Below are 71766 nucleotides of genomic sequence, written 5' to 3'. Positions count from 1 at the left end.
CCAATGCCAGTTAAATAAAGAAAAAGGGGAAAAAAAGAGAAAAGATCATAACTGCATCAGGTACGGGGGCAACGATATATCGCAGTAATCTATGCTTTTTCAAGAATGGCTACAATTTGGATGATCTATTTACAATAAAACACAATTAGGTATTCATTAACAAAACAATGTGGAGGAAGAACAAAAATCAGTGACATTATGAAGAGAAGTCTGAGTTGGCTGCCTCGCTGCAGAGTCCCTGCTCAGAGCTGCTTTAGTGGTTGGATCTCCATCTGCTCTGGGAGTGTGTGTGTAAGTATGTCTATGTGTGTGTGTGTGTGGGGGGGGGGGGGGGGGGGTGTATGTGTGTGTGTGTGTGTGTGGCGTTCAGGGCCTTTAAATCTTCTCCTGGATGAAAGGATGCTGCAGAGCCTGGTTGATGCTGATGCGTTTGGCCGGGTCCAGCATCAGCGTGCCGTCCAGCAGGTCCTTCAGCTGCATGACCTTCTTCCTCTGGTCCTCGGGAAGCCGCTGGCATCCGATCATGTCCGTCAGCAGATCTTTGGTGGGGTTGATGGTGCTCATCACCGTCACCTTCTCCTGATGGCGCAGACCAATTGCGAAAACGGTCAAACTCAATGGTCAAAACGAGTTAAATAATATTTTAGGTGCGTGTTGAAAACGTAAGAGCAAGTTCAAACCCCGTATCCAGATAAGTTGGGACACAACATTAGGGAACGTCTTGTGTTTTTAAAAACACTTCTGCTGTAAGTATTCTCTCACAGAGTTTGTGGTAAACCATGATCTATCCTTGCTTACAAAGACTTTGTTACCAGTCCACTTACTAATCGAGTGCATCGCACTGGTTGAAATCTTCTTCTCTTTGTAATTACATGTTCAAGTAACGCAACAAATTATAGACTTGAGTTGTGCCAACTTTTCTGGCAACAGGAGTTTGAGAGTCACATCATCTTACCCTTTCGGTTACTTTGTCCACTTCAATGTAGAGGAAGTTCAAATTCTGATCGAAGTGCTGGTCTTTGAACAAACCTTTACGGATCATCTGAGGAAACAAAAACCACATTGTTGCGTCAGGCCAAACTTCTTGAATCGGCCGACGCGCTGCACTTCATCCAGGAGAGGGGAAACAACAACGACAGGAACTGAGATATGATATGATGAAATCTCACCTTGTTGGGCATCTTGCCCTTCAGGTCCATGGCTAGTTTGATCATGTGATTGTTGGAAGATCCAGGAAACAGGATTTTGCCGGTGTAGAGCTCGTACAAAGTGCAGCCGACAGACCACATGTCGATGCCATAGTCGTATGGTTTCCCTATGACTGAGACACAACGGAGGAAGAGGATTGTGAGGATGGTCCACGTATGAATGCAACCCCCCCCCCCCCCCCCCCCCAAAGTGATTCAATTCAAAACAAGTGATGCAACATACTGATTTCTGGAGCTCTGTAGAACCTGCTGACCAGGTATGGTGTGATGTCGTTGTCAGCAACATGGGATGCAGAACCAAAGTCACAAAGCTTCAGAATGGTCTTTGACTCATTAACCTTTCAAGAATGGACACAAACGGGAGATGTGTACAATGAGTATACAATTAATCGGCTCATATTTAGCTCTAGATATTCTCAGATACTCAGTTAACCATTCAGTCGACTTGATCAATGTGGCAATATTTTGTCCTACAATATTCAATAGTAAGAAGGCTATGTTAGCGCAGACTAACAAAATAATTTGACCAAAGCAATTTGTTCATCACAAGACCACAAAAACAGATTTGATAGTTCAGTTTTGCCCCTTATCTCATTTAAATAAAACTAAATCTTTTAATGTTTTCAATTTTTCATCAATACTTATCATTTCTCTTTGAATCAATATATCAATCATTACTCCCCTACAAGGTACTAGTTCACTGATCCTGATTAAATTGTGCTAATTTCTGAATATTTCTCAATTATGCAGTAATTAAATGGTCTAACTGTCTATTTCCATATATCCAGCAGGAATATAAGTCAGTAGAAACATCACAAGTCCATGGTTACACCACCTGTCTCAATTCTATCTGTGTGAGGATTTGGATCATACCAGGATATTGTCTGGCTTGATGTCAGCGTGGAGAATGTTGCATCTTTTAAGCAGCTTCAGGGCCAAGAAGAGCTGCTGGCTGTACGAGCGCACGGCCTTGATATGGAGCCCAACATCTTTGCCATATTTCTTCAGCACCTCTCGCAAATTCATGCTATAAAACACAGAATTCGAGGGGTCAATTAAGTGAGACCATTGTGTGAATGTCATTTTAGATTCAAAAATAAACAAGTGTAGTCCTTTTTAAGTACCTGAGAGGCTCAAATACCAGACACAGGTGCTGCTTGTGATAGAAGTGTCTGAAAAGGCGAAGGCAGTGGAACTTGTCATCGGGATCTGCGTCATTCAGCTTCTTGAGGAACTCCAGCTCTTTCAAACCAGTCTTCTGCCTGTTCACAAAAACATTAAATCAACCACACGGATGATTATTGTGTTGCATTTTTCACCGTCGATTTTTGAAAGTCACATGAAAATTCAATGTTGCTGGCTCTCAGTTCACTCACATGAGCTCGTTGTTTCGGATGATCTTGACTGCCACCTCCTGGCCGCCCCTCGCAGTGTCCCTGGCCCTGATCACATTGCTGAACACACCCTGGCCAGTATAGCCATACACATCATAGCGCTTGTCCAGCGTCTCCCCAATGTTCACCCCTGTTTAACCCAGAAATAAACCGTTAAAAGCGAGGAGACTTTATGAAAACAAACTAGTTGAAGATACTCAACAGCAGACACAAAGTTAACAAGCACACGTCGTCCAAAATTAGACAAACTACACTTACGGTAGTAACCCTCAGCATCAGTCCAGTTGTCCCTGAGGTTGGGGTTTTCTTTAAAGTCTTTTCCGACACCTGCTGCTCTCATCCTGGCACTCTGCACAAACAGCACAAACACCAGGTCAGTGTTTCTTCTAAACCTTCAAGCTCAACCCAGTAAAATAGGTATTACAAGTCAGAGCACATTTTAAAACCCGTCCAGATGCTGAATAGACTTGTGAACACTCACATCAAAGTCGGCGGCAAACATGTCGTCCGACTCCGTAAACATGTCGGGGGCCGAGGGCTTCTTTGGATTGGCTCCTGGAACAAAGAACAACGATAAAACACCACATGATGGGTTTCTCCTCGTCTTGCCGTTTTGTAAAACAGAATATCTGGAACATGTGTTTGATTCACATACTCTGCAGAGATCAAAACATGCTGCAGGTGGCAGAGACACCCAGGCTTTGGATTACAAGCCAGCAACTGAATGAACACATGACAAGAAGACAGAAAATTAAAAACCCCTGCATCACACAACTCTGCAGATCTCACATAAATGATGCTACTTGTGGTTTTGACCAGTCTATATGTTGGAATCACAGTTTGCCAAATGGTTCTTTAAGTGCAGGGAAATAATATGAATGTACAATTATAGGTTGGCAGAAGATCATACCAATCAGTTTTCACCTTTAAAAAAAACCCCTCTGCTGTTATCTGCTGAATTCAACAGGATACAACTGAGGGGGGAAAAAGTCAAAGTACTGAAAATGTTGCTTATTTTCCTTCCCAATTTAATTTTTTTAATCAAAAACTGAGAAGAGGGAGTGCAACGTGAATCCTGGAAGAGACTTAAGCTTTCAGATGCGGTGACCAATCTATATATTCTACAGTGAAAGTCTTACATGATTGATGACGCTGTTTGCAGTCTTATCTTGCCAAGTCCATATGATAAGAACAATGTGCCCCATCAGAAAGCGCCAATTCATTGTTTACACCAACTTTCACAAAACTGAACTATTCTTGTGCATCCCCTTTAAAGAGAAAGAGACCAACTAGACCCATAACAGCGCGGTTCATTCAGTTGGCCTTGTACGCCAACAAAAACGATATTCCTGAGTGGGAATTTACCATCTTTCTCCTGGGGGATGAGGTTGTGCTTGGCTTTGATGTTGGCCTCGAAGGTGTTGAGGTTCTCGCGTTCGTACTCCTTGACATCGGCAGCCACTCGCTCGAGGATGTCATCGGGTGAGGGTGAACGGCTGCGAGTACTGCTCTGCGGGCTGCTGGGCTCTGACACCATGTTGCTGTCATCATTCCCGACTCTGTATTTCTGCAAATGTGAGTAAACATTTTTTACTTAAGTGGATTAGCTTTTACTTGCATTTTAAGAGTATATACAATAATTTATAGCAGCGAAATGATTTTATCATTATCAGAGAAACCAAGCCAGTACAGCTGTTTAGAGCAGAAGTGTGGACAGACCTGGACAATGGCCAGGCGCTGCTGCCGGCGCTGTTCAATGAGAGCTTCTTCATCTACTTCCTCACCATCAAAATCCTCCAACCTACGAACACAAAGCTTTTACAATGATGGCAACACCACAATTTCCCATAAATGGTATCAGTGCATGGGTACAGCAAAAGCAGATTCATTCGTCCATTAATGCAATCTGACCTTTTAAAGAAGTGCAATGAAGTCACACACAATTTTCTTAGTTTTCTGGAAGTAAGCGAATTAGTTTGTCAAAATAACTTATTGGCCTTTATAATGTCTTTCACTCATTCACTCACACTTCTCCCTCTGAGGATTCCTGGTCAACTTTCATGCCCTCTGAAAGGCTGCCCTTGAACTTGTCTTCATCTCTGCTGCGCCTCCTCCTCCTTTCCCGATCACGGGACATGGAGCGCCGATATTGCCTGAGCCTTCCATACCTGTCTCTCTCTCCAGACCTATGGGGCCCAAAGGCAAAGGAAGGACAGTTTATTAACTCATGAAATTTTTACCTGAAAACGGTCATGCCACAATATGACTGGTAGAATTAGCCAACACTAATCGGCACTTAAAACAATTCCCAGCACTAGAAACACAAAAAGAGTATGACTTTAGCTACATAAACTTCATTGGTGTATTAATACTCTGCTGGGAAAAGAAATTCATCAGTGACTCCACCTGTGTCCCAGTGGAGACCTGCCCTGTCTGCGTGGTGAACAGCGGGTGTGTCGTCGTGGTGATGGGGACCTGCGTCTCAGAGGTGATCGACTCATCCTGCGGCGAGAAGCTGCTCTTGGACTGTTCTCCCGTGATCTGTCTCTGCTCGGCCCCAAGTCTGGTCGAGGGCGTTTCCTGGTGAAGGTAAACAGACCGGTTTAACAATACCCGGTAGATATTCTATTTAAATAAAACTGTTCCACTGCAGATAAATTAAAACACCGTCAGCAAAAGCCTTAAAATACTGTGTTTCTTTTTTAATGTTTTATTTTTAACACTTTACTGAAACTCAGAAATGTAGCATTTCACAAACTCCAGTAAGCCCCAAGTTTAACAAAAAAAAATCTATTGTCCTAGGTTTGACCTTGTAGGAGCAACATCTAATCTTAAAAGCATTTTAGAATTAGTTTGACTGTTATAAATCTGTACGGCAATTCAATAACAAGTCTTTTCATGTCAAATTACTACTATTTATTTAGACAAGTCAAACCAGTCCCATTAACCGACCTTAGCGGTGAGTCCTGCCTGTCAGCATCCCTCCTTCTGGAATCTGGTGAGCGACTGCGACCTCTCCTGGGTGAGGACCTTGTTCTGGAGGGAGACTGGCTCTGTTTTGCTATCCTGTCTGGGGCACTCGCCGAGGGTTGGCGGGTGTCTCTGTGGCGAGGGGAAGCACTGCGTTTCCTCACAGGACTGTGAGGTGGCCGTCTGTGAGGGGAACGGTTCTCTTTCCCTGATGAAGCATCCTTGGATGGAGACTTGGTTGGCCGCTTGTCACGGTCAGCTTCTGAGCGACTCGGTCGCTCTCGTCCTGGTGATCTGGATCTCCGGGGTGCTCTTTCCTGGTTTGGTCTATCGTCCCGCTGTGGAGAGGAACGTTTATCAGTGCGGCTGGCTTTCTGTTCTACTTTCCATGAAGAAGGAGAGTTGGACTTCCTTCTCTCCTTGGACCTATCAGTGCTATCTGAACGCTTTCTGTCTTTTGACCTGCTCCTGCCACGAACTCTGTCCTTTACACCTGTGTCCTTGGTGCTTTTGGTCACCTTTTCCTGCTTAGGCTCCTTAGCAGGTCTGTCCGCAGATTTACTCCGACTACGACGCTTGGAGCTGGATTTACTGCCCTCAGTTGAGTCCCGTCTCGATTTCCCACTTTTTCCTACTCTGGGAGATATGGGTTTACCTGAATTGCCCCTTTGACGCTGTTCTCCATTTCGTACCCTTGCGTCTCCATCCTCTTCTGATCCAGAGTTATAGCCCTGAAGGATCAAGCCCATTCCAGACTGAACCTTCCCTTCCATTAACTGGCTGTCCAGCTCTGCTTTGATCATGGCCCTCTGTTTCTCCAAGTCCTCCAGTAAGGCCCTGTCATCCAGACTTGGATTTCCAGAGGAGGGAGAAGATTCAACTTTTTTGTGGCTGGAGGAGGCAAAGAGAGCAGCACCAGTGGGAGAGGTGCCCTCTTTACGTTTGTGTTTCCTGTGTTTATGACGATGTCTGCGTTTGCGGTCCTTGTCCTCATCTGAGGCATGTTTGTGTTTTTTGTGCTTACTACGATGCTTGTGTTTTTTCCTCTTGTGTTTGCCACTGCTGCTGTGATGTTTGGGCCCTTCTTCTGTCTTCTCGCCATTAGTTTCTGCCTCCTCCTAGGATGAAACAACAGATCAGCCTGGCAGATGACTCAAGGGTCAGATCATCGTAACATTCAAAACTGCACATATGTAGTAAACATTTAACAGTTCTCCTTTTTTACTTAGTTTTACAAGATTACACTCAAATATAAGTACTTGAAAATGTATTTAATGTAGAGTTTAGGTCACAGTCATGACATTACATCACTCAAGATATTTAAACCTGCTGTTTACCATCCCCTACCTCTTCCTCCTCTTCTTCTTCAGATACATCTCCACTGTCCTCATTCCCACTTTGTTCATGGCTTTCCAGATCTTGTTTTCTGTTTGACAGAGGAACATTAAATGTTGAACAGACAATATCTTTCATTTGTGTTAAACCAACGTATCACTGGATTAATAATTAGATGATTGGCACAGAACTTGATTAACTGAAATTAATTTGAGGGGAAAAAAATTCAATGCCAGTTGTGAAATGACAGATCCATAATACAGATTGAATGTCAACATTTTTAAATGCCCATGCCTCGAACCATTGATGCCAGTCATTCACTGGGGGCACTATACATTAACTGGTTCATCTCATAACTACAGATGGATTATTTCTGGACAGACAGTTGTACAAACCAAGAACTTTTAAAATAATGTGAGAAGTGATAACTGACCGAACAAAGTAATATACATATATAGTTGACAATTAAGTTATACAATCTGACGACAGCATGAAAAATACACAAATACATTTCAGAAAGATCTGTAGCAAAGTTTATGCAATATCCTACTGTTTTAAACAATGTATTAACCAGACAAGACATGTGAAGGATTCACAATAAGTTTTGGCGGTTAGGGATTGCCATTAATCAGACAAATCTTAGGGAAGAAGCGTACTGTTATTGGGTCTCATGCTACGTTACCGATGACAACCTCCAGTGAGATTGAAAATCATTAAAAATATTTGAAATAAAAAAGGTAGAGCTACCACTCAGGAGGCAACATGTGCACCAGTGGTCCTCAAACTTAAGTGCCAAAATTGCTAAAATATTGAGCCTTGGAAGTAACACCATTATCAATCTCACATCATCCTCCTCTCCCTCACATATGTTCAGACAGTGGCAAAGTGAAATTACATTACTCAGCTCCACTCCGATCACATACATATAAAGAGTAGAACAGTATTTCTGATTTTCCTGCAAGTATCACCAGAGGAGGCTAACGTACCGCTGGTGGTTCACATACCACAGTTTGAGAACCACTGATTGTAGATCATTCAGCACAGGAACAAGTGTAAATACGTATAGCGAAATGATACTACTAGATAAAATGGTTTTGCAATATCTTCCAATTTACAGGGAAACTATAGCCAAATATTACATTTATGATCGAAATTCGTAGGAATCTGAATCGACCCATTACTGTAGCAGACTCGGTGAGTGTAGTTCACTCATCCAGCAAGACGGTTTTCACTCATAATGTACGGTAACCCGCTATTAGCAAACTTGAAGCTAACAAGCTATATCTTCCGGTGGCTGCTAGCCATGCTAACGCGAGTGAGTCCGGGACATTACTTGTGGTAGCCCGACACCACCGTTTGACTGCATGTGCTCTAACTGAGCTGCTGTAGAGTTAAACGGTTAACAGTGTAGTTACCGTATATGTGAGCTGCGTGTTTGGCGAAATGTAAACGCTACGTGACCTGCAGAACATTAGCCCGTTAGCTCACAAGGTTAGCATTAGCAGTTGGTGTGTAATTTAGCTAGCGCCGGCAACAACGTGAACCTGCTGCTCAGTTTATACGTTTAGCCTCAGCCCTCTAACAAACAAAAACACTCTCCTTCGATTCCGGGTCGTAAGTGCGCGTATGCCAGATAAATAATGAAAGCCTACAATAATATAAATCACTTACACGTGTTCGTTGCCATTATTCATTCTGCTGGACGTTATGTCCATCTCTACGTCGGCCATTTTCCTCAGCTGAGTGGCTTCTGCTTTTTCGAATATTTGGACTACAAAGCAACGGTGTCAAAACATTAGCACGCCCCCTGTTGCTCTGGCGGCGCACTGCATTCCAGATGTTATTGCAGAAGTCTGCCTTGTGTCCACCAGGGCGTGCATTTGTGCAATTAAACGTTATCAAGCCAACATAATGGCTTCACTCTATCACTGACGTCAATTATAAAGGCAACATGATCCGTGATTTTGTTAAATGTCCTTTTTGTGAGTAAAAGTGTAAAATACAGTACATGTTTTAAATGTAGTCAAACATTTGAAGTAGTGGCTGGAACTGTACAAAACAATTGCTTACAGAAGGGCAGTGTGATGCACAAGTATGTTGAACATATCTCATGTTAATGATTTCGACATACCACTCTTTCAGTCTGCAGAAACAAGACTGACAAGACAAGAACACTTAATGTTCAATGAAGGAAGGTATGAAGAAGTTTTCCTCTTCTGTACTCATGAGGGGAGCAATTAGTTGTTTGGCAAAGACATGTGACAGCATACTTGACCTTATTCCAGTGATAATCATTGGAACTTAATGTACGCATACGTGCAAAAAAACAGGACCATTATCTGTCTTTGAAATGCCATATCTGATTCAGTGTGTTGCTTCATCCAAAACAGAGAGGTATTTGTATGGTGAAAAGTTGCAAAACGTGTCAAATGTAACAATTGCTTCTCAGACCGCTCATCACATGGCATTCAAGGACGCAAAAACATTCAATGGGCGGTTATTATCCAAGCCTGACAGTTTAATATGAAGCTGTAAATCTTGTTATTGTGAGGCACCTGTGGGTGCTTATACACAGCAGTGTGAACAGAGTGGAGGCGTGTATGCAGCACATCATTAATGTTGACATCCTGGCAGATGGTACCACAGATGACGGTCCTGCAGGTGTTGTCATTATTGGTCCGTGTTTTCTTGAAAAGATGGACCAAAAAAACAAATTGATTTCAGTTTCCGATTTAAAATATTATCTAAAAGTCTAACAGGACTTCAGTTTTTGCCGGCTCCGCAAATTCTACAGGGTGAGTTTCACGTCTCTGACTTATGGCCAAGGCCTTCTGCTGTGCAGCAGTGTGTCTCAGATTTATACGGCAAACATGCAAGCACAGATTAAAGTGTCAGTTGTGGAGACATTAGATATTACAATAGTCGATGCTTGAGTCTCAATGTGACCAGTAAATCATGGAGCTCCACAGTATGAATGTTTCATACTGGTCAGTGTTCAGTCCGGGTGGAAACTCACTGTGTGTGTGTTGTACAGTTGGTGATTCACAACGTTGTGTTACATGGTTGCAAAAACTGAGTCAAGGATCTTGTGGACATTTATCTTTCCACATGTATCTCAAAGATAATACAACAACTTGCTGGCTTTGGGCATTTAAAGGTGCAGTAACATTTACAAGAGTTAATTGGCAGAAATTGGAAGTACTTCCCATAAGTATGTTTAACTGTATAGCTTTGAAATAAAAATATAGTATGTGTGCGGTCTGTTAGGTCAACTACAGAACATTATCTGGTTGGCTAAAAAAGTTTAGCATTAGCAGATAATGTGTAGTTTGACTTTATTCCAATGAACCTGCCGCTCAGTTTAGCCTCCACTATTCTAACTAATGAAAATGTGTTATCCATCCATCCATCTTCTATTGCTTTATCCTCCACATGAGGGTTGCGGGGGGCGCTGGTGCCAATCCCAGCTGACATAGGGTGAAAGGCGGGGTATACGCCCTGGACAGGTCGCCAGTCCATCACAAGGTCACACTGACACCTACAGTATGACCAATTTAGAGTGTCCAATTTGTCAAATCTCCAAATATGCATCTGAATGAAATCTCTAAAATGTTCATTGCCATTAATCATTAAAAAAACCTGATGATGTGACATATTCAGGATAAACTGCACAGATTTCTTGATGCTCGTACTGGGTTGAAGCAATCAAACAGTCTGCCTTGACTCTTGGAGCCTCCACTCTCCAAGCTTCACTGCAGACAATGATGATGGAGCAATAAACCATCACGTCCAACAGATGCTCAGTGTAGACGACCACAGTCCATTATAGAGCCCGTTAAAACCACTCTCTAACCCACGGTCACCCCAGCCCCTGCACTCTTCTTGGGTTTTTGTCTTCTGATGCGGACGAGGACAGAGTTATTGCTCAGGATGACTTCCTCTGAGTAAAGTTCACAATGGTGCTCAATAAAGGGGGGGCGCCTGCCTCCATCAGCGCAGATGTTCTTTTTCCTCTGGCAGACGTGTCCATCTTCATGTTTGTCTTTCTCTTTCTGAACGGCTTTGGTTTATGAGCCTCGGGTGTTCGGTTTTTCTCAGAAAATAAGGGCCGACATTGGACGTTCACGCGTAAAGACGCAGGTTTGGAAACATATGGACTTGTCCGAGGGTGAAATTTATGTGTGATTCAAGAGAAAGGGACGAGGGGGCAGGTTTTCTTTGTCGTGCCTTATGATTGCCAGAGTAGACCAGAGTAGATCATAGAAGATTCGAATGTTCCACAGCACCACTTTTAATTAATGTGGTGTATGATTAGAGCATGTTCAGGGTTTGGCAGCTCACGGAATGGGCGTGAGGGAGTGACAAATTAGAACACAACGCTGTGAAAGGCCTAATTTTCCTCCATGCAGCTGTAAAAGTTCACTCGAGTGATAATCAAGGCTCTAAATGTTTGCCTAGAAAGCTGTGCCTCTAGGGCCACCTCCCAGGTTACAAGACAAATACTGCATATAAACTCCCAAGATTACAAGCCAGAAACTGCAACTTCTTTCTTGTAAAGGTTATTTAAAATATTTCTCGTAGGAGAGTGGCCTCATCACTGGCTGGATTATATCGTTGCATACAGCCGCACATTAAGTAGAGTGATAAAAACTCAAAAGCATATGCCAACTCAATCTCTTGAATTAATCTGCCTAAACCAAAACCCAAATTTGTATTTCAAATTTAAGACCTAAATTAGGTGGTAATCCTAAATTAGACCATTAAAAGGCATGAATAATAATTTTTCCACGTCCTGTAAGGACGTTTAAAAAAATTCACCAACTTCCCTCTATCTGCGTCCACAAATCTTATATTTCGCAAAACCCAACCGCTAACATTTCCTCCCGCTCTCTTCATTTTCCCTCGGCAGCGTTTTGGCATTGTCTTTGTTGTAATGGGACACAACTGCGTTTAGCATTCTGCAGAAGTCTCTCTTTTTTCCGTTTTAAAGTTTGCTCTTTCAGAGGAATTACACTGGAATGAGGTACCAAGACAGAATGTGCTGACACTGGAAATGTGGCCCAACCACACATTTGAAGTTCTGCTCCAAGAAAGACTGATCCTGCGATTAAACAAGGGCAGAAGGGGGGGTTTGTGATAATATGTAAGTGGTTTCGCCAGATATTACCATCATTCTCAAAGCAGTTGTGCTCAAAGGGAAATATGCAGCATTCAGCTTTTGCACATGAAGAAACAAACCACACTATTATGAGGCACATTCCTTTATTTGTGGGACATTTGGTTTTATTACTTTCACACACACTATGTATTATGTTTAAATTATTTCAATTAGTTGGAATGAGCACTATTGTACCAATCTATACAACTTTAAGAGACTGAGATATCTTTGTATTTTGACTAATAAAAGGGTTTAATCAACTTCATGTCAGATAGAAACAAGTATTTGGCTCTTATGATGTTTTTACATATAGAAAATGTCTACATACATTTTTAAATTATAGTTAAAAAGTGCTGCCAAACTAAAATAAATGACGTTTTTACGTGTCATTGGTAACGTTGAGAAACAAACTGTGAAACGTGTTACTAAACACTTTAAGTTGTGTCAACTTAACTTTTTTTTAATGTATTATTTCACAAAAGCCCCACAAGTTAATGACAAACAAACGCATGGTCTGCAGGTGAAGAATGATCTTGTTTTTCCACGATGATTCAGCCTCTCACACCTCGACCACAACGTGACAGTTCAGTATTCAGTGTCAATCTGATCTGAACAACAACAACAACACAGTGAAAGAGCATCAAAGTCTCTTTCTTCTTCCCACCGGGTCGTTTCTGCCACGGTGAGGTTGGTACTGTACGAACAACAACATCTGAAGGATCTCATATGTAACCTGAATCCTGCCGAAAACAACCACTCAAATGAGTGATCCTGTAATTTATCATCCATTTGAGAATATTTTCCATAGTCTGTAAAGTCAAGGACATTGGACAAGGACAGGACAGTGTAATTTGACAACCAAATTACACTGGAAGCTGGTTAAAAATGTATATATTAAGTTACTTCAGACAAGAAGTAGTATCTTTAAATTAACATAATTCATTTGGGGGTCATTTTTGTCAGCTGTTTTCTATTTCAGTGTCTTTTTTAAAAAGGGATGGTTTTTATTTCCAAAATAAAAGTCCATTGTAACGTCCACAAAAACACCATCGCTAAGAGGCTGATGTTTTGCAAATGAAACAACAGAAGTGGAAATCACAGAGAAATAGCATGACATATGACAGTGAAATGTTGAATGTGGTTGACCATGTGGAGCTTTGGAGGCACACAGTGAGATATTTTCTGCACAGGCAGAAGTTACTGGCAACAAGGAGTTACGAAACAGCTTTTTTTGACGGTTTAAATATGGCAAAATAAACCCACAGTGGAGCAGCTACTTTTGACACATCAAGATTAAAAATACAAAAGAATTACATTACATTCACAAATTCACATTTTTGACGAGACCTTCATCAGACAAAAGGCTTCCTGACACTGAGAGGCCGTCTTAAGTAGTAGGAGGAGCTGTGACATGTGATCGGTCGCACAGGTGTCAGTAATTACACCAACACGCTCATCAGTTATGAAAAAAAAACCATACAAATCCAAAACATTGTCATACAAAGTCCTTCAACTAATTTTGCTCCACAAGTTACTGAACTGAATTGACTTGTTTTGAATGTTTTGGATTCTCATGCAGTTCATTTTAGATTTTTTTGAGAGTGGCACCTGTGTCTGAGCAGCTAATCACAGGTTCTCAGCCACACCTACTTAAGATGGCTTCTCATATGGAGGCAAACTTTTTTTGCCTGATGCAGCGCTCATCCCAAAATCTTGCAATACATGTGTCTGTGCGAGTTGGACAAACTGAAAAAACTCACTGAGCGTCAATTGCCATCTTATTTATTTCTCATTCACGAGGCTTATCAATGCTGTAGGATGCTTTAAACGCCCTATACTAATACGGCTACGTGTGCATTTGTTTGCATGGGCACTATGGAGCGTAATGTGATTTTTAACATGATATTTCCTGTGGTGGCTGAATACAACTTGCTTTTACCGTAGCAGTCTGCAGAGAGTCATGTTCCCACAGTGCAGGAGTTAATTAGCCAACAGCTGAATCGTCATTACTTCACTTGGCCACGACTTCCTGTAAAGCTCCTCTGCTGCTGTCCGCAGCTCAGTGAGACATTATTGCTGTGCTGCTCAGTGGAGCGACGCACCATCAATCTGCTCCTTTTTTGGTCACTCCGACCAGAGACGAATGATTTTCAGCAGTTTCTCTTTTTTTTCCCCCCTTTACTTTTACTGTGGTTAAAGTGTTTGTGAGGTCAGAAATAGCAAACTCTGCAAATGTTCATGCTCCAAAGCTGGCAACAAAACCAAAAAAAACCCCCGACTTGTTGGACTTTCAGCAGCCTCAACTTGAAATCTATTTTCCTTGTGGTTATTTCTCAAACATCTCATTTCAAGATAGAGTTTTGGCAAACCTGACTTGAGGGAGACGTGGCAATGAAATGCAGTGTCATGATTATAGAGGTTCTCAAAATGTGGGCTGCAGCCCACTGGTGGGCCTTGGAGGTACTGCCAGTGGACAATGGTGAATTTAGAGTGTGCAATTGACCTAATCCCCATATTGCATGTTTTTGGACTGTGGGAGGAAGCTGGAGAAAATCCACACACACGGGGAGGACATGCAATTACGTTTACATATAAGTCCTGTATATCACAGATGGAAAAAACTCTTCCTTATCCATTTACTTTGTGAAATCTTTTTTTGAAGTGATTTAAATGTTTGAACATTCTCTCCGGTTCATGTTTACAATACAAAAAGCAATACAGGTTTGTCATTGTTGTTTTGAAATAGTTTCTCTTAACATACATCTTATGTGTGTTGCTTGGTACAGCAGATTGATATATTTTGATTTAGTTTTAGAATAAAAAAACGCACGTCCAATCACATATGTTGTCCCTTTTTCTGTTGTAATGTTTGCGTGACATTCCATCCAACATAAAGCCCCTCAGCTATGGCCAAAACTGTGAGAATATCAAATTATAATGAAAAAAAGAATACATTTTAAACCAGTTTTGATCAATGTTCCGAAGGCTAAAATAGAGAAAAGTTGCTTTTAACTAAAGTACATGCACATATCTGCTTTTGCAGTCCCCCCCTTTGCAGGCTTTGCATAATAATACCCTGCTGTCAAGGAGGGAGGCAGGAAGGAGGGAGGGAGGAGGTAGAGGAGAGGGGAGGAAACTATGCTGTAAGAAAAGCAACTGCTTCATCCAGACAGTGTGAAGTGAAATGCTGTGGATTTGGAGGAACACACATGACAGGAAAGGAGCGCTGGACTGTGAGACATTACATCAGCAACAACAGCTGATAGTTATTTGTTTTTTTAACGATCGTGCAGATTGTGATGGGGAAAATAAACAGTTGACACGGTTAAAATCGATTTTTAGGGGCGTTATCTTCTCAAAGTCTTGTCTAATGTTTTTTTTTCTTTTTTTTTTCTAAATCATGCCACGTTGAGATTACGCATGTGATGGGGCTGAGCAAACACTAAGATCACCCTCCTCTGCGGCTCAAACTGAGGGAGGACTCGCCGAAAAGTTATCAGACTTTGTCTTTTTCTGCCCCGCAAACATCTTATTTTTCCACGCTTGTGCGTCTTTTTTCGACTACGTGCGTCGGCGCGCCCCAGCATGCTGCTGCTGCTGGGCACTGGACACTGACGCATGAGGAATGGCATCGGCTGTGTTTGAGGGGACATCGCTGGTCAACATGTTTGTCCGGGACTGCTGGGTCAACGGCATCCGGAGACTGATCATCAGCCAGCGCGGAGAGGAAGAGGAGTTCTTCGAGATCCGGACCGAGTGGTCGGACAGGAACATTCTATACTTGCACCGGAGTTATTCCGATCTGGGTCGGCTCTTTAAAAGACTTGTAGAGTCCTTCCCCGAGGACAGAAGAGACCTCTCCAAGTGTCCACTCATTGAAGGTTGGTATGATGGAAGTCGATGCAGAAATTTACAAATTCTCAGGGGCGTAGCTAAAACTTTATGGGGCCTTTTGCACAGGAGGCACCCCAAGTCCACCTCTCAAAATAACTATTTCTTTGTATTTTCTCCACCTTAATTGTGTTTTAACTCCCCCCAAAACAATTAATTAGTTAAAACATCTAGTATATTGATATTACTTTAAAGCTGCAGTGAGTAAAACTGTCATTTTTCTTGAATAGTAGGTTAACATTTCGGATTTTAAAATAAATCCAATCAAACTCATTTGTTTTGAGCAGAGTTTTTAAATGAATTCAAACAAGCTTTCTGCCTTTACAGCTTCTCCGTTGTCTCCATTTCCTCCACTTGACAAAGAAATCATTAAAACTGGAACATTTTTGGTTTGTATACAAAAATAGACGTCTGAAAACATCATCACGTCGAGGTTCGGGAAACATCGATCCACATTTTATGGACCAAACAAATACTAGATACCTCTGATCTTTGTGAACAGAAATGATGTGACATTATTTATGTGCTGCGTCCTTCATAGTCAAATTAGCCCAGGGAGCATTTGTGTGTATACAGTAGCAGCGCAGGGACGGGGCGGGCGGGACAGTAAACATTTATCACGTTAAACTGCTGCGATCGTTGTTTTCAGTCACACCTCAACCTGTTTGAAACCTTTACAATATCCCTGTTACGTTTGCCTAACTTCACGTAAAAACAAACCCAGTGCTGTGCGAGAATGTCACCCAGTGACACAATATTTAAAATAAACGCTAAATTTAAAGCCTGAGTGAAATATTTAACCCCAGGTTCATGTTGGTCATATAAATAGTTTGCTTGGCTGAAACATAAATGCACTGTTCAATGATTTTTCTGCTCACTCTTTAGCATCTTTTGGACAGATATGTGGAGGAAAACTTTGCCGCCTTCTCAGGAAAACTCTCTGCAAAATAATATCCCTGTTTTGTCTCACCTCAAATAGCCCAACAGCTGTTGTTGTGTTTTTTTTTTCCTTCCTACATTTTTGTGGAGAACAGTCAGACACTGTTTCCAGAACAGCTGCATGGAGTAAAACTACAAAATGTGTCTAAATTTACCATCATATTATATCTATAAACCACAGTATATGCATAAAGTCATTCATGGTGTTTAAGGAGCTGATTTGAATGTAGGAAAACATTTAGTTTTGGGGCAAATCTGAACAAAACGGCTTCAGAGCCGTACATGCTTTTGTTTGAACAGCTTAATAATTAACACAATTCTCTCTGGGATGTTACATTAGCAGACCTATCACATAGCCTGAAGACCACAAGGCCAACGTGGTGACAGCATGTTTTTAATCCTTGTCAATATTTAGAACCTCAAATGCCAGTGGGAATTTTTCTTTGGGTGCATAAAATGTAGTTTCATGGGAAAATACCAAAAGCAGCCACTCGGATTTCCATGTGGAAATTTCCTCTGCATAGCTAGGGTTATGGGCTTGGGGGGTAAAAAAATAGTACAGTTATGAGGCCAGTACATTGATCAAATATGGCAGAGACTCTTAAAATGACAAATGCAGGTGTGTAACATGTGAGTGACACAGAAACACATGCACTTTTCTTATTTAATGTGCCAAAAACTTGAATATACACATAACTCTTGGTCATAATTCTGCATCTGTGAGAAAAAGCTGAGCTGTGTGGAGCTTAATCAGCGTTGTGTGAACTACTTGGAGGATGATTTGAATTTAGAGGTGGTCCTATCCAACTATTATTTTTGTAATGTTTATTTAAAAGGTTCTATCTACATCTGCTGCGACATAAGAATGCAAAATATTATGTTAGTTTTACAACAGACGAGACTAAATGACCTCAAAATGTTGCCGTGACATTTACTTGTGACCTGTATTAATTTCTAAAATGGTATTAAAGCAGTATTGTCAGAGGGCAGTGCTGTTATTTTGAGCAAATACTACTCAAATAACTGACAGATTAATTTACAGATATAAATAAATTTTGTAATTTAAAGGTACTTATTCCATATAGAAGACACTGGCTAATAAGCCGAAATGGAAGTAAAATTGGTGTTACTATGACATTTAGAAATCTTCAACCACTGGCATAAACGGCATATGACCATGTCATCATTGATAGTGTATGTTTAGGTCATTTGCCACTGTCTTATTTTGCACAGATTGCATCTGATTTGTGTGCATTGATGGCACATGCAAATGCACGTCTGATTTATTTCCACATACAAATGAGGCCTGCTTATACCTTCATTGGTCATATATCTGAATTGTTCCTCATGGCAGCACAAGATCAGAATTGGGTCACTTGCACCGTTCCGTGTAAATGCAGCCTTAGTCGTTTCGTTACTGGGCAGTGTTTGCCATACAGTAGTTTGAACCGATGGCCCTCTAAGTTTGGATTTGACACTGTGGTGCACTCTTGCCAGTGTGTTTGGCAGCTATCCGAGCACACCGACACCCCCCCCACACACACACACACTCTCCTTGGCACTGCCCCGTTTTGTCTTGTCGCACAAAGCTTATATAAATATTTTGGAAACACCCCTTCAGTGGCGGCCGGAGAGCTTTGCTTCTGTGACTGCAAAATAGCGGACAGGTTGTTTGACAGCTCGCTGCTTTGCCTCTGCCAGTACGGCGTGCAGTGCATTTTGGGAAGAGACATTTCAGATCCCATGACTCACTTTTCACTCCTGTCTGCCAGTCGTCATATTCTCATTACAGCTAATAGGTAAAAGGGGCAGTGATATCGACGCTTAAGCAGACATCAGCGTTACTTTAGCAGGGACTCGAGCCTGTTTGACATTTTCATTGATGGATCGCAAACCACAGGGTTGCTAACATTCCCTTAATGGCCCTTCCTTAATTCCAATCTCTGCTCAATATTTCATTTACATCCTGTCTATATACCATTCAGACTGAACGTCCTCAGACTCTGGTCTTTCTCAGTCCACTTTGCTCCCGGTTTCTGTCTCTGCTCGTGTTTTCCTGTTTCTCTGCTGCAGCCAGGCAACAGGGAAGGCGTGCAGCGCCTCCAGACTTATGTCATGATGAGACGGCCAGTGGGAGGGAAGTGGACATCCCATATTTAGTCCCGCTGCTCAGCGAAGGCCTTTTGACCTCAGAGTGCGCACAGACAGGAAGAGTGTGAGCCACTTATGAGGAATGTTGACTGTGTATGAAATCATTCCCGCAATATTTATTCACTGCTCCCTTCATAAATTCTCAGTTGTTTACTCATGTGTGGTTATCAGTCAGCGTCCGTCGTGAATCTTAGTCATCACATTAATAATTTAGGCCGCTATTAAAGCGGAAGCATTGATCATGTGATTTATTTTTTTGGGATTCACATCCGTTTGTCTGTGTTTACAATGGAAAGACAACAGGGACGTGTTATGTTAGTGGAATCATGGGACATTATAGTCATTGCTGCTAACAATAAGCTTATTTATTACCATAAATAATGATAGTAAAATGTGATTTTATTATAATTTGTGTGGGAAATGTATTAAAGCTGCAGTTGGCTGGCAGGAACACTGGAAAAATAGTTAAGTTTCACCCACAGGTAATTAAAAATACACGTGTTATGGGAATGTAGCTCTGTCTTGAGCTCCAAGAACCTTTAATTGCATTTATTATTTTATTTGATCTTTTTTTGGATGTTTGTGTTGGTGCAGCCAATCAGTAACGTTTGTTAGGTTTAATTGAAATATGCTCAAAAACATTGTTAAAAACATGTAGATTCAGTGCTGTGAGTATTTTTATATTTACCAAAGTGAGGATCGTGGAAAAGAGGCTCTGTTAAAGCCCCTGAATTTGCACTGATTGCAAACAACTTTAGTTAGTGACAACCACGAATAATTGCTGTACTTGATATTTGAATACTCAGTAGTCGGCAGTAACTCTGGCCACACAGACACAAACAGTACAGTGGCTTATACACGCAGTCCAACGAGGTGTGATGTCCTCGGTTTTCCGACATGGCCTTCCAGAAATAACATGATGACAAAACTACAGTGAGTTCGTGGTCAGATGATAACGTGTTATGCTGCCGACATGTGCTTATCGGATCCATGCAGAAGATAGTTGTGAAATAGCTGTTGAATAATCATCTGATGACGATGACTTGGACACAGTGCAGTTCCTCTTATTGTACTATTATTATAACTAATACAATAAATAGAGTATGCCATGCTTTTGGAGAATAGGTTGGTCAGTTTAGTATAGGATTTGTTAATTGTCATCTGGTCTCATAATAATAAATAAAAATAAAAATAATAATAATAATAAATAAATAACAGTAATAATCTTTGTTGGATTTAACCATTTTGGTTGGACAAATACAGATGATTTAGCCAGTTCTCCAAAAAACACAATTACATAATGGCTAAAATGTTGTCCTCAGTTGCCGTCAATACAAAATGTGTATTAATTATGTATTGCTTGAGGATCACTGATGCCAACAAGCTGATACAGGAAATAGGCTCTCATAGTTTAATGGCGGAAATAGACTCAGTGACCTTGGCAAGAACAACGGTTACTTTTAGTTTACATTTTCCAGAGCCACCCTGTAATCATGACAAACATAGCAAGTCTGACATTAGATACACACAGATGAAAAGTTTGGTGTGCAATAGCCAGTGGTGTGCAGTGATAACATCCTGAGGTAGAGTTGTTGTTTCACTGCCTTTGTCAGTTTGTATTTTGGTGATTCACTGTTTCACAGCAGGACAGGAGGTGCAGTTGGAAGCTTTTCCACTAATTAGTGGCGGTGACTCATGTGAAACCCACATATCTTTTATTCCAGGTTGTTGCTCTCTGCACTTCTCACCCACAACACTCTGAATGCTGAAGAATCTTTCCAGGTTTTGCCTCCACGTGATGGCAAGAATTACATATTGAATCTGCGGCCTTTTAACGTTGTCTGCATTGTGAAACTCCAAAGACAAATATTGATTAATGTGATTAAAGCTTGTCTTTATAATGCAGAATATTCCATTTGATTTACATAAACGCTGAAAGAACTAACCCTAACGGGTTGGGTAGATGATCCAGATGCAGTTTGAGGTTCAGGAAAGGTTGACGTGTTACTGGGTTTCTAGTCATGATACAATCACTCCTCACATCCCCCTGGGAATGATGTCATCAGTGTGGTCCATTATAAATGGATGAGCTTGTGACTGTGCATTGTGTGTTGGCTTTGGGCCCTGACTCAGTGCTTCTATAACCAATCAGTGTGTCACTCAATTTCTTCTGAAGCACTGACATCAGTCCAGCTGCTCCTCCTCATCATCATCATTCCTCTTCCTCATTGTCACATCCTTTTTTTCTTTTTTATCAATGTGGCAGTAAATTGTGCTTAGCTTGCTGTTTACCTACAGGCAGTCATTTATTGAAAGTGCTTATTTTTCTACTTCCATCACCTCTTAAATTACACTCTCAGCATCACCGTGGATTAACGTATCACTCAAATACTGTCATTTTGTGTCTCTACCCGATGTCATTACTTTACTCTAGTACTGCTGTGACACACATTTTAGCATTTAAAGTGGAAGATTGACAGCATTACCGAAAAGTATGGTCTATTTTTTGACTCTCTATACTTTGGATATATAAATATCAGGGGGTGTTGTTCATGAGAAGGTTATGATAGCAAACAGACCACCTCCTTTTCTGAAAGTGCATAAATCCAAACCATGGCTGGCTTTGTGTGCCCTGACCTATGGATAGATAATAATAGGCTGATGCTAGTAAAGGTCAGAGTAGCTGCCCTTTTTTATCGGCCATGCACAGAAGTAGTGTGGAATTCAATATTGCTTGCCATCTGGAGTAGGCAGGTCATAAATAAACAAACATTTTTCTGTGTAAGACACTCCAAAATACCAGAACACCAAGGTTCCAGCACAAACAATGCAACAACACAGTGCTTTAAGGCTTCATTTGAGCTAAATGCTAACATCAATGCAATGAATGATAACACACCTTGAATGCTAATATTATTATGATAACACACTTTCACAATGTTAATGCCAACGTGGTGATAGTTGGTTAGTAATGTTAGTCAAAACTAATATCTACAATAATCTTCATTGTAATGCTAAACTGTCATAGTTTGGCGTTTTAGCATGCTAATGTTAGCAAAAAAGCATTCAAAACACAGTTTACAAAGTAGTATTTACTCATATTATTGGATGAATTAAAGTGACAATATGATGTTGCCATTTAATGAAAAGTTAATCACTTATTCTATCAGGTACCAGCGTAATAGTGGGTTACCACATGTCATGGTGGTATTGAAAACACATTACTTTGAGTCATGATGTGAGTGAGGCTAAATATTTTTAACACCTGACCTAATAATTGCAAATTGATCATTTTATTTGTCTAATTATATAATTATAGGTCTACTGCTGTGTCATTTGTATGTATTATTATTGTTATTAATAATAATAATAATAATAATAATAATAATGATAATAATAATAAAATACATTTTATTTGTTGACGCCTTTCTGACACACAAGGCCACCTTACATAAAAACACACAAATACAACATAAAAATAGAATAAAATACAGTAAAAAATAATAATAAAAGACAATAAAATTCGACAGTGCTGTGTGGTCAGTGCGTGTATGCTTTTCTAAAACGGTGAGTTTTTAGTTGCAATTTGAAATGTGGGAGGGAGCCTGTGTTTTGGAGGTCAGGAGGGAGGGAATTCCAGAGGTGGGGGGCAGAGTGGCTGAATGCTCTGCTCCCCATGGTGACAAGACGGACAGGAGGGACAGTGAGGTGGATGAAGGAGGAGGATCTGAGGGTGCGGGCAAGAGTGGATATGTGGAGGAGATCTGAGAGGTACGGAGGTGCAAGGTTGTGTACGGCTTTAAAGGTGAGGAGCAGTGTTTTATAATTGATGCGTTGTGTGATGGGGAGCCAGTGGAGCTGCTGTAGGACGGGTGTGATGTGATGGATGGAGGGGTTTATGAGATGATATGGGCATCAAAGTTCTGAACCAGTTGTAGTTTGTGGAGGGTTTTCTGAGGGAGACCATACAGAAGTGGGTTGCAATAATCCAGACGGGAAGTGACAAGACTGGACCAGGATGGTGTGGTGTGAGGAGTGAGATAGGGGCGGAGACGGTTGATGTTGCGGAGGTGGAAGTAGGCGGACCGGGTAACATTATTGACTTGGGATGTGAAAGAGAGGGCGCTGTCGAGGATGACGTCTATTTATTTTTATATTTGTTTGTTTCAGGGCTGGTAAAAATCAAAGAGGCAAATGACATTGAGGAGAAACTGAATGAGGTGGAAAGACTACTGAAGAACGCTATAAACATGCCGTGCAAGGTAAATTATTATGTTATATCAGTGCTTTATTAGCATTCATGTTTATTTGTCGATTGCTATAAAGAAAATCGCTTAAACTAATTTCTCTGTAGTATTCCAGGTCAGAGGTCATGTTGACGTTCTTCGAGCGGTCACCACTGGACCAGGTGCTGAGGAACGACAAAGTCCACAGAATCCAGCCGTGTTTTCAGAGTCCAATCAAGATATCAGGTACATGTCTTATCGAATTATCTTTTTTTGTAACACACAAAGACATGATGTCATCCTAAATGTCGCGATGAGTCGACAGTTGATTTAACTTTGCACTCTGTGCCTTCTTAGAAATCATGCGGTCCAATGGATTCTGCCTGGCCAATACAGAGACCATCGTGTTCGATCACAGTATCCCTGAGGAAAAGGAGAGACCCTCATCTACAGACTCTGTGGAGCATACGTACGTATTAACAATACATTATGACAACATATAAAACACAAGTAAATTATGATCAGTGCCAACATTATGCCATTGCACCACAGGAGAGTCACATTTGCAGCATGACACACATTCCTCGCATGTTTTCCTTGCATGTGAGGATTTCCTAGTGTGCACTTGGGTGTACATTAAGTGCTCTGTTGATTGAAGACGTCCTTGAATGTGAAAACAACCAACACCCTACCACCCTACCCCCTTAAAACGCACCACAGGAAGTGTGTCTGTGTACAGTTTCCTTCCCTGGGTGTGTGTAGGACACAAAAGAGGAACACATTCCTCTTGGTAATTCACTCTTTTTAACCACTGCAATGTTGTGTTGTTTAAAAAAAGAGGATGTAGACGGTAAACAAGAAGCGCTCAAAGGCATGTCTTGATCCCTTGGCTTAACTACATGTGTTCTGTCTGTCACTTTATTGTCAGGTATGAGGACGGATCAGAGTTTTTGCCGATGGAAGCAGATGTGTGCGATGAGGAAACGGAGGCGTATGTCACCAACCTTTCCTACTACCATCTGGTTCCATTTGAGACGGACATCCTGGAATGAGGAATTTACACAACATGCCACTGCAAGTGGAGAGTGGATGTTGGGACTGAGGAACACACACATTCTTAAATGGATACAAGCTATGCACATAGCTGCTCCGAGATGCTGCTGCTGCTGCTGCTGTGTAGTGTAGTGTAGCATCCTCAAAGGTCGCTTAAGGTTTTAAAGCTCATGTCAGAGTCGGGCGGATGAACAGTATGCACCGAAACGTTGAAAGAATTCAACAGCAAAACAGCTTTTCCTCGATATCACCAGTGTGCCTCATCCATGGCCTTATTTGAGTATGAAAACAAATCAGAGCTAAGGCTTTCAGCTGATGCAGTGCAACCTCTGGCAGCCACTTTTAAAGGCCTGCAATTGTTTGGACCACTTATTCATACTTTGTATGAATTTACCAGCTCTTTTTCTTTTTTTTAATTTGTTTGTCTTTAGTGTTTAACTAAGTGGTGCCTCTACTTCAGTCCACTTTTGTCAATATTAAAAGAGGAGATCTGCTTCTTCTCTTTTCAGTTTCTCCTTCAAGGTTTTTATCCACAGTGATGCAACCCTGCTGTCACGAAGCTCAGTGTATGATGTTTATTCATGGTGTATTTTCCACCAGCATTTAAAAAGTATTTTTTTTGTTTGTGTGTGGACCAACTTAAAATTAATAATTTTATTAAATTGCCTTAATATGCAGTAGATACTTTGGTGAAACTAGGTAAGAAACGGATGTTTTCGTAGTCAAATTTAGCTACCTCTAAGCTAAATGAATAAAAAAACTATATGAATTTTAAGATAAAACTATTTTTTTTGGGACTTAAAAGCTGCTGTTAATTATTCTTTGTAGGTGCATGCTTCCCTTTCATGTGGTTGATGGACCGCTGTCTGTTTAAAGTGCCATTTTCATGTTTTGTTTTTACGACACATTTAATACCGTGTTTTGAATGTCATTGCAACGTTTTGACTGAATGATGTGTGTGTATCGCTGCATATAATTGTGGCTTGTTTCTGTTGATAGTAAAGCCATAATTTAACGTATCGGAGCAGAGAATGAGTGTTGACGTTCTGTGGGTAAGTGAATTGTTTGTCTGCCATTTTTGCAGTTTCCTGATAAGTGATGAAACGGGGAAAAGGAATCTTTGTCTAAATGGGTAAGATGATGGGAGTGGATTCCTCTCAGACAATTGACTCTGAATGTGGGAGTCTGTGAAGGAGGCACACATTCTTCTTTTCTTCTTACGACAAACTTGCTGTACTTTCTATTGGAAAAGTGTGGACTAGGCAAACATTAAAATTCCCGTCTTTTATGTGTTTTACGGCTGCTCACACAACACATCACTTCTGTCAGTGAAACTGTGGAACTAAGTAAAGCATTATGGGTTTTGAATGCAACTGAAATGTCAATAATACATTATTTGTGTAGCATTAAGTGTAAGGCATTCCATCTGAATTCATTGTTTCGGCAGTGTCGCCACCGCTGAGGTCACTGTGGCTCGACAATGCAGGCGAACAGCTTGTGTCCAGTTTTCTACACTCCTAAATACAAAGGCATTCAGCCTGCGCAATCTTGGCACACAGGACTTCTACGGGACAGTCCTCTGCATGAGGCTGTTTTGTAACACAGTCATGATCACTATGCACCCCCGTGAGAAAGTACAGCTCCTTCTCAGTGTGTGAAACCATTTCATGCTCTTTTCCCCCCCTGTCTTTCTTGTCTGATGTCTTGAATTGATGGATATTCTTTGAACATAGAGGTTTCTGTTGTAGAAAACAGCATGGATTAAGGCATTGATTAAGATGTTTCGGTAACAAGGAACTCGGATTTGTCATTTAAATGTCATAAAAAGGTCAAATTTACTCTAATAAAGAGCTGCTCTAATTGTCCTTGTATGAGCTTGTATTCAAAGATAAATGTCTACTCTCTTCTGCAGTCAGTGCTTTATAAATAAGCTGCCACAGTTTCCATGAAGTTGTGACTAAAATCCCCGAAAGGCTGGTACTCAGTTTAATTTATTTGTAAACTCCAGTCATACTCTGTTAAGCCAACCATTCTTCTTCACTTTTCTTTTAACACTTTTCTATGTTTATGTTTTAATGTTTTTTTTTTTTTGCGTGTGATGTTCTGGTGTGTAAATGTGGTTAAAAAAAAAAGAAGATGAAAAGACTGACTGAAATAAAGTGTATGTTTGATAACTTTATATCCAATGGCAGTATTAGATACAATTTATTATTCCCAGAGCTTCTCAAACAACGTAATGTTTTCAATAAAACAAATGTGTACAATGTTGTGAAAAACATGGCAGGAGTTCATTTATTTGAGTCTTCCTGTTTGCCAGATGGAAGGAAACTTGCAGTTTGGATTTTGCTTTGTGTTAGACTGCCACCTTGTGGGGAGAGTTGATCATCAACATGATCGTTACATGCAATGTATTGTTTTTACATTTAAGATCTACAAACATGTCTCCAGTTTCAAATACTTTATGTATTTTCATAACAGTGAAAGGAATGAAATCCAGGTGTGACAGCAGTATAACATGTACATGACATGGTACAAATATTGCAGGCTACAGTGTAGTACAAACAATATACGTATACTATAAGTTATAAGATCAAAAATATATGAACAATTCATTCAAATAATTCGAGAAACGTAAACGTCTTTTAAAATCATCCACGTTAACCAATAATGAGTTCCTGCAGACTGCAGTTTCAGGAACCTACACTCCAGTCCAGTAGGTGGCGGTAATGTGCCTCTAAACAGATTGGCCAGCCGCAGTTTCACGCATATGGTTTCACGACCCCAGTTTTGAAGGGTTCGTTCCACCCATTTATTATTATTAAATGCTTCTAGTTTTAAAAGGTTTATTGCTTTCGGTCTTTGCATGTTTGTGCAGTTAGCACAATAAACGTATTGTCGGGGGAAATTGAATCGTGTGCTATCGTCTTTGCCATGTAGTTATCAGATCTCAACCATTTCTTTGAATGGAGAGAGAGCAGACAACGCATTTCTTTTCTTTTCTCACATTTTAATGAAACATCACACGCACACGTGGGTGGATATTGTAGGAATTGAAATTGTGAGATGGGTGAAGGTCGTGGGAGCTGTTTACTTTACTGTTGTGGTCCTGACCGGACCAATATGGCGGCGACATCGACGTACAATCCGGGGCCATTGGCGCTTGAAGCGTAACATCGCGCATGCGCATAAATACCTGATCTATCTGCTGAATTTCCTGCTTGCTGTTTCCTCTCGAAGCGATGGCAGGAGTGAGAGCTTCCCTGGTTTGTGGAGGTATGTTTATGTTCTTTTTTCACTACACGTTGACCAGTTTCAACCCCGTTCTTCTCTATGTTTATACGGCATCTATTAAAAAATAAAATGAAAGCTGCTGTTGGAAGTACGGGGTAGACATATGCTCAGTTAGCCGGGGCCACAGCTTTAGCAACAGCAGCAGGATGCTTCAGTCATGAGGTTTCAGGCTGGAAAATAGACAGCAAAAGCTGCTTTTTTTTACATGAACACCAGTATGACCTCTGACTGATTCCGTGTCTCTTTTAATGTTACAGTTATAGCGGCGTTCCTCAGTTCAGCAGTGCTTGCATTTGTTGAGGATCTAGATGACACGTAAGTGATGCACTCCTGAATGAATTTGTGCCTCATAATTATGTGTTTCAACCTTAATGCTTTTCAAGGTTTCGCTCGGTGGTTACTTCCTTCCCTTATAATCATGCTGCTGTTTTGTGGTTCCTGTGATTATTAGTAATGACACGTTCATTGAAAGGGCACATATAACAAATTATACTCAAAATTCCTAACCTAAATGAACATTTACTAAACAACACGTATGGTCAGTAATCTCTGTGATCTGCAATCAAGAAATACATTTAGCCTTGTCTTTTGGGTGAAAAGAATAAAGCATTAGTGGATCTGGCAGCAAGTATATAAAGAACAGATATGTGTACATTTACAATAATAAGGAACTAGTATACTATACCTAATATAAGTATTAGTTTTGACAGGAAAGACAGTAAAATGCATTAATTGGACAAACTGACCCCCAGTGTTGGGCTATTACACACTCATTTGGCTGTTTATAAGCCATATCTTATCTAAACTAATGACTTGCTGCCATAAATGTTGAATTTATTGAGATTTTAAAAGGTTCAGAGAGGTGCTGATTAAACTTCATGTACACATTTTTGGAAGGCTGCAGTTTGTGGTGTGATATGTAATGACACTGTTCTACAAAAATGACAATACAGTTATGTAACCCTCAGAGACCTTGACAACTAAGGTTTATATTACATTATTGTCGTGTTACAACTGAGGCTTTAACAAGTAAAGCAGCATTTTCATGCACAGCTGGTTAATAAGAGCTTATTTACCTACTTCACAGACTGCACTAACTGTCATTATATTTATGACACTGCATTTTTTGTTTATGTACAATGTTAAGCCGCAAAAGCTTTAGAAGAGATTTTGTGCAGACAAAACGAGTACATTCAGTCTCGTGCAAATATGCCTGAACTGTAAATTCCATTTAATTACATTAAAATTGCACTGAAGCACAGCATTTGAGTAAATTTAGCACTTTTAAAGAAGGAAGAAATATAGTAATTTATCTCCGGTTCCAGTCACACTGTGACCTTTAATTACATGCCTGTGATGGGGGGTTCTCTGGAGGTTAGATCTCCTGTGTGTATTTGTGTTTGTGGGAACTTCTAATTGTGTCTCTTTATTTTTTTTTTTTAAACCAATGTCTAATGAGCGGCAACTGCTTTGATAATCAAAGGACCAAATTTGTCCTCCGTCTAAGTCCACTTTCTTCTCAAAACAGATGAGGTTTTCGCTTCACTGTGCAGAGTTTGACAATGCAAGACCTTTATTTATAGTCATCTACTCTGGTTCTGAGTTTATGGAACAAAATGAGAGAGAGTGCTTTTAGAAAAGCAGTGCTTTATGTCAATAATAATTTGCAAATCGCATCGAGCAAACAAAGTAGAACTGGATTTTAACAGACAAAACAAATAAATAAAATAAAAGGCAACATAAAATGGAATGTTGACAACAAAAATTGCAGACCTTATCATTTTTAGTGATTTATATCCATATAGCCGTAAAACTAGCAAGCATCTTCACTAAACGATGAATGTTATTTTTTTTTTTCCCCTCTTCTGACAGATTTAAAGAGACTAGAGTGAACGACATCTGGCTGGTTGATGTAAGTCTGACACAGACATGGGCATAAAAGTCTGTGTTTGTTCATCTGTGCATCAATGCACCGCCGCCGTGATCATCATCATCATCCCTTGCGGAAGTGTAGGAAGGCCGGGGCTGGAGGGCGTGTGCAGACTGTGCTCTGTATTTGCGATTAGTGAATGAGAAGTCATGCATGCCAGACAAAGCCAGGGGTCTCGGATGGGTTTATAACAAAGGGGAGTCTGGGTCTTTATAAGCAAATCTTGCTCGCTGCTTGCACTGCTGGTTAGGATTTGCTGGAATGGACCTCTGACGTGTGGGGAGTTTTAATGTATTGACACAGTTTAACACAATTGTTAGATGTTTACAGTTCTCATCCATACCTTAACTGTAACTGAATATCTTTAAAGCTGTAATAATGCACCAGTAAAGGCCTGATGTCATTTAAACCATTCCAGAATATACACACAGCATAACCACTGAGTTAATATACTTTTAAAAGCCGTTTTTGAGTAAAGTGCAGCTTATTATTGGTGAAAAGTTTGAAGTTTTGGATTTTTGAATATGCAAAAATACTTTATTCAGTTATGTATATGTATACGTAGTATGTGGTTCATTTATAATGTTAACAGTGTGTTGCACAAGTTCTTACAAGTGCTTTCTTCTTCAGTTCTATGCACCGTGGTGTGGTTACTGTAAAAAACTAGAGCCAGTATGGCACGATGTGGGCATGGAGCTGAAAAGTTCGGGGTCGCCAGTGCGTGTGGGAAAGATGGACGCCACTGCTTACTCCGGTCAGTACACGATACAGCACTTCTGTGTTTCCCTTTGGACTGTGTTGCTGTCGCTTCCTCATGTTTTCTCGCCACACAGATTTTTCCAACCGTAATACTTCTGCTATGATCGCCATTTACAGTAGTTAAGCTGCACTTGTATCCATCCCTAATTCCTCTTGTAAATGACCATTAATAGACACAGAAATTGAATAAAAAGCCCAGCCAACGTGACAGGCTGGCATAAAGAATGACCATTGTAAGAAAAACTGTCGCTCCTTCTTTTGTGATCAGCTCTCGATTGCTGTGCACCGTTCAACGACAGTGTTGTTAGAGAGAGGGAAGAAAAAAAAACACATAATGACATTCATTGTGCACTTAAACTGTGCAGTTGCAATAACCGCAACAGCCTTCACTTGAAAGCCTCTCTGTTTTTTATTTGACGCACCACAAACAAAGATGAATCGGTTTTGAATGTCATTTAATTCTGTCTTCTATGAAATCATGAAATGAAATTATTTCTAAACGTCTCAGTTACTGTAATACGTTTGCCACAATGCTTTTACAGTAAAAATATTGAGTGTTGAGGTAAAATAAAATCTTATTTGACTGACAGTTAAATGACCCTATTTATATTCCACTGTGCCTTTAAAGGCATAGTCCCAACTCTTTGATAATCATGCTTAATACGTTTCTGTGGAGAGTCCAATGAGACTTGTTACCGTCTCATTATTTGCTCTTTAACTACAGCAAGTTCGCTTAACTAAACTTGGCATTTGTCCTTGCCCCGATTTGAATGTATCAAGCTCAGCTAAGCTAACGCACCCCAATTTCATGTTTGCTGCAGTTACGAAAGCTGCTTCTTCAACCATCACACTTAACAATTGGCTACAGACATTTCCAAAAATTAAACGGGTTACTTCAAACAGATTTTAAAGAGCAAATGTTTGTCACTTTCTCTTTAGAGTGACATGTTTTTGTTATTCTGTGTTGCAGGAATGGCGTCAGAGTTCGGTGTCCGTGGTTACCCCACGATAAAACTGTAAGTGTTATGCGGAAACGTTTAATTTTGACATGAGGACTAGATACGTGCTCGGGAGAGTGCATACCTCTGTGAAGAGTAGCGCCTCATTTTACGGCATGTTGTAGACATTTGAGGAATGACTGGAGCCGCCCATGTTACAGTATGTGGATCTCAAGCTGAGCTGATTGTATTCACCCTCGGGCCGTGCTCCAGCCCTCCAGTAAATGAAAACATTTAAAAAAAAAAAAAAAAAAAAAAGGCAAACGTAACCTTCTGTACAGACACAATTATGTATATTATTTATTATTTATTTTACAGCCCTTGCTCCTTTGATCATGCCCAAAGAATTCCATATTAGGTTAAAAAGGCTAGCTGAATTTGTGTCAAAATTCAATATTCAATCCTTCATTTTTCCTAAATCTGCAACTACTGTTAAGGCTGTAATTTGATTGTCATATTTGTTTTAGTATCTACTTAACTACATTGTGTACAGCTATTACTTGGCTCCCTTCTCTCTGAATCCCCTCAAGTGTCGTTATTAAAGAATGTCGTCCCCCGACGTTTGGTCCGTTGAGATGAACTCAGGAGAGACTCAGGTGTTGTTGCCGTCTCTCTAATGCATAACCCGTGTTCACACTATCTGTACTTTAATATTATTAGGTTTCTCATTCATGAATGTTGTTAATGATGCATTTCTTGGGTGGTAAATAGTTTTTAAGTCCAGCTTCAGCAGTTCAAGTATTTTCGAGGTCCGTCTTGAGATTTACGCTCCAGCAAATCAAATCTGCGTGATTTCTTTTTTTTCCCGACTGCGAGATGTTCATCTTCTAACTTATTACAAATTGTCTTCTGAGTTGTGACTGACGTTGTTTTGTATAAAATAAATGCCTTTAGGTCGACGCCAGCTGCTCAGCGGTGAAGCTCCTGTTGACTTGAGAGAAATGATCGTTTTTAGACGACGCACGCACTCGGGGTTTTCTCCATACATTTGATGCAAAATCATTTATCTTCACACTGCCATAATGGGCTCCTCATTTAGTTTTCACCGCACTCATTTGGGAAACTGCCAAAGGATCACGGCAGGGTTCATAACATTGAACCAAGCAAGTGATGAAACATCCATCGAGGAACACGAGATACCTCCCCCCGGTGACAGAGGGAGACTTGATTTAGAGTTCTGTTTCCCCCTGAGTTCATTAAACCCTCTGGGCTGATGCAACCCAGGCAATCCTTAATGCATTCTACATGCATGTCGCGCGCGAGCTCGACTCGAGTACTTGTCTTAGCTGAAACTCAATTAGAGAAAGTCATTTGTTTTTGTTTTTTTCATCTAAGCTGTGACAATTTAGGTTAACTTGACCTTTACGGTGAATGAGCTTTTTTCCCTTGATAGGTTTTCTGTTTCCGACAGAACATCTTGTAAGAGACAACTTGTCCGTCCGTGCTCGGATGTCATGTAGCGGAAAGACAAGTTTGGTCTTTAATGGGCTGAAGTAGCACTGTCCCTATAGAATACTTGCATTACTACTACTCCACGAAAGTATTATTATTAAGTCTGTGCGATTTTGAATTATAGGTTTGAGAGTGCCTTTTTTATTTTCATTTTTACTGATGCGCCCACTTTCTACTTTAGTTTTTTTTTTTTAATTTGCACACACACACACCAATAAGTAATATTACATTTCTCAACCTATCCTTGTTACACATCAGTAATGAGAGTTCAAAGGGAGGCCTCAGGTTATTCCCTGGGCCACTGGCTGTCCAGCTTTTTAGTTATTTTAAGTTTATGTGAAGTCAATAATATGACAGTAAGTAAGCCATGGTATGATATTTGGTTTTACTCGGCAGTCAACATGGTTGACAGCGACTAGTGTGAGAAAAATAGAAAAAGAGAATGGCCAAAATTGTCCAAACTTCCAGTCAAGAGGACCATGAGTTGCCAGAAAGCAATTTAGAGCAACCATGTCGTAGCCCAGTCCCCCTCAATTAGTTTGTGAGTTTCTGTTCGGAAATCTTGTTTGACATTTGGATGAGAGGTTTGAGTTGGGGAACAAGAGGCAAGTTCATCTCAGCAGGTCAGGATTCATGACGTCTGCTGCCCAGTTTGATCATCTAGGGAACCAAAACTGGTTCCCTAGATGATACGACCACGAAATACATCCATTTTTTTAATACATAGTCCATGAGAGGATCATAATGAAAAACATAGAACATAGAAATGGGGAACAGGGGACAGTTGGTACCGACTAGGGCTGTTTTGAACAGATTCCTCTTCTTAAGGTTCAAAATTAACCTTAATTGTGAAATAAGTCATTGCTAATGGAACACTGTAATCACTGTTCGAATATGCACAAATGTGTTAAAAGGTGAGTTGTGTACTGTATAGATACACTACATCATTATTGCAAATGTTGATTGGCCATATGCAACCACTTAAAACATTTTTTTTTAATGAAATTATTAAGGTGATATATTGTGTGTTTTTAAAGAAAAGAAAGAATCAATCAAAATTCCAAATATATTTGAGTGTTAAAGCCTAGTTCTGACTCGACACAAGCGGGCAGTTGAGGACTGCAGTAACATCAATTGGTCTGACAGCTTTTGATTATCTGCTGCAACAAGCTAATTGTATTAGTCCACAGACCGAACCTGCCATATGCCTTTCAAGCTGCTGCTGGTGGTGTGTGGGGAATATTTTGTCCTCGTGCGTGCCCTTAATACCATTTCAGCTCTGACTTTAAATGCCAAAGCCTATGTGACTGGATCCGAATCCAGCAGAGCACCGCTGGGATGAGGTAGAATGCTGGAAATTCACATTAGGAATGTGCAGCTGACAAATGGGCTGGCATCTCCAAGGAACCATTCCTGCTCCTCGGTGAATCCATGCTATGAATAATTCCAGCTGTTGTTGGGGGGGGGAAGGAAGTGAAGTCCAATGCAGGGTTAGAGGGGTGTTGTCAAGAAACGGTCTTAGGCCATAGACTTGTTTTAGCAATGCTGTAATGACCATACGGTATAATTATTTCTCGATCACTTTATTGGCACAGAGCTGCTGGGAAAAAGGTCTATTATACCAGATTTATTTGAGCATTACATACATATTCGGCATGAGTTAAACTCGTTGACAGTTTGTGAATATGTCAGACCAACTTTCAGTCACATCAATCCAATCCAAATACCAATGATCAGAGCATTTGACAGCCATAAAAACAACAAAGCTGACGGTGCCCTGAGTCTTTTGCAGTGCTGTGCGCGTAAATATAGATGAAAGGATAATTTTAGAAGCGAGAGAAATATTAGAAAGTATTTGCCATGCATTTAATCATTCTAGCAGCGGAATAAAGAATGGTTTGCCAGCTACTCATCAGCCTTTCACTCCCGCTTTGTTTCCATCTCAGATTAAAGGGCGACCTTGCCTACAACTACAAGGGACCAAGGACAAAAGATGACATTGTGGAGTTCACAAACAGAGTGTCGGGGTAAGTCACAGTCACCGCTGTCTAAAAGAAAATAACGGGAAACTGCTAATTGAGTGGAACCTCACCTCGTTTCACGGAGACACATTATGAGAAACTTCCAAGCAAGCTTCCCGATGCACACCACATTTGTTTCGATGCTCCGTGGATTTTAGCCTGTGACGCTCACGTTTAAGCCACTGTATCCACTGAGCTTCACAGATTTTCTCCTCCTTGAGGGAAATCAGGCTAGATCCGTGACAGAGGGGCTTGATCAAAAGCTTGGCTCTGATTTCTGTCCAGGCCTGCAAGTCGTGGAATCACCACAGGGTGGTGCTAGCAGCACACAAATGAAGATCAGAATTGGTGGACTTCATACATTAGATATTACACTAGTGTGTATGATTTTGTTTAGAACTTTTATTTTTGATACCCAGTAAAAAATGAATAATAATCTCTGTGGACTTTACTCCTCCAGACCTGCCGTCCGCGCTCTTCCCAGCAAGCAGATGTTTGAGCACATGATGAAACGACACGACGTGCTTTTTGTGTACGTCGGTGCCGACTCTCCCCTGAAAGTAAGCGTCATTAACACCCAGCCATAATTCACTGCTGCTCTTTTATTACTCAGCGGCCTCCTCGGAGCATCCTCTGTGAAAATAGATCGATAGAAGCTCTGTTGTCATATTTGAGAAGAACTGTTGGTTTTGTGTAATACCTTGTAGTGAGTCTGCTCTTTAGAACTGTTAAACACGGATGGATCGAAAGCCGTTGTGTAAAATGCTCAAAGACTTATTTTTTATCGTTGCAGGAGAAATACCACGATGTCGCCTCTGAGCTCATCATCTACACTTACTTCTTCTCCGCTTCAGAGGAAGCCTTGCCGGAGGTAACACCATTCATCCTTTAATTAATATTTGACTATTGCATAGTGCATTTTTGAATTATATTAATGCTTTGTAAATGCCAGAAATGTGTGTATTTTTGGCACCATACCCTATATGTTACTGCCACACATTCAGAAAGTGAAGATGAGTCATGGCTTTTAATAATTCATATTTTGTGGTTTTCTTCCATCAGTCTCTCGCTTTACCAGAACTTCCTGCAGTCGTAGTCTTTAAGGACGGAGGCCACTTCGCCTATGATGGTGAGTAATTTGTTGTTGTGTCATCACCTGGCATTGTTTGGAGGTAGCTTTCTTCAATAAGTCTGGCATAAAAGTTCTCTTTCGAGGGCCAGCTGGTGCCGTTGCTGTCCGCTGTTCCTCTCGTCTATTCGCTCCTCTTACCCTCTTCTCAAATAAAGCCGCTGAAGCTGCAGCTGTGTTACTTTAGTTTTCTTGTCCCCGCTGCTGCTGCTCTTTCATCTTCCTCACCACACAGAGTTGTGGTGTGCCTGGCCCATCATAAAGCACCCCGGTTTCTGCCCACTATTGTGTGTGTGGCCACTACAGGGATGTTGTGGTGGTTTTGTCTTTTGGGCGGACACGCATAGCAAACCAGGGTGGACGGACCGGCCTGCGTGGGTGTGATAAACCACAGTTTATACCCAGAGGCCCAGTATGGAGCTGGTGCTGTATATAGAGTCAAACAAAAGCCAAGAATGAAATCCCAGAGGCAGCCGTCAAGTATCAGCAAAAGATCATGCGTGACATGTGAGGTTCAGCTGCTTTTTCCTTTGTTGCCTAATTTGAAGCTTCTAACTGCAGCAGTGTGAGTTCACCACATTCCTCCATGATGTCTTGTATACTGCTGCCAACGTGGGCCTGAGACTGGAGGCGAAAGCGGAAGTGAAGAGCATCGAGGCACAATGTCAACACAAACGGCCCCCAGTAGTGGCTGTTAGGAAGGTTTGATGCGCGGTGTCGCACATGTAGAAGAAAATCCATCTCCACTTCTGTGTGTGTGTTCACCGCCGTCTGTTCCACTTGACCATTATGGAAGGCGGGCTTCCTGCACCAGAACTGCAGCAGCCGAGGCTCACCAGAGTAGACGGTAATGACAAAAACTCCACACTCTGCAGAGTCCTCCAGGACCCCGATACGGAGGATGTGGTGATCGTCTAGCATTGCCATGGTGACAGCATATTAAGCTTGTCAAGAATTGAGACGGGGAGCAGCACAGCAAAATGACACATTTGTGCCCTTCTTCTTCTTCACGCACTGTATTTCTCCTTTCCCTTTCAAGCGTCTAGAAAGTAAAGCACTTGAGGGTTTGTAGACAAAAAACAAGGCTCCTACCGTCAAAGATGGGTTAAGAAATTTCAGAGAAGGTAGTCATCTTTTCTTGCAATCCGTGGTCTTCATCAGGCTGCTGTCCAGCTGTGTCTAGAGAACTGGACTCCGTGAGAATCCACTGACTGGATGTTGGATTAGGAGGTAAATAAGGCTCTGGCACATGATGCCTTTTTATGATTCATGCTCACTTTGCATGATGTGTTTTTGAGAAACTTTGTTATTGAATGTTAGCTGGCTGGACCGCTGAGACACATTTGCATGGGCATGTGGTGACACAGTATTACGACACAGGTGTTTATCTACATCTATATGACTGTACATACATAAAACGTCTATTTATCTAGCAGCACCTGAGGCTGACGGTTCCCAAAATAAACCACTGCCCCCACTGCTATCTTTTTCTGTATTTGTAAAGAAACAGACGCAACATAGTCGCATATTTCACTTAATATAGATATATATCTAGTGCTTATACATATACATATACATACATTATTCGTAATGGTCAGGTGTTGCTCTGCCTTCAAAGCCACTGATCAAAGATACACTGTCCAAATAAATCCTCTCGCTTTGTGTAGAATGATATTTGACATATTGTTGTTCTGCTTTGATTGCTTTAGCTCACATCACAAACAGCAGCATTCCTTCTGAAGAGTGCTGCTGAAGAGTAGTGCAGCACAGAGTCTCATACATATTTAATTCTTAAATCCTCAGTTTCATACTGCTACACAGGTTCGCTCTGTTTCAGAGCTCGGATCTTTTGATCACGGCGTGTCTTCAGTGAAAGCTACTAGCCCACATGTTAGCGCCATAACAAAACAGGAAAATCATTAGGATGAATGTCAGAGTACACAACATGCTACATGCAAATGCTTTACTCGCCTACGCGTTTTTCTTTTTAAAATTGTTTGTGGGTTTTTTTTTTCCTTCTAAGGCTTTGTGTTTCAGTGGTTTGGTGCCACTCCTTGTATGGATAGTTGCTGTACAGCTGTGAGACAGCAAACTACTTTGCATTTGTGAACTGGGAGCTCAGGCCAATAAACAGTCCATGATTGTGATGACAGGATGGCTTCGCACCTAAAAAGGTGTTGACAACGTGTGACGGCACAATATGTTCATATTTCTGAATCGGGGGAAGATCATGAGGAATTAAAAAGGTGAAAGAATTGGTCACAAGTGTCGACCATATGTATGTGTATATATATCCTTCCACTGTGTAATACTGGTAAATTGGTCTATTATCTCCATGTCATGCCAAACACTCAGACTGCATGACACTGACGTGGACGCTTATCTCACCACTCGTAACATTTAAGGTTTTATACACAAAACTAAAAGAAAACATCTTAGAGCAACTGTTCTGACCAGGCCTAGGGTAAAACCTGATTGCAACATGAATAAAGAGATTCCCTCTTCCTAACTCCCAAGAAACCACCAGCAACAAACTAAAACAAATCATTTTAAAGCTTTATTTAAAAAACAAGCCCACAAATGTCTGCTGGCAGCCTGGCTGTTGAGTGGTTTGATGAAGTCCACTGCAACTGGGATGATCAGGCCTCTTAAACTGGTATCTGCTGTGCAGGACCAATCAGCTCCCAGGATCCACCCACACTCAAACAAGCACACCTGCAACCCATCTCACACTCGCATGCAGACATAAGGAAAAGCTAACCCTAACTTATTTATTGTGACTAAATAAGATTAAATAATCTGAATTAAATTTGGAAAGAGCCACCCAACCTATCAGGACAAAGCCAAGCCTAGCTTGTCTTCAGTGGCTTGCCGAGCTTGAGGCAACTTTGAACGCTGAACTCAGTGCATCACTGAAGACCAGGCGTAGTCAACAGCAACACTCTGAAGCGTGCCCCCACTCAGGATTACCACCAAAAATAAGGAAGGCAAAATAATAAAGGTTACGACACCTGCCCGGCAGCTAAATTGGGTGCTCAAAATATAACTAGAAACTAACACAGTCAAATAAAACGCCCCTCCAGACAAGCCCCCAATTGTTACAACCAGGCCTAGGAGAAAATCTGATTGCAACAAGACTAAGGAGACTCCCTCTTCCCAACTACCAAAAGAAAGCATCAGCAACAAACAAACACAACCATTTTAAAGGATTATTTAAACACAAGCACACAAATGCCTGTTCAGTGTGAGTGGTTCGAGAAAGTGCACTGCAACTGGGATGATCGGGCCTCTTAAACTGGTACCTCCTGTGCAGGACCAATCAGCTCCCAGGATCTCACACACATGTCATTCACTCAAAGAAGCACACCTGCAACCCATCTCACACTCACATGCAGACACACAAGGAAAAAGCAACTAAGTACATTCTTCTGACTTGGAGAAGAAACATAATCCCAACTAAGACATAGTAGCACAGTTTTTCTTGCATGCTACTAGGGCTGAAATAATAATAGTTATTATTGTCTGGATTCATTTATTAGTTTGGTCAGAAACTGTCGAAAAATGTTTTATATGGAGCAAAGAAACCAGAAAATAATAACTTTTAAGAAGCTGTGAAATCACAGCGCTTGTTTTCGTCATATGTACAGTCTTTCATGTCTTCTCTTGAAAAGTATATTTCCTTTGTCTTTATTGTGCAGGATTAGGATTTGGAGGTTGTTTGTCATTTAGGTCAATCTGTCCTTTTGTATATGCTTATATTTATGAGCTGATGATATTGTGCAGTCTCCTTTTCTGTGTTTTCTTCTGGAAAACCAATACAAAGTTAGTTTTGAATAACAGTTGTGTGCAAAAAGTTGAGAGTAGAGATTCAGAGATTCTACCTAAACGCATTATTCTGTCTTTACGGGTGAATTGAATTGTTGTATGGAGACGCGACACCAAACGTGTTATTTATAGTTGCTCCGTGAGACTGTGTACACAGGCCCAATGGTGCTGCATGCTCACAGTGAATATACTACCATGTTTATATTCTGCATATTAACCACATGGATGAATTAAGAAGAACAGAATGCTATGTTCAAAGATGAATCATCTGGAAATCCTGAGGGACCAGAACGCTTTCGATCCAGTCATTTATCAAATGAATATGTTTCTTTTTCCATTGCATCATGTAGCGAGTTCTGTGAGCGAGGAGCTGCACATTTTTTCCAGAAAACCTCACGGTGTTCCGTTCAGCGTCTCTTACTGTAACTCTTCACAAAGCACGTTTACTTTTTATGGTTTTCTTCCGTTGCTTTAGTCATTGAAGTGACAAGAGATCGTGTCACACTCTCCGTTTTACGGCCCGCACAAAAGACAATGAGTTCAGGAGAATCCGCTTAAGTTTGTTATCCACACAGAACGAGCGTTTTAGGGAACGTCTCAAAACGTCCTCCTTTCTCACCTCTCTCTTGTTTACTTTCCTCTGGCTCGCCCTGGCTTTTTTCCATTCTGTCTCTGTTTTCTGTGGTTGTATACATTGTAATGTAATGCTTATTCAAATAAAGCTGCTTTATGCACATGCTCAACGTTCCATCGTTTACACAAACTTTAAGAACGCAAAGGAAAAATATTGTATAGTTCTGTTTCTGTGTGGGAAAAGACCTCAAATACATCAATCTCGTCATCCTCTGCATGCCACCTCCTTTCAGTTATTGTTCATGATTATAGCCTGTCCTTTTTATCTATGTTTCTCTCTATTTTTGCCCTCTTTGCATTGTCTTGGAGGTCCTCTGTGCCATTAACCTTCATCCTCACGATGTGTCAGAGCTCCCTCCTCCTTCTGCTCAAAACTCTCGACACTAGATCATCCACACTCCACCCATTGTCTGTTTGTACTCCCTCCTCTCCCTGCCCGCCCTCATTTTTCTCTCATCTCTCCTGCTGTGTGAACTCTGGGCTGACAGGCTCCTGTAGGGCTGCACGGCGCCCAGGAAGAGAGCAGCTCTAATTTGTTTCAAGGTGAAGCAGGCACAGTCGGTGTGGAGGTTCATCAGGCTGCACAATCCCAGTATGAGGCCTTCCTCTCTCTCTCTCTCTCTTCTGCAAGAAACGTGTCAAGCAGCTGCATGCTGTCTATAAAACCACAACATCTGTGGAAAGAATGCTCTGGAATGTCTACCAGATTTACTGACTCAGCAGCCCCGCCAGCCACAGTAGCCGCCACACAGAGACTGTGTTGCATTAAGGTCATTTGGATTTGAATGCAACCGTAAGCTACGACCTTGGGGTTTTGAAAGTGTGCTCCAGGTTCTACGCTGTCATGTTTGGCATTGCGCTCGCGGCTCCTGCGGATCCCCGCAGCTTAAGAACCATGTAAAAGTCATCATTGTTCATGTAATTACTGTAATGGCAGCAGAAAGGTCACGATAACTTATTAGCATGTCATAATGAGGTCCCGACTACATTTGACATCAATTATGAGCATCCTGTAGCCTCTCTCAGGCGGAGAAAACACTTTTTGTATAAGCAGCTTTCGCTACACCCTATTTACACCCTCCAGGGACGGACTCTGGTTCCCGTTAGCATTTAGCCTCCAGATGTTAGGGGATCAACAGCATGTGCTTCATATTCAGGAAACAATTTGTTATTTTACTTTGCTTTATTTATTTATTTTGCAGGTAATGATTTTATTTTTTTTGCCCTCATGATGCATCTGTTGAGTTATGCATTCGCTCCAAATGGGCTCCAAAAACAAATCGACCAAAATGGGCCTTGCGTGTGTGTGTGTGTGTGGACAGTAATTTACAAACCAAATGTGTTTTGATTTTTTTTCTCCTCTTTTATTTTTTGAAGGAGAAGGAGGAGGAGGCGGCATAATTGTCCCATCTATTGTGAATGAAAATTACTGTTTTTAACGTCTTTGACAACCGGCTATTTGATAAATAACCTCTCTGGCTCTTTAATCTGGAGGCGGCCTTCAAAATAATTTCTGATTGTTGTTTAGCTGACTTCTGTCAATGGACGCTCAGCTTGTGCCCTGCTCTTTATTCTCGAGAGAGCATACAGGTGGTAAACACTGTGATCTTACAGTGCTGCCGTCAATACGCTGTTGTGCTTTGCATTCAATAGAGAAAGGTTGTGTGCTGAATGTTGATTGGCTGTTTTGTGCTTCTCCCCCCTGAAAGAAGATTCTCTCTCTGTGTGTGTGTTGCAGAGTATGGGGATGGTAGTTTGTCATCATGGGTGAACAAGGAGCGTTTCCAAGGCTACCTGCAGATCGATGGCTTTACGTTGTACGAGCTCGGAGAAACAGGTGGCGTATGCATCAAATTTATCAAGTTTTTTTTCTTTCTTTTCTGCCAAGTTACACATCCATTTTTGGTCTAAGTGTGATTCTAATAATCAACCCCTAAGTGCATGACGTGGTACATACACGCAAATAAACAGCTTGCTATGACACTTTGGCGCAGATTCATTTTAGGTCAGCAACATTATTCATCATTTCTTTGAATACATTTCCTAAAATAGTGACAAGAGTTCGCCATTCAAAAATGCCTCCTTTATCCTCAGTATTTGTTTTGATGCTCTGATTTCCCTCACTATTTTATTGAATAGATTTAGCACTTTAGGGTTGTCCTCTGTACTGTAGCTCTAGTCTTTTTCCCGTGTTGTAAGCTACTTTGGATAAAAGTGTCTGCCAAAAGAGCGCATATGTAAATGTAATGGCGTGGTCAGAGCTGTAAGAGAAAACAGTTTTAATTACATCCACAAAGACCGTGTTACACAACTTGTTCAGAGGTACATTTACTTCTCCTCCCACAGGAAATGTAGGCTCAGTGCTGAAATACAAACTGTCTCTTAAACAGCAGTAAATTGATGCTCTGTGCAGAGAAAGCTGAGCTTTCTAATGTTAGATACAGTGTTTTACCTCTTTATGTGCAGTTCATTGAGATCAATGATGCTCCATGGTTGGATATTGCTGACATTTGTTGCTGCTTACATTTAGTTTATTTTTTACCAATTTAAGCCAAATTTGCAGCGCAGTACGGGTCGTTCTGCATACTAATGAGTCTCTAAAGCATCTTAATTGAGTCTGACTGATTAATGACGACATAGTTTGTGGCTTCACTCTGTTGAATTAACTCAGAAGAGATTCAATTAAAGTGTATTTGTGAAAACAGTGCATGCCTTGTCTCTACAGGCATTTCATTCGAGTATCAGATTTCATACCCTTGGGGACATTTATGCCGTAAAAACCCCATCTTACACATTGTTAAGTCACACTGACACAAAACTTGATACCATCTCTAAAAGCAAGAAGTAATGGAGGAGGCATTTCAACCAAAGTAGAGCAATTTTGTCTTTTTTGATGTTGACATTCTGTTCTACAGATAAAGCCTGATGTGAACAATATGAAAAAAAACCTTAAAGAGAAACTACATTACCCTTAACAATTGAGCCTAAAGTGTTGCTCAATTACACAGTGAATTTCACAGCCACACCAAAAATGAATGCAAAAACTGTGAAAGTCACTCTCTTTGACTTTGACCCACATACATCAAACTGCACCACATGGATTTAGACACATAAATGAATAATCAATAGAAAAAACATTGGCGGTATAAACAACATAGTCCCCAAACCGATGGATTTAGAAAATGAGTCCACTTTATATGATTTCAGATTTTAGCTAATGTGCTGTGTGATAAGCAGAACAATAAGGATAAAGGATAAACTAAAGGGGAAATAGTAGAATAATCAAACCAATTAAGATAATAGACAAATGGAATATTTAAAAGATATTAAAGCATTTTGAAAGAAATGTGTTTTCAGACAAGATTCTTAAGGTTATTGCATGTTATTGACTTGATGTGACAGTTGACAAATTTACTGTTTCGGGACATTAGACTAGATGATAACAGGCAAATACTTTAGAAGTATACTTTGTGGTCAGACCATAAAGTGCTTTCAAATGTATCTAATAAACCTGTCAATATAGATAGGACATAACGTGGGGGAGGTAGAATGAACTATTTTCTTGGTTTTTATACTACAGTGCAGTATGTATGAAATAACTCAGTCATAACCTCATTTGGAGCATAACCTCAAGTGAGAGCAATAAAGAAAAATAAATGGTCCCAAAATGGAGCCCTGGGGCACACCGGGGTAAAAAAAAGTGGCTTGGTTTGTTAAGTTGAAGATGTTTCACTTGATACTTTTGTTAGGCTGTCCCAGTACAGTGCAGATAAGTTTAGTAAAATGAACTGAACAAGAATCACAGTCGGCACATATTCATAGATGATTGGCCACTCAGTGTTGGTATTTCTCTGATCCCGTGGACATTATTAAACCACATTCATGGATCAGTTTCCTTTATGAATAGTTGAATGTTGGTAAATGGTCTGTCAGGGATACCACCAGAGATGAGTGACCACTTTATGACTGTGTGCAGCCAGCAGGTGATATCCTCTATAATGTCTTTAAGTTCATTATAAGAGATGGATGTGGATCCTGTAAAAGATGCCTCTTTTTGTCCCTTTTTCGAAAATGACGCATTTTGTTAGATGATTAATAGTATTAAAAAGAACCTTGGGACTGTGCTTGTTAAACTACATTGTAGGGGAAAAAATAAATATAAATAGTGATTGCGTTTTTACTCTGGCCCACTGTAGGAGGTCATCGCCCTTCTTCATTGATAAAGCACCCAAGGCTATGGTTTTCTCCTTGTATGCTCAACTTGCCTTTTTCTTTGTAAATGTTATTACAATATTCACACAAGCAAATAGTCCCTTGTACCAAAGGAACTCAAGCTTTTTAAGGCTTACAGGCATAGAACTCAGGAGTACGCCATGATTTAGAAATGCTTACTAAGGTTAAACCGTGGAGCTAAATCTTTATTCTGATCATGTTCTAGCACTTGAAACGAGTCCTAAACTTTATAAATGTGTTTTCTGGGGCATTTTATGATTTTATTTGACAGTCCTAGCGAAGACAGGAGACCTGATTTATGAAGCATGAGTAAAATAATAATTTACAATAATTAAAGACATAAGATTGGACTCGTAAATCGCTATATGGGGGACATTTTAGAGCCATTCACTTTTTAAACTGCTCCTTTTCTCAAAATTATTTTTTAAAAAAAGGAGACGTTAAATTTCAGCGAATGTCCTCTAGCGAGAGAAGATTAGCTTTGTTCTCTCTGACAATAATGAATATGCATGTCTGAAATACCCAGGATTGTAGTTAATTGATGTATCCTGGAGTCTATGCACCTAGTCAGACACCGCAAGACTGTACAGAATTAATTATGCACATTTCCACAGGTGTTATTCCCATAAAGAGGCACTGAAGACAAAAAGTAGTCCACAAAGTTAACCATAAACAACCACTTAATTTCATTTGCCGTTTCAATAACCACACAGGAATGCAGCCAAAGCTAGTCAGGGGATGATGTGTACAGGTAAATATTCAACATAAGAGGTTATAAATACTCTTTTTTTATTTTCCATCCAATCTTGTGTAATAGAAATTCTATTTGTATGGAAAGTAGTTTCCCTTCATGATGCCAAGCTTTCCATATAACCTGAAACTTCACCATATAATACCTCAAGTCATCACCAGGGGGCAGACTGGCACTCTCAAACAAGAAAAAGGGGGGGGGGGGGGGTTTCAGGTTCAGAGCTTGCAGATCTGAATAGCAGACCCTCTTAAATTGTGTAACTTTTTCTTTTAAGTAGATCCATTTGTCATGTTGTGGTTTTTGGTTTTGTATAGCACTGAAATAGCTCTTCTACTAGGAAGTGACCACTTATTTCCAGTTCGACCAAGTTAAAAGCAGGAGCTATGTTTTGAGTGATGAATGACTAAAGAGCTCTTGGTGCCTCTTCCTTTCTTTTCCCTCCTTCAAGAAGTGATGCGTCTCCTACAGAGCCTCTTATCTGCCTGCTATTGTCTTCTCACCCTCTTTTTGTGTGTGTGCGTGTGATTGTAATTTGTACTCCCCGTCTGCCACTGCAGGCAAATTGGTAGCGATTGCCATCATCGATGAGAAGGACCCCACTGAGGAGAGTAGCAGGTACAAAGAACGCTGAAATTAAAAAAAGCATGGCTCTGTGTTGATTACTCCAATAGACTCCCACACTTACCACAATACTTGTCCTTCAAGTGCGTGGCTTTTACATAAAGATAAGACTTGCCGCCATTGTTTGGATCTTCCCACAAATTGCAGGCACCGGCTAAAAAAAGGTTCAGACTGCGACTCCTGTGGTATTTCACAGTCTTCTCATTTTCTTTCAGATTAAAGAGCTTGATACAGAGGGTGGCAAAGGAGTACAGGGAACATTTTAACAGGTAAGGCATGGTCAAAATGCATTTCCAATTAATACATTTATTCTGGGATAACGCATTCACTGGGGAATGCTGCCTGTCTGCTCGCAAGTTTTCTGCCTTCGTCGGGGCACGTCTGTTTTTGTTGAGGTTCAGTTGAAAGGTAATTATGCAAAATGTCAGCTTCCAAATATGGGTGTTCTTTTCAGCTGTCAGTCACAAACTCAGCCCGGCTTGTAATAATGTCTCATTTTCTGTTTCCTCCTGCTCCGACTGTGCAACAGCTACAGGAAAATTAGATGTTTATGTTGCGTACCGACTTGTTCGACCTGTTCTTTAACTGTAGAGGAGCTGATCTGACAAGCAGCCATCTACAAATGTAGGAAATTCACTGAAAGGACATCAAATGTTATTGCGCAGGCGATGACTGTGGCTATGACCCTGTGCTTTCTGCCCCATACTTGTGGACACAATATCTCAAGAACGTCTTGAGGGAATCCTTTCTAATTTGACACAAACATTCATTGGATTGAAGAATGAACACATTCGATTTTAGAAGTCAAATGTCAAGGTCGCTGGCCTTCTACTCATAAACCTTTTTTTGCCCTTTGAATGCCGAAGAATGCCTTGAAATAATCCTTTTGAATTCGGCACAAATGTTCACTTGGACTCATGGATTAGCGGCTCAATTTTGAGTGGCCAGAGACGAAGGCAACAGTGGCTTTAAAAAGCATATTTTTGTTCTGTTGAATATTTAATGTCTTTTAAGTCAACATACACGTGTCATATGAGCCTGAGGAAAACAGAGGCATACAACTGGTGGGTGGTAATTCTTGTTTCAACTCTAACAATCTGTACATGTAGTGTCATCCTCTCCGCTCTTAGACCCGTGGTTTGGATGAAGAACAAATCTCCTTTAACAAGGAAAAAAAAATACAGACAAAGGAGTGGTCTCTTTTCCAGGATGGACAGAAATAGAATAGATGTGTGTAGTATATGTAGTAAATGATCAGACTGGAATAAGTGTGTGCTGTATGAAGTTTGTATGCATTGAAGTATGTAGGTTATCCTCCAGCTGGAGAATCCAGGTTAAAGCTGAAGTGCTTTGAATTCAAATCACGTCTCTGGTGATGGTTCTGTAGTCCCTGTAGATCCTTATCTCTGATTACCCTCAGGTAGGCTGTCGGATGACAAGCGGCTTTCCCTGATAATGATTAATACGCACATGTATCGCGGTGTCGTGGTTGTGTTGGGCTTAAATCCCTCCGTGTGCCCCGTCATTGACCATGTTGCTTCATCTGATGGATTTCTGTATCTCAAACCGCCATGATCAAAGTGCTTCTTCCTCTCCAGGCATTCCCATTACCACTGATTGAATCACACAGATCCCTATCATCAATTAGACAACTGTCAGTCACACCTCCCCCTGCATGATTTATACAAATATTTTTTTAAAGACTTTTGAATGTGAGACACCCTGCTGAGATCAGAGCTGCCTGTGGTGTTCAGACACACCTAAATTGGTATTTTAAATTACAAGTCGCAGCAGACTCATCTGTTGCCCCCGGTGGTGGGTGGAGGCAACACAGTCAACAGAGAAGAGGCGGTGACTGACATTTGAATGAGCTGTCGTCATTCGATGCAGTGATAAATGTGGCTATATTCATGCTCACCCACCATTTGTAGCATTTAAGAGGGAATAAGTGTGCGTGGAGGCGGAGGGGTGCACATGTCTGCAAACCGGACTTGTGGGAAAGTCAGCTTTTTGTCAGTTGGTGGGTGTGAACAGTGTTGAAATTCAGCACAAGTCATTACTGTCTTGGCTTTTATGCACAGATGCACAGAGGGTTGGTTGCAACAAGACTAGGCATGAATCTTTATCATGGAGGGAGCCAGTCACAAATTGAAAAACTTATACCCACCAAGTTTCTGTCCATAAATAATTCTGCACTAAAGGTAAAGAGACCTGGAACAGCATTAACATGTAACACCTGAATTCTGCTCCAATCAACAGTTTTCTTGTGGAGCAGGTGAAAATGTGTAACCTGAAAGATGTCGCTCATGTTGATTAACCCACAGAGAATTGTCACCAATTCTAGTCTGCACTTCCCCTCTTCTTTACAGAGATTTAACTTGAGTGCATTCTCATCTGATAAAGTGTTATATATGAGAAACTATCTGGAGAACATAGTGGAGAAGCCAATGGGAGATAAATTAGACCTCAATTATAGACTTAACTTTTGAATTTGGAAGTAATCCACGTATCTGTGAATGAAGCAAGTCTGCTTTCTTGACAATGTCGCACAAACACTTGAAACTATCGTTAACAAATTGAAATGACAGGTCAGTTCCATATCCGTGTAATATTACATCGGGAGGGAGGAAGCCAAGAGGAAGTGACCTCATATAAAGTATGAGGATATAGACATTGAGACGCTTTGGTGGCTTCTTTAAATTTAAGGCTTGTAGTCACAGCGCGTTTCCTTATTCCTCAGAGGAGGAAAAAGGTTTGTACGGCATTGCACATCCCCGTTTCCTTCTTATTTGTGGCCGATTCCAGTTCCAATAAAGTGTCTAAAAGTTCTAGAAGTGATGTTATCTGTCAAAGTTGTTGTCCTGCATGCTGCGTAAAGCCAGTGCAGAACTACTGTGCAGAAATGCCAAACCATAAATCTCTCACTAACACGTTTTTGCTAAAAATAAGGTCGATAGGGTCAATAAACCAAAAATAAATGTTAGGCAAGAAGACCCGGGTTCGCAACCCGGATCAGAAAAAAGGGCCTTTCTGCATGGAGTTTGCATGTTCTCCCCGTGTGTGCAAGGGTTTCTCTGGCTTCTCCGGTTTCCCACCACAGTTCAAAAACATGCAATATGGGGATTAGGTAAATTGGACACTCTAAATTGACCGTAGGTGCGAGTGTGAGAGTCTCTATGTGGCTCTGGTGGCGACCTGTCCAGGGTGAACTCCGCCTGTCGCCCTATGTCAGCTGAGATTGGCACAGCACCCCCGTGACCCTCATGTGGAGGATAAAGCAGTAGAAGATGGATTTGTTTGCTTTCACTTTGCTCCGTGCCATCTTTCAGTTATTGAACAGCAAGAAACATATGTGGACATAAATTGTATTGACAACCTTTTCTCTCTGCCTCAATTTCACATCCCCAGGCCAACAGTTAAGCCATGTCAAACTAATTTTGATCCATAAGTCAATGTTCTGTAGCCCTCAGTAACAAGTAGAGGTGAACCAGTATGGGTTTTTTCCGCAGGCGGTGCTGATCTATAGAAAGGAGAATTCAAATTGCTTAGCTTAGATAAACATTTATTAAACACTTATTGTTTGTCTCTCTTAAAGTGCTTGAAGTTTGTGCAAGAAAGAAGTTAAGTTGATATTTAGGTAAATGTCTCCCATCGCCCATGTGCCCTTGTCAAGTGTACAGCGGTGTTGTGGACACTGTACGCTGGCTCTCATTGTCAAGCTGTTCACATGAGTGAGTAACGTTAAGCAAGAGTGAACAAATGGCGGGATGCCTGGGAAATGCAAATTCCAAGATCTCTGTCTCACCAAAGAAAATTACAAAGACTTGACTTGCCCAAGATCCCAAGGACAATCACTTGTCCAGATGCAGAGTGTGCTGCAAATCAATACAAGCCGACGCCACGGGTGAAGCGGCTCTTACAAGTTGCCCTCCCATCTTAAGCCGTGTCAGCACATTCTGACAAGATGGTGCCCTCTGTAAAGTGAGGCCCTTGCCTAAAGAATATATAAAAAGGCTTATTCTGAGGCTACAGAAGCCAGGGCTTCTATTATCTACAAACATACTCATGGGTATTACATACGATATCTGCCAATAAACCATCCTCAGTCTTACACATAGGCCCTTCAAATAATAACCAGCCACTCTATTAATAATTGGCCAGTGTCAATTGTTAAAGATGTGGCAAAAATCTGTCATTTTAATCGGTCAGGCTATAAATCACATACATTTACTGAGAAGCCGACTCCGTAATGACATTTATTCCCAGTCTTGCCCACTATTGTCTATTTCTGGTCGATCGCCCACTCAAAGCACTACACAATTTATGCCGTTAATTCACAGACACATTTACACTCTAATGCTTTGAGAGCAGTAAGAGGTCCATTGTCTTGTTCAAGGACGCTTTGACGCGGACTCTGAAGGAGCCGGGGCTTGAACCGGCGACCCTTCAATTCCAAGATGACCGCACCACTTCCTGAGTGACACCGCTTTAATGGCGGTTATTACCACTAACACGGAGTGATTTTATATTGCATCCACTGGATTTATGATATAGTTCACACTCTTCATAACCATGTCATTGAAATGAGCACAGGCAGTTCTCTTTAGCACCCAGGGGACAAACCTACTGTGTGTGGCTGTGATTTAATATGAATATAATATATACTGTGTATAGGACGCCCTGTAATCAGTCATTCAGTAGAAGTCACTGACTTTCCCAGACCCTGCTTCCCCTTCCTAGAAGTCTCTGCTCTGACACAGTGCAGTACAATGAGAAACAAATTCAATTCCCCCTGCTGCCTTATCGTTTAGATAAATCACCTGAGTCTTTTCTGCGGTGGAAAAGATGAGGAGAAAGAGAAGATGCCATATGACGGAGCTTTGAGGGATAGACAAAAGTGATCCCAGGCTTTTCACGTGGAGAACACACAATTCCTTTCAGTGTGGTTTCACATTTGTTTCCCATTGTGCCGAGTTATTCTGTGTCCCAGTTTGTTCTAGGTTATGCAGTCCGTGGAGTGTAGCAACAAAAAAACTGCTCATTTCACTCTATTGTGTGTATGTGTTGATTCCGAAGCACCGTTTCGCTTTCTAACACCACTGATTTGTTTCGCACCTCCAGAGACTTCCAGTTTGGCCACATGGACGGGAATGACTACATTAACAGCCTCATTATGGGGTAAGTGTCTCATATCCAGCCTCCTTCTCTCCTCTCATGTCACCCTCCCTGTTCTCTACCTCATGTTACCTTCTGTCAGCTACTTATCCAGAGCCGCTCTGACTTGTAATGCCAGCCTCTGCCATTAAAGATGCTCTCCTCTTGAGAAGTCAATTACCCAGGTGGACTGTCATTTCTCTTTTAGTGCTCTTGGCAATTTTAACCCCCGCAATCCTGCACACATGAGCGGGGAGTGCTCACAAATGTGTCGTGTGCACTCTCTTGCAAAGCTGCTCTTGTGAGGGTAGGATAGAGAGGAATATATGGGGAATTTACAAATAAGGCTAAGCATGGATTAAATCTATAGTGTGAGGCTGTATGTTTAATAGTTTCCCAAAGAGCTACACTAATGATTCAGCAAGACCTTGGTGCAGTAGCTTTTTCTGTCAGACTGAGGCCGACTGTTGAGGTGTCTTGCTCTGAAAGGCCCCGCTTCTGACATCCCACACTTTTAATTAGACAGAACCCTCGCTAGTGTTAGAGGCCAGGAGTCTGCAGCACTTGGCATGTATGTTTTGTGTCTACCAATGCGCAGCATCTAATTGCGTGTGTCTTTGTGTTACAGTGTTGTGTTTATCTCTGTGTGACAATCTGTTAGCATAATGGACCGCTGCAAGATGTTATTTTAATTTGAGCATGTTATTGTTTGCATGAGGGAGATTATAGCGTACATGGTCCCCTAACTTCTTTTGTAATTAAAAGGAAGTGTGTCAGTGAGTACAGTCAAAGTCGCATTGGAGACGCGGCCAGGCGGTGTTTATATTTAGGGTTGAAAGGGATGATTAGCTTTACTAATTTTGTATGAGAACATGCAGTATGTGTCTCATCGGGTTTTTTACGCGACTGACTCTGGCCGCTGTAGTACAGGATTAATTGCCCTCCTTTGAGGAATGAAATCCTGGCCTGTCAGTGTCCACTAATCCGCTCCCTTAGGAGGACCGTGGAAATAAATCTGATGGCTTGTTATCCCTCTTTCTGTCATCACAGCGATTACTGTGTTCTGGCAGCAGTCTGTCTGGCGTTAGGCTGCCCCTGCTTTTACCAGACGCACACTGACACACTTAAAACTACATATGGACAGTGAGAAAAACAACATCAGCCCCGCTCTTAAGTCCAAGGCCGCCTGTACCTCCGTTCAAACTTGGTATTACAGCTCGCCCCTCATAAAGAATGAGTTGTGGGTTATGAGAAGCTAAAAGTGATGTCAGGTGACCAGAGAATCTGGGTGTGAAGGAAAGAAGGTCGATGTCGAGAAACATCCCAGTGTTTTATTACCAACACCAAGGAGGTTATGTTTTCATCAGCTTGGGTTTAGTCTAATGTATGTAAGGCCTTTTTAACTGCTTATTCAATTAAAAGGAATGGTGTTATATAGTAATAGTGACAGTTATGCGATTCACAGACAGACAGACAGACAGACAGACATTCCCTTATGCATTATACATAGCTTTTTCAGAATATGTAACCCTCATAAACTTTAATGTCTGTATTGATGAATACCTTCTAATTTGCTGATAGGTCAATGATAGACCATAAAGTGAATATCGGTCAATAAATCTGTGAGTCTCTACCAGAAATGTCATTATTGTAATGCAAACTTGTAGACTTTTAAGCCAAGCGACTTTTAATAATTTGTTTTGGAGATGACATCCAGTTTGATAATTCTGTTTGTCTCATAAACAAACAAACAAAACTCATGTGATTGTCCCCATTCTTTCAAAACACGTTTTTTTTTTTTTTATGATGGTCACACTGTGATCTTCATGATCACTCTTTAAAGTATTTTTTTTCTAATTAAGCCCTTTTGCAATAATTAAAGTTCAGGAAATGCTTCAGGTAACAGAGCGAACATGAAAACGTGCAGAAAAAAGAACTAATGAACCGCTGACAACTGAGTCCCACTAATGAGTAAAAAGTAACCCAAAGAAAAATCTAAATAAGGAAACTACAGAGTGTTTGCACTTCAAACACGTGGTTGTTTTGATAGTCAATTTTTTTTACTGGGATTTTGACAGCATAGTCTTCTTGTTTTTAGAGTTGTTTTTTTTATTTGTTAGGGAGAGTTAGATTCCAAACAGATTATACCATTATTACCAATAAACAATAAATTATGTCTTAGTGCAGCTGTTTTCCCCATAGAATCTCGCATAAACACCTCAAATGGTTTTCTTCTGACACTAAAAGAGCGACAACAATCGCCTGATCTGATTTCCTCATCTGTACAAACGAGTGTTAAATTCAGCAGTCCCATTCAGCAGTCACATCAAAATCATGGAATCTGTCATGGAAATGTTTTCAACACGCACAAACAACCAGATCCGACATGGAAATGGCATTTTATTATAGAGCCGGTGAGAATTTAGTAAACAAGGTGAAATCTATGTTGATTGCGATCATGTGACGGGGCACTGAAGTGGTTTTGCCTCTTAGATGCATCAAGTAACATCAAAACAACATTTTATTAAAGCAAAAAAACACAAACATCTACATGGCAGCTGCATCGTACAGTGGAATGGTTATTAGAACATGTGTGTCTTTTGCTCTGATCCTTCATTATGGGCAGAGAAACCCTCGGCGTTCTCCACTCACAGAGGTGAATAGGCTAATCCATATTTCCTTGAAATGGAGGCCATCTGTTTGGAGTAAGATGAATGTGTAATGCTGAATATATATATACACATATATATATACATACGTGTGTGTGTATATATATATATATATATATATATATATACTGTATATACATACACATACATACATACATGTGTGTGTCTGTGTTACCTCTTTAGGACTTTTTCTGGCACAAACACTGACCTTGTCAGGACCTCTGGTGCACATAGAGACCAAAATCTGGTCCAAATGAGGCAGAACCTTATTTCTGACGAACTGGTGAAGTTTAGGGATACAATTTTAAGTGTGGTTAGGTTAGGTTAAGGTTATGAATGGAGTGTTCTAAAAAGGACAGCTGTGTTTGTGTGTGTGTGTGTGTGTGTGTATGTGTGTGTCCACTGTAATTGCACATCTCAGGAGGACAGAGTAGTCAGGTGTTGCTCCCCTGGTCTCAGCTGGGTGGCGGGTTGGGACGGTGATGGATGCGTGTGTGTAATTTGTTGCCGGGTTGAGTAACACAGTGGGGATGTGAGGTTGCAGCACCGTGATGGACGGTTTGTGTGTTTGCGTGTGTGTATCAAAGCAACATGGGATACTTAATCTAAGCCACGCTTTGGCACTGGATGAGACCTGCGAAAGAGGGATTGCCTGTTTATATGACCTTGTTTGTTATCTCACCGAGGTTTTGCAATTCCTCGGCTGACTTGTCGGAATTAGTGCGCCCGCGCTGCTGAGTGTACAGCATGGAAGTCTCTGTTTATGTAATTTCCTCTTCAAATGAAGCAAGATCACTGGCTCACAGGGCGTCTTTGTGTATATTGTCTGTGTCTCAGAATGGATGCTGAGTTACTTTCCCCTGCTCTCATCAGCTCTATTTTGTTAAGGTCTCCTTCACTGTGACTGGCTCAGGCTTATAAAGCCCCTGAATTACACACTGTTTGTATGTAGAATTGAAGAAATGCCACCCCTGAAATAGGCTAGGCTACATTGCCTCTTTCCTTTTAGGAGAAAGAAGGAGAAAAAACCACCCATGGGAAATGTTTGGTTGCTCCGAGCACAAATGGTTTGTTTATCTCACTGTTGTATTCGCAGTGTAACAATTTGTTCTTTAAAGAACTCTTTGTTAGCATCTAATGATGCACTTTGATTATGTGCAAGGTGCTGAGGTTAAGAAGATTAAGTTTCCCTGTGTTTTTTTTTTTTTTTCTCTTCCTCAGAGAGGTGACCGTGCCCTCCGTTATCATCCTCAACACATCCAACGAACAGTACTTCCTGCCCAGTGAGCCGACTGAGAGCATGGAGCAGCTGGTCCAGTTCATCAACAGCGTTTTGAACGGTTCTGCACAGGTCCAAATCTCCTCCTCCTCCTCCTCTTCCCTCTCTGCTGCTTTCTGTCTAGACATTCATGCTCAGTGTAGCTTCATCCCCTGGCGTGGAACCATTGTAATCACACCAGTGGTCTTCATTAATCAAGCATGTTGCCTCACATTTTAAGTCCTTTGTGGAAAATAGGTTTTCACCACATGAGGTATTATTGTGCAATTTCCCGTTTTACATGTTTGGATTTTCGATTGCTGCCCCTCCTGAACAGATTATCCTCATAATTCTGTCATCTGAGTCAAACACTGAGATTACTACATGTCTCGGTATTATAGTGTGTACACTAATCTGGGCAAAGAAATGCCATCGCTCTTCATGCGCTACAGTCACCAGATGTATGAAACCATAAGCCTAAACAGCCAGAAGTCCTGTCCTTTTTTTTTTTTTTTCCTGGAAAGGTCTGGGCTATTTTTGCTTGGCTAAACAAACCACCTCCCACCGAATAAACAGCAACAGAAACCTCCATGTTTCTGCAGCCACAGTTTCTGGACAGTTTCACCCTACCTCACGTCACGCTGGCTGTGTCTAGCGGGGAGGTCCCTAAAGGCTGGTCTGCGCGTAGAATGAAATGTAATACAGGCATTTAATGAAACCTCCAATAATGCCGATGGTGCAGAAACATAATAATAAGCTGTTTTCAGACATGAATATCTGTAAAATGTCCAAAGAAACGGGAGATTGTCTGGCTCAGACATGTTCACGTTGCAGGTGAGGGGGTAGAGATTTTCCTGCAGTGTTCTTCCAAGCGCCTGCAATTTGGGAAACAAATCCAATTTCGAATTTTGATAGCGATATTGCAGTTGCAGTACTCCCTCTCTAGGGATCACCACAGCGGACCACCTGCTTTTCCAGCGATCCGCATATGATTTGGAAGCCAATTTCCCTTCCCGCTTGGCCATGGGCTGCCCATGCAGTTGCTATTTGATTTTCATTATATATTTTTTGGAGCCAAGGTTCAGTTCAGTTTTCACTGCGTCATAGATTGAATTCATTCATTATTAATAATGTAATTGGGCGTTGCTACAGGTCACAGTCAAAACATCAACTACTCTACATTCTATTGCATGTATGACGTGATACATTTGGAGTTGCACTTTTAAATTTACACAGAAGATAGAACAGTAAAAAAAAAAGAAAAAAAAGATGAGATTTAAATTTTGTGATTTTGATTTGAAACAGTCAAACTACTCCTTACCCAGAGCTAATCATAGACCTAATCTTTATCGTAGTAAACGTAAATCAACTACCTCTGTCGGTCTCAGCCATGCCATCTCCCTTTTTGTGTGGCGAAACTGACGTGAAATTTGCATCTACTCCCGTCCCACATTGACTTGAAATGCCCTCATGCAAAAAAAAGTCAAGTTGAGTTTGGTGTGAATGCACTCTCGACATTCTCTGGAAATTTGAATTGGGATCTGGCAGGAAAATGTCTGGAACAACGTTTGCAGGAATTTGCAGTCTTGCATACAGTCTCTTCGTATTCTTTGAGGATAACGTCTAGACTCCAGTATGTGTCTGAAAGCGGCTATAATGCGTACTACTTGGGAATGCAGGGGCCCTATTTTTCCCACCACATGCAGCTAAAAAAAAGTAGAATTCGAGTCTTTTCATAAGTGGCAGGAACACTGAGTTATACAGACGACACGTTTAGCCATGCATGAAGCATGAACCAGCCAGAGGAGGACAGAGCTGACAGGCTGTGGCATCGCTCAAGCGATTTTTTTTTTTTTTTTTATAAAAAAAAGGCATAGCTAATTTTGATATAGTCTATACTTAAGTCCCCTGGCTTTCCCTCTTTTACAGTTAAGACAGATCTTATGAAACTTGTGTAAAAAAAAAAAAAAAGTTTCCTTCAAAAACTTGCGCAGCCACTTATGCAGTCCACGCACAGCGTCGGTCTGTGCAACAGCTGCTTCCATGGAAATCATCTCATGCCCACCTTCAGCTCCTTCACAGAAGTCCTGCTTGGTCGGCGCTCGCTAATTGGCCGTCCTGATGAATTAACATCAGGACACATCAGTCATCCACTGTCCAGGTGCCTTTGCCAGAAAATGAGCTCAGACGGAGCGGAGCCACTGGACAGTAAACAAACCGGAGACTTTAGTGCAGGGAGGCGGTTAATTACACAATATTTTAAATATCTAGGATTTACCGAGCGCACCAGCCTGTGTAACTGAGAATGAAACTAATCAGTGTACAATTTTATTGACGTATCGGTTCGTCAGTTGATTTGTTATTTTGGGACAGTTCCCAAAGTAATTGCATCAAATTCAGACCCGGGGAATGCTACTTACAGAATGTGTTACATAGGTGGTGAATATAAATTAAGATGGACCAGAAATAGCAGCTCCTCTGTCTCCCTGCAGGCTCATGGAGGTGATGGCTTCATTCAGAGGATCAAACGTGTGGTCTTTGATGGCAAATCCACCATTATGGTAAGTTACTGACAAATTCATTCATACACATGTAGAAACTCGTGTTTCTAATGATCAGATTTGATCATTACCAGTATAGTGTATTTTAATATATTAAAAAGTACAGTAAGTGCTTACATCAGGTTGAAATGTGAACCATTTAACATAAAGTAATCACAAAGTAGTTAAAAATTACAATTTTTTTTTTTCTTTCATTTGAGATCCAGTCTATGCGTCTGATACACATGAATGAATTCATTTTCAGTAAGTAGATGTGGCTCAACTGAACTTGCATTCATAGATCCTTTTTGGCTGCTTGAGAGTAGCAGCAGAACACGCTGTTAACACAACATCCACAAAGCTGAGGCGGTGAACCTTGTGGAGTTGTACATCGCCACGGGCCAGTTCCTTGAAGTTGTTTCACGTCTCATCCAAGAGGCCTCTTCAAGAGATCTCGTCTGATCTGGAGAGGCCTCAGATGAAAGGTGAAACATCTTGCAAGAAACTCAAGCAAGTCCAGTCGCCTACAGTTATGTACACGTGCTGATGATACCGTGACCTGGATGACTGAGGAAGAGTGAGAGTCTTTACAGGCCTCCACCTGAACTTCTGAACTTTATTCATGGAAACTGGAGACAATGTTGACATTAATATACTGAGCTGACCTGACAGCCTATTGACATGGCTGCCCATGGAATTGGGAGGGTTGCTGGTTCAAATTTAGGGTTGGATCAATAGATGGGGTGCCTCCAAGCAAGGCATCCCATTTCCCATTTGCCCTCTAGGCAGAGATAAGTGCTGCGCCCAGCTTGTTTTGTGTTCACTACTGAAGGAAATATCAGCCTCGACATGTCCCAAAGTTGCTTATTTTGTGTTACTTTTCTTTAAAGTGTCTCTAGCCTGGTTACTGTTGATGTTGAGTTGACCAAAACTATAATTTAGTGGCCCGTAAAAGCAAAACAACAAGCCGAACAAGACTAAAATGTCTTGCAGAGGTGAGAGAAGCTGACACTGTTGACTGAAATGCCTGTTCTCGTTTAACCTCATCGCCATGCCTCACCTTGACTGTGTTTACCATTTCGGGGTAAATGCTTTATATGTATTTATATGCATCCTGTTCAGAGTTGTGTAACACTGTCGAACAAATGCCCTGCACGTTCCTTCTGGGAGTCGAGCAGCATACCGAAAACAAGACCAGGCTCACAAATGAGCATATGCAGTAAACACAGCACATGCACAGAGATACAGGCACCAGAGGAGGAGAGGGTGGAATGATGAGGGGAGGAGGAGGAGGAGGAGAGAGATATTCAGAGGGCTGAAGCTGCTTTTCCTCCCACTTTTCCTCTAAGTTGTTGCTTCTTTTGGAAGAACTGGTGTTTGTTTTACCAAGGGTGTGCTAGGAATGTAAATACAGCTGCGATGCAATGCTCCTCACTTGCACTGTAACCCTGGGTGAAGCTTAACCCTGCCCTTAAAAATGTCCTGAAACGAACACCGAGACCTCCTAAAGGGAAAATTACAGAGATGGTACAGTGACGTCTGCAGTGGAACTCTGAAGCATAAAAATAGCCTTTAGAAATACTTAAAAGTTACAATTATTGAAATCAAGTGGTGAGATGTGTAGTAAACTTCTGCTTCAACATGTGAAACGCATGCTCTGGCTGGTTTGTCCATTTGGGCAGAGGTTGAAAAACGACAGTGCAAGATGGCTGCCTGTGGTATAGTAAGACCCTTGTCTAAGGTTCAAATAAAAGCCGTATTCTAAAAGGCTCGGCCATGCTTACTGCATTTCGACATATGGTTCCGTTCAGTGAGGGTATGTTATTCGTATTATTCATTGAATATTCTAATTTTCTCCAGTGCATGAGAGCTAGTGAAAGTAATGCGGGGTTCCCAGCATGTTGAGTTAACAAGATCAGCTTCAAGACGCATTCAAGAAACCTCTTAAATCTCATCACTTCTGCAAACACACACACTCTAAATGAACCACAAAGTAGGTCACTATTGGAGTAGAGAGATTTGGTTTTACAAATGCAATCACTTTTCAAAGATTTGTTTTAATATCCCTGCGAATAGTCACAGTAACTGATTATAACCCGAATAGTAGTAGTTTATTAAATTTTTGCCAATTAACATTTAAAGACCTGTAAAGCTTTTGCTGTCAGATGAGGTTTCAAAGTTTTCTTTTTAATTGAAACCGGTTTAGTAACGACTCCTGTCAGATTTTTATTCACCTCTAATTTGCAGCTGCACAAAAGTCAGAATCCACGTGTGAGCAGCTTGTCTTACACCTGTTAGAGAAAGTAGACGCTGTTCTTTTCTTGCTTTTCCTAAATATAGCGAGCTGCAAGCGTCACCAGAGCTGGTCTTGCTCACAATGTCATGATATGATTCAAAGCAGATCGGCAGCAGCCATCACCTCGCCCCTGGAGAGCCAATCTAAACGCAAGTCTGACAGAAGCGTGAAGGAGCGGCCACATTAGCCCCAATGGCTCATAGCCAGCTGTGTTAGCATAGCATACACATCTCTACCTCATCTGGCATCACAGAGCCTCGGCAATTACCATCCCTCTTCCCGTGGCAATGACCGGAGGCGGCATGAATATTCTTCTTCTCTGCTCAATAGCTGACAGAGGTTGAGACCAAATACTCCCTTCTAGGTGCATTGTCTCTGATGGATCCTGCTATATTCAGGCGAGATGACTCATTTATCATCAAGATCATTTAAAGGGAGAACTTGCAGAGTTGTCCTTCACTGACTCTGCTGTTGTTGTGCCCACAGGAGATGAGGCATTGTGGGTTGTTTTTTTTCTTTGCAGCCGCAGCAGCAGTATAAAAATGTTCAGTTTTATATGCAGGTTCAGGGCATGGGCATGACTGAGAGGAGCTTTAATCATGACCAGAGAGCAGATCAGCTCCGTAACAACTTGTTGGCTCTGTGCACTCACTGTATTTCACATAGTGACACATCCATTTACTATGTGCAGACCCCTTTGGGCATCTAACTCCAAAGCAATTTAAATTTACAATATACATGTTGTAAATATAAAAGTATTGACAATTCGGACGTTGTTGAGGCTGTGATTTATTCTCAGGAAGCATTCAAAAAAATAATGTGTGTGCTACTACCTTTACTCTTAAAGAAAATAGGAACATGTGTATGAAGAAAGCTCCGTCTCTATCACATAAAAGCATCGCAGATTAAGCATTTTAACTCTCCCGCATGGTCACCAGTGTGTAACAAAATGATGGCACAGTACAACAGAGAACACAAACAGTGTAACATATAACAGGCCTCGTGAAAATATGTGACATCAATTTAATTAATGCTAAAATATTGCAGCCTGCCCGTGTCCCTGCAAAAGATTTGCGAGCAGCCACGGAAACATGCTTGCTTAATGCGAGTTTAATGGCATAATGCAAATGACTGAATACAAATGCAGAGCATCTCTTCTCCAAATATTACAACGCCTGTCGATTGTGATTTTCCCAACAACACTACTTTAATAATAAGTTGGAACGACTCATTCGAAAGTGTAGGCTTCCATTTCCTCTTTTCTTAATAAACGTTGCAAACTCATCAAATTCAAAAGAGCTTTGCTAGTGATTGAAGAAAACATAAGGTGTTCAATTTGAATAGTTTGACATTCAGATATAGAGACTGATGTGTTTCTAAAACAAACCGTAGATAGAAGGACACGAGTAAATGACTGGTAGCAAATAAAACATTTAGAGATAAATAAGAAAAGTACAACCTCATTCACTTGTTATTCAGTCATTCAGCCTCAGGATGTATTCATGTCAACTAATAGTTGTTTTGCTTCAGTAGTAATTACTGTGAAAATGTAAACAGTAAGTTCCCTAGGTGTTTTTCAAATATATTCAAAAAATGTGTCCGCAAACAAATTTCCACAATTTTCAACTCAAGAGTTGAGGTTGAACCTTGAGGTTTGTGTAGCTTTCTTATAATGGATCCTTGCAGCAAATTCAGTGAGTTGAATATTGCCTCTAAATGTTTGAATAGTGTTTGTCCAGGTATTTAACTGGTGTGCTAAAGCTCAGTTGTTTCTATGACCATGTGAAATGATGATATTTAATGTGTCAGTGTGGCGTCATGATGGTTTGTGGTTACGGTTGCACCAGAACACACTCCCACCTGGTGTTAAGTCTAATTTTCTACATAAAAAAAAACTAAATTTTGACAGAGTTTGCAAGTGGAATCATGTTTAAACTGTAGTACGGTGAAGTATAGATGAGACTTTATCATCTGTGGGGGCACAACCTCTACCATGGGACCCCAAAGCTCCTCACAGGGTCACAAAACACTTTACTTTACTCAGAATTCAACTTGTTTTGTGAGGGGAACCAGCATATTTTAAGGGTTACTTATTTTATTTATAAAAAGGACTTTAAAACTTTTATTTGACTATTTATGAGGGCATTTCCAGACGTGTACACCTGCAATAATGTAGCAGGACACGCTGACTGAATTACCCAACACGTTCTCAAAGTGTGGCCTTACAAAGAGACACACTGGGCTTTCAATTGACTCCAGAGTAAACCCACTTTAGATGCTCAGAGCAGAGCAGGGGTAGAAGAAAAGTCAGAGATTGGAGTTAGGGTTAGGGGCCAGGATAGGCCCGAGGTTGAGATTAGGGCCAAGAAAGGGACCGAGGTTAGGATAAATATCCGGGTTAGGCTTAGTGGATTTCCACTGTCGGCTCACACTCAGATCTGAGTGTATAAATGCACCGGCCGGTGCGTCTCTTTCAGACTCGGAAAGGAAACCTTGTGTGTCTGTAAGGCGACGCCGAGAGCGCCGGTATATGACGCACTCGGAATGAGAATGGGCAGAATTACCATATCACAGAGGTGCTGATAGCACGGCTTCAGGGAAAGGAACATGCTGAATTTCCCCTTGATATAAAATCATTAAAAGATGGGTCCCATCAAGCGAAAGTGGAGAGATCGTGTTCCTATAGTTGTTTTTTTTACAGTAAACAATATTACATTTCTACTGCAATGTACTGAAGTATAAAGACCGAACAATTATACGTTTTCTATCAACCAGGACATTGTATCCTCAGGACTTGCATATATTGTTTTACTGGTTATCTCATTATTTCAGCATTTTTCCTCTCCGTTCTCGCTCTCCCTGACATGTCCTCTTTCTTCTCTTTCCTGTCATGTCTCCCGGTCTCTTTTCCACTGTTAGTCAGTGTTTCGCAGCTCTCCACTGCTGGGCTGCTTCCTGTTCGGGCTACCGCTGGGTGTGATCAGCCTGATGTGCTACGGCATCTGCACAGCCGAGACGGACGACGGCTCGGAGGACGTCAAGAGGGAGGGTCTGACCGACGAAGAGGAGGAGGAAGAGGAGGAGGAGGAGAGGCGCCGCACCGCTGAGCTGGAGGGCCCCGAAGAAGGGGAGAACGAAGAGGAGGAGGAGGAGGAGGAGGAGGACGATGAGGGGGAGGAGGGGGAGGAGGAGGAGGAGGAGGATGATGATTTAGGAGAGAAGGATCCTGGAGAGAAGAAAACAGATTAACACAGGGGCTCCTGCTGGATAGGGCATGACAGGTCTAGTCAAATGCAGTGAAATGAAACTCAGAGACATATCGATGTATTACTCCTCTGCTTCTTTGTTTTTCATCTCACTCCTCATCAAAGCCCCTTGAGCACAGACTGTTCTCCAATTCCTTGAGGTCTGCGTGTCAGTGTGTAAGGTCAGCGGCTCAGTGAAGCCAGCGAATCACATCTACTCTAATGACAGAAAAGAGATCCAAATAAGTTGATAAATAATACAAAAGATAGAAACCTCCCAGTGGACACAGGATTAGAAACATTAAGGCAAAATGTATGACATGTAAAATAAAAAAAAAAGCAGCAGAAGCTAAGAGCAGGAAATAAATGTAAATAAAAAGTGTGTGTTTTCGAGAAGTGACTTGAAGTTGCGAGCCTGCTCAAGTTCTTCTGGCATGGCGTCCCAAAGTCAAGGAGCCTGAGCAGCAAATGCTCTGTCACTTGTCGCTGAACTCAGGACAACTGTGAATCAAAAAAAAAACAAAAAAACTACTCATTATGATTCGACCAATCGGTCTGTTTCATACGACGTGTGACACTTCCTTATTCTAACTTACTATATCCTTCAGTCATTGAAACACAAAGAATAATTTGAATTGAAAACGCAGCAACATTTTCGCTATGAATACCCACCTGCAAGCCAAAGTGTAGGCTCATCGTGTTTAGTGATTGATTTGTATAGATAGCATAGAAAGTGCCCAAGAAGGAAAATCTGCCATAAATGAGTCATGCTTTTTCTATGTTATTGCCTGTAAATATTTCCTTTTTTCTTTTGTCGTTTTTCTAACCGCCTGTTGTCGTCCATTTATGTAAGCATTTGATGGAAAAGAAAAAAAAAAGAAGCTGAAATGATAATTGGTGTCAGTCTCGTCTGATATCAGCCGTTTTACACCCCAGTGTGGAAACCGTGTGTCGATGAGTTGTGCGTGAATGGCAGACTCGTATAACATGCATCAGTAGCTCCTGGGTCTCTTAACAACTCATATTCCTCAGATAGAGTGGTTGTGTCTGTTTCTATATTTCAGTCTGTCCCCATCACTGGTTTTTATATTGAATTCAGTTGGCAGTTGAAGTTTCCATCCCGAGACACTGATACTTCAACCGAGTTTTGCCCCCTCCTTTTTTTCGTGTTAAAATAGACTATTTCAGTAGTACCCCAAATCCTTCCCCGTCCCATTTTCATACTCTGTGACTAACGTTTAAGTAATAGCTGAAATTGAGTTAGAGTTATAGCTTTTTTCCTGAATTCACCTGGTCGCCTATTTTGAAAAAAAAAGTAGAAATATTGGTACTTTTACACCAAATCCAAAACCATTGTCATGGGGAAAAATGCACAGTCAAGAGCACCTTGTTTGGATTTGGGGTGCAGTGGCAAATTAAAGCACCTATAAACATGTTTTATTATCAACTGTATAGAATTAAATACATGTGGGGAAAGAAGGAATAAAAATTAAATAAAAAGGTTATATAACCCTTAACACTGAAGTGTGATTTTCAGAGTTGGTGCATGTGCTTGACACCTCTATCTCCCCAATCAATGAGACGAGCACTGTCGAAACACACCGTAAAAAGCCTCTTTTCTCTTTCAATAACCACTCTATTAACATATTACAGTAATTACTTTGAAGTGTTAGTTTAACATGTCGGTAAATATGCTTACTCATCCTTCCTGTCGAAAAAAAGCCAATTAAACTAGCGCTAGCAACTGTTTAGCTTAGCTTAGCGTTAAGACCGAAAACGGGGGGAATAAAGGGGAATTAAACCTGCCTCTAAACCCGTTTTAAAGCTCCGGAAAACAAGCTAATCTCCATTTATGAATATCATATTAATTAGGGAGTGTTAGAGGTTCTGTTTTCTGTGAGCTAAGCTACACGGCAGCTAGTTCCAGTTTCATATTTACAGCCATGAGTGGTGGTGTTGATCTTCTAATGTCGAACTCTCTCTTTAAATCCATGCAGTGCGTTTGCTCATCATTCTTTTCTAAATGTTCACGTCATATTTGTTGTACAGAGAGCGCAGCCTGTTTTGTAAAGTTTGAAATGAGAGAAGAGGATTGGAGGGGGGGGGGGGGATGGAAAAAGGATTCTTCTCTCAAGGGGACGGTGATTTTATGCTGATGAATGAGCGTGAATGTTCGTCCTTCACCTTGGGAACAGGAATTGAAAAGAGTAATCTTAAATCAAAGTCCAATTCTCTCCTCTACAAGCTTTCAAACTGCATTTCAATTCTTCAAAGATGAACAGCGTGGACCATATATTGAGAAATATTCACTTAAAGTGAATGCTTTAAAGCTGTTAATCCAGGGCTGGGGAACTGTTTTCTTCTCTCGGACCATGTTTCTCTTTGCACAACATGCTTAACAATGGCTAGAACTTCTCTTTGGTGAGGCTTCTGATGTCAGATGGCTGTGGTGATGAATTCACGTCCTCTTCTAAATGAGATTTCAGCTGCTTGTACTTATAACTCTCCGCGTTGCTTTGTCCCTGCCTGGACAGTCTTGTTTTTATCTTCATCCAGTTCTGCTCCATGTTTATTTATAAAACTATAACAATGCTCGTGGTTGGCCTTTTCAGGAGGAGGACCTCGCCCCTGCAAACTAGACACACTGGCTCCTCTTTAAATTTACAATTAAAATTGTCATCTTCAGTATAATAGTCGATATGATGCTTGTTAGTGAGCACCTTCACCCGACGGGCATATCGCCAGAAAAAACTATTTTTTCCATTTATCTCAGAAAAGAAAAGTGCTATTTTGCAAGTTGGATGAAATGATCTTGCGAGCTACAGGATCTATAGAGCTCTCCCCACTCCTGCCCTCTAACCTTAACCCTGTTACAACTGTTTCCAAAAAAGTGCAGCTGAGTAATAAGAATGCTTGCGGTTTTGTTTTTTTTTCCTTTTTGGTTTTGCTCATTTCACTGTGCTTTTGCAGCTCGGTAAATGTGAACCTAAGCACACCTGTTGTTTTGAAACATACAGAGGATTTCTCTGTATTATTATTATTATTATTATTACTGTGAAACTGCACTGAACTTGCCCCCGTCTTGACTCCCGGTCTCCGTGTTTGCCTACCATTCTCTGTCAAACTTCCTCGTTGGGTTTGAATTTGAGAATGCCACACTTTATTACAGGTTTGGAAGATTGAAATAAAGATTTTACTCTTTTTTTCGTGTCGCCTCTTGTCTTTTCTGTACATTGACGCTCGTCTTGATAATGTACATATTCTCTCCCCCCCGTTTTGAAATCTATTTCTGCATCAAGCTCCAATTATCACCAGTTATAAATTATCATTTCCTCCGTATGAGTTTGTCGCGGTGTCAACTCAATTACGGCTGATAAAAATCACATTCTTGAAAATCTGGGTTTATCCAAGGCAGATCGCATTACTTGATGTGGAACTCATTTATTTCTTCCCTGTAGGGAATGACGGAGCGCACAAGTCAGAAACGTGACTTCACATAATGAAGCACAATGTCCAAACACCAAAGTCTGACCCTCGCACAGTCAGATTGGGGGGAGGAGGAGGGGGAAAAAAAGGAAATGTGGGGAAGTTTTGTTGTTTTCACCTCTGCTAAGTGACGAGAATGCTTGTTTTACACTGAATGTCATTCTGTGGATAAATTAGGTCACCCCAAAGGGGAGATAATGTATTACTACATCAGTATCACTGTCACTGAGTGGTGCTGATGCAAAAAGTAATTCATCGCTCAATTACCTCGCTGTATATTCCGAGAACAAGTGTCGCCGTGTGGCAAATGAAGGAGGCCTGCTTGTACACCAGACAAGGGCAATTACACTCCGCTGCTCTTTCTGACGTCTGCCTCGCGTTGAAATGGCAAATTAAGGCGAGATAGTAATCGCCTCGTCTCTCTGACTCGCACGAGCTGTCAAATGGTTTCAGGTTGCTTGTAAGGTCAAGGTAAAGGAGATACAGTAGATGGTTGTTGCAGTTAGTGCTTCGAGGGTGTGATGAGCTCAGGCCTGTCACTCAATCTGAGAAACGGCTGATGAGCTTTGAGTCAGTGCAGGGACGGAGAGAAATTATTTTCATAATGTCTTAATGTCTGATATAACCGCAGTCTCTTAACTGTCAATTCAGAAACAACACACACAAAAAAAATCTTGCCTAATTACACAAACTGATTTGAGAACATCCCATTTAAAAAAAAAAAAAATAGCACTTTAGTGAATGTTTTTTGTTGTTGTCTTGTTTCATCAGCAGCAGCAGCAGCAGCCGTTAGATCAATCCTTCCAGCCCTCGTCTGACTATTTTTCGCTGCAACGACTTCGACGTCAACAGTTTGAGCTGGGTTTAATAGCCGCTTGTCAACTTGTCAGTCGATAGATGCTGCTTGTTGCTATTGTTTTCCTCCGAGCGGACTGACATCTTGGGAAACTTTTCTTTAGGGCAGCAGACTGTGCCGTTACAACTTCCCCTTCATCAAAAATCACCAAACACACACACACACACACACACACACACACTCGAGCGAAATAGGAAGGCTTCATTTTACTGCAGCTTTAATTTCACTTTTAAGTTTTTTTCCAAACTGTGTTTGTTTGTGTTTACGCCATAGACGACTTAGTCAATCAGGAAGTGGGAATATATTTAATGGCCAACAGGGGGCGACTCCACTGGTTTCAGTCTATTGTAGTCTATTGGAAAACTCGCTTCTTCTTCTTCTCACTTGATTTAAGGTGTCGGTAAACACTTTCTTGACGAGTTAATAGTCTTGATGACTAGTTTCAGATCTTCTTCATTGAAACATGATGTCAATTTTGTAAATCGTGTTTTCTTATTAGAGAAAAATAGTCCGGCCAAAACCGCGAATTACGAGGCTTGGGTGAATTTAACGACTGGTTGCAGAGAGCACATGACTGCACTGTATTTTGCGAAAACCTCAATTTCCAGTTGATTTGCCATTTACTCTCTCTATACCGTTACCCTTTTTACGACTCTCTTTTAAAACTGTCGCCAACTTGGAAACATGAGGACCCAAATGATCCAGCTAGAATATAGCCTCTATAAATAAAACAAACTTATCGTTAGATGCTGTAGCCGAAAGCATCCCCAGCTCAACAGATTGTCAATGTGGTTATATAAAAGCTGAATAAAATGGACAGTTGAGAAACCCTGCTGACACTCTCCCCGCGTAGACATGTCATTATTGAATGTTAAACTGTGCAGACAAAACTGCTGATAGGTCACTTATTAAAAAGAAGGGCTTGAAGCTAAAATAAAGACAGGAGTATTTTCTAAACCGCACACGCTGAGCATCTCTTACTGTTTAATAGACAAACGGCGAATTAGAAAGCATAAAACTCCTGAATCCATAGTCCATTTCTTGGGCTATTGGCACATGTATTTATAGCAGCAGTGCACAAATGATGCACACAGTTGAGACTAACAAGTGCATGGCCCGTATTATCCCTGTCACCTTTAAGTGCACTCTAAGCATTTCCCAGTCAAGTGTTTCTGCTTATCACTCTGCCGAGGAGCCGCTGCCACACAGCAAGTTTCCCCTAATGATGTTGCCCCGGTTGTGATCATTCGCTGAAGGGACCTGTCCCCTCCGGGTGGTCGCGGTGACTTTGAGAACCCGACACGTAACCGTTGCTAAAGGAGGTGACAGGTGCCCGAGCACAGCTGCTGGTGCCGTCACTCCCACCGCTGCCGGGGGGCGATTTCCATCCTCCGACCTGATTATCCAAAGAGAACGCGCGCGCAACAGAACACAACAGCTTCATCGACACACAGACGAGCTTATGTGGTAGACTTGTGTGTTTCTCCACATCCTTCATCAGCTTGTGTTGTAATCTGATCCTTCCACTCGCAGATGTTGTTGTTGTGTGACTTCGCCTGCCGGGGCCTACAGCTTCATTTCAAGACCGTGATGGGGACTGTAGCCAGCTGGGCTTTATTGATGCTACATTCACAACAATCAAATAAACTAAAAAGACATGCACGGATCATTGATCCTGGTACTTCTTTTCCCCGCAGAACTGGCATCCCTTTAACCCTCTGTAGTATCTCTGGAAGTTCTACTGAGGCATGAAGTGAAAGTGAGATTTATTTTATTCAAGAGCTTTTGCACAATAATCCTTTCAAGGGGCCTGTTGAGGACATTATGGACGAGTGGGGGCCACAAGTTCAGCGGAGAGGGACGCCTGTTCTTATAGAGACATGGTTCTCAATCTGTGGTGCGTGTGCCACCGGTGGTACGCGATCTTCCTCTGGTGGTACTTGGAGGAAAATAGAGAAATACTGTTCTAATGTATGTACCAGGATAGTGGAGCTGAGGAATTGTGAACGGAGTGTGTCTTATCTTAATCTTATCTTCTGACTATCTGACTTTTTACACTACTGTAAGTCTGAGAACCACTGTTATAGAGTATAAAACAGTAGCCCCCCCCCCCCCCAGCGGACGCCTGTGTGGTCACTTCTGCTGCTGTAACTCATCCGATTCAGGGATTGATGCGTTTTATGTTCAGACATACAGTACAAGACTCCCTTGGTTGTTATGAGAGTTTATTTGAGTTACTGTTGCTTTTCTATCCGATACGGTCATTCTCCTCTGACCTCCTCTGACCTCTGGCATCAACAGAGCATTTTTGTCCTGGGAACTGCTGCTCACTGGATATCGTCTCATTTCCGGACCGTTCTCTGGCTGTGCATGAAAATCCCACCAGTTTCTGAAATACTCAGAACAGTCAAATTCAAAGTCACTTAAAATCACCTTCACCAGGTAGTTATGACCATATTCTGCATGTCATGTGATTTTTGGTATTTGCATGAACAGGCAGTTGCACATGTTTTCCATAACATAGCTGCCAGTGAGTATATATATTAAATCAGGCTCCCAATTTTCTGGAAAACAAACCCTTTAATGTTTGCTTAACTCATTTTGTTTTCCTACAACGACCTTATATTAATTTACTGGTGCACTTAAATACCCTCTGCTGAAAGTTTGTTTTTAAGGGGTTTAATTAGAGTTTGGTACAGTTAGATTTTTTTACGACCCGTTTGATGTCTGATATTATCCTTTTATCTTTTATAGCAGCTGCACTGTTGCGTGTTGCAGCGTTAGCAAATTTCTTCAAGACTTAGCTTTAGTGCACATGGCAAACCTCCAAAATAGAGTTGAAGTTTTCAAGTCACAGGCTTTTTTTTTTTTTTTGAACTGAAGGAAACACAGCTACATCTAGCCTGGCTCTGTTCACTTCTCGTGGTTTAGTGCGGTGCTTTGGTCGCCTCCACACAAACACTCTTAACGCTGAACTTTTGCAGAAGTCACCCAGAGGAGCTTTATGTGCGGACACAAACTGTCTGAAACAGTTGAATTAGCCATTAAACAGACTTTACCCTGCCAGCTTCCTCGTATAAAGCCTGTGTAATGTCCAATCGAGCCCAGGTGTGAAAAGAGCTGGTAATTTGTCTGGAGAATTCACAGTGAAGCCACTGGGCGTGTTGTCGATGTCTTTATCATTCCTCCTGCACTTCATCCAAGTGCTGCCCCTCACCTTAAACAAGTGGAGTATTGCGTTAACCGAGAATTCTCTTTTTTTTTTTCACCGTGACGGAAAAAAATCTGAAGGCTGTCTTTCATTTTGACAGATTGAACACTGAGGGCCATCTACTGTCAATAACCACTTGTAATCCTGTGCAATTAAATGTACTGATGGACATTCCCCTCGGAGCATTTGGGCATCATCTCCGACCTCAACACCAAACTCACTGCCCTCTTTCTTTTCCAGGCTCTGACAGCGCATTAAAGAGCTCCGGACTAAAGGCCTTGCAAGATTTCCTGCCGATGAAGCGAGCGTTTGCCGGATACCGGAAAACCCCCACATTGAGAGAGTCTTGTCGACTTTAATCACTTCCCTCGAAGAAATGTTCCCTGACTTTAAAACCGTAGCCAAAGCGGCAGCAGAGCGCGGTCTCAGTCTTCAGAACATCAATGAGAGGTCATCTGTCCACAGACAAAGACAGAGAATCTAATGACAATCGCCTCTGCAGCCAGTCTCTAACTTCCTTGATTATGCTGAAGCGAGCACCAATGTTAGGTCCCAGCAGAGCAGGAGGAAAGTTTGACTTCATTGAGGACAGACTCACTTCAAATGTCTTGTGAATAGTTTGCCCACTTTTTAATCATCATGAATAAGGAGACTCCCTCTTCCCAACCACTAGCAACAAACTAAACAACCCATTTTAAATGATTATTTAAAAACAAGCCCAAATATGTTTGCTGGCAACATGACTGTGTGTGGTTCAACGAAGTCCACTGCAACTGAGATGATTAGGCCTCTTATACCTCCTGTGCAGGACCAATCAGCTCCCAGGATCCACCTGCACTCTCACACATGTGTCACTCACTCAATCATGCACACCTGCAACCCATCTCACACTCACATGCACACACACACACACACACAAGAAAAAAAACAAAAAACATTGCCTAATTCTGTATCGTTCATATTTGGTGTGTTTCTGTGCCTTTAAGACTTTAAGCCCTGCAATTGTAATTGTGGTCGAGTTGTTTTTGAATATGAAAATACTATTAGAGAGACAATGTGTCAGTATCATAAAAACATCTTAAT

At 41.2% G+C, this 71766-nt stretch overlaps 3 protein-coding genes across 5 annotated transcripts in view; 2 read left to right on the top strand and 1 right to left on the bottom strand.

Moving 5' to 3' along the window:
* Window positions 1-8671, bottom strand: part of prpf4bb (pre-mRNA processing factor 4Bb) — a 9417-nt gene extending 746 nt beyond the window's left edge. The window contains exons 1-16 of one of the 3 annotated variants that reach the window (XM_058640411.1): window positions 8579-8671; window positions 6920-6998; window positions 5555-6690; window positions 5009-5182; window positions 4630-4788; window positions 4322-4403; window positions 3968-4169; window positions 3084-3157; window positions 2861-2951; window positions 2585-2732; window positions 2333-2470; window positions 2082-2235; window positions 1432-1546; window positions 1170-1321; window positions 956-1042; window positions 1-579 (exon numbers count right to left, since the gene is read on the bottom strand). The exon at window positions 1-579 is cut by the window's left edge and continues 746 nt beyond it. In XM_058640411.1, the coding sequence (XP_058496394.1) occupies window positions 376-579; window positions 956-1042; window positions 1170-1321; window positions 1432-1546; window positions 2082-2235; window positions 2333-2470; window positions 2585-2732; window positions 2861-2951; window positions 3084-3157; window positions 3968-4169; window positions 4322-4403; window positions 4630-4788; window positions 5009-5182; window positions 5555-6690; window positions 6920-6998; window positions 8579-8637 (3054 nt within the window). In that variant the 5' untranslated portion in view covers window positions 8638-8671 and the 3' untranslated portion in view covers window positions 1-375. Of the gene's footprint in view, window positions 580-955; window positions 1043-1169; window positions 1322-1431; window positions 1547-2081; window positions 2236-2332; window positions 2471-2584; window positions 2733-2860; window positions 2952-3083; window positions 3158-3967; window positions 4170-4321; window positions 4404-4629; window positions 4789-5008; window positions 5183-5554; window positions 6691-6909; window positions 6999-8578 lie in introns of those variants that run through there. The other 2 variants (XM_058640420.1, XM_058640429.1) reach the window with 2 other exon arrangements.
* Window positions 8672-15207: 6536 nt separating this feature from the next.
* On the top strand, window positions 15208-26601 carry pxdc1b (PX domain containing 1b). The gene is made up of 5 exons (XM_058647552.1): window positions 15208-15946; window positions 23217-23308; window positions 23401-23518; window positions 23630-23741; window positions 24201-26601. Exons 1-5 carry the CDS (start codon window positions 15691-15693, stop codon window positions 24322-24324), a joined length of 702 nt encoding a protein of 233 aa, XP_058503535.1. The 5' UTR covers window positions 15208-15690; the 3' UTR covers window positions 24325-26601.
* Window positions 26602-27358: 757 nt separating this feature from the next.
* Window positions 27359-66333, top strand: LOC131458727 (protein disulfide-isomerase TMX3-like). The gene is made up of 16 exons (XM_058627950.1): window positions 27359-27598; window positions 27874-27931; window positions 29489-29528; window positions 30177-30300; window positions 31276-31321; window positions 34702-34782; window positions 35237-35336; window positions 35570-35647; window positions 35839-35905; window positions 42102-42200; window positions 45905-45962; window positions 46184-46237; window positions 51090-51146; window positions 55013-55142; window positions 57542-57610; window positions 62805-66333. The coding sequence occupies exons 1-16, from the start codon at window positions 27565-27567 to the stop codon at window positions 63132-63134; spliced, it is 1425 nt and encodes a 474-aa protein (XP_058483933.1). The 5' UTR covers window positions 27359-27564; the 3' UTR covers window positions 63135-66333.
* The last annotated feature ends 5433 nt before the right edge of the window (window positions 66334-71766 follow it).

This window comes from Solea solea, chromosome 1 (genome assembly GCF_958295425.1).
Source record: "Solea solea chromosome 1, fSolSol10.1, whole genome shotgun sequence".
Classification (NCBI taxonomy): Eukaryota; Metazoa; Chordata; class Actinopteri; order Pleuronectiformes; family Soleidae; genus Solea; species Solea solea.
The sequence above is the reverse complement of the archived record's forward strand: the minus strand, read 5'-3'. Positions and strand labels throughout refer to the sequence as shown.

Excerpts from the sequence above, each read along its gene's own strand:
- pxdc1b (XM_058647552.1), top strand. The coding sequence starts at position 15,691 with ATGGCATCGGCTGTGTTTGAGGGGACATCGCTGGTCAACATGTTTGTC. Across the intron at positions 15,947-23,216 it reads CAAGTGTCCACTCATTGAAG|GGCTGGTAAAAATCAAAGAG; the intron begins GTTGGTATGATG and ends TGTTTGTTTCAG. Across the intron at positions 23,519-23,629 it reads GAGTCCAATCAAGATATCAG|AAATCATGCGGTCCAATGGA; the intron begins GTACATGTCTTA and ends GTGCCTTCTTAG.
- LOC131458727 (XM_058627950.1), top strand. The coding sequence starts at position 27,565 with ATGGCAGGAGTGAGAGCTTCCCTGGTTTGTGGAG. Across the intron at positions 27,932-29,488 it reads GTTGAGGATCTAGATGACAC|ATTTAAAGAGACTAGAGTGA; the intron begins GTAAGTGATGCA and ends CTCTTCTGACAG. Across the intron at positions 51,147-55,012 it reads ATTAACAGCCTCATTATGGG|AGAGGTGACCGTGCCCTCCG; the intron begins GTAAGTGTCTCA and ends TCTCTTCCTCAG.